The sequence below is a fragment of the Chiloscyllium plagiosum genome, unplaced genomic scaffold, assembly GCF_037043375.1.
Source record: "Chiloscyllium plagiosum isolate Xiang-an unplaced genomic scaffold, Cpla_swu_hap1 HiC_scaffold_50, whole genome shotgun sequence".
Taxonomy (NCBI): Eukaryota; Metazoa; Chordata; class Chondrichthyes; order Orectolobiformes; family Hemiscylliidae; genus Chiloscyllium; species Chiloscyllium plagiosum.
The window spans coordinates 44537506-44609594 of record NW_028270188.1 but is presented as its reverse complement, the minus strand read 5'-3'; the positions used below and the strand labels follow the sequence as shown (position 1 = coordinate 44609594).

General features: G+C 40.9%; 1 protein-coding gene across 2 annotated transcripts; it reads right to left on the bottom strand.

The window, feature by feature from the left end:
* Positions 1-38857: 38857 nt before the first annotated feature.
* Positions 38858-50837, bottom strand: LOC122552429 (Ig heavy chain Mem5-like). Of its 2 annotated transcripts, none has more exons than XM_043695158.2 (6): positions 50571-50837; positions 49618-49956; positions 49225-49530; positions 43286-43399; positions 43108-43145; positions 38858-39022 (listed from the first exon to the last, which is right to left on the bottom strand). In XM_043695158.2, exons 1-6 carry the CDS (start codon positions 50611-50613, stop codon positions 38978-38980), a joined length of 885 nt encoding a protein of 294 aa, XP_043551093.1. In that variant the 5' UTR covers positions 50614-50837; the 3' UTR covers positions 38858-38977. The 2 variants fall into 2 exon arrangements, with proteins under 2 accessions (XP_043551093.1, XP_087841128.1); XM_087985002.1 differs by having other exon boundaries at positions 49225-49527.
* Between the last annotated feature and the right edge of the window lie 21252 nt (positions 50838-72089).

Sequence of the window (72089 nt, the reverse complement as noted above, 5' to 3'; positions counted from 1 at the left end):
GTGGGGGTAAAAGAGGGGGAGGTGTGGCATTGCTTGTCAAAGATAGTATTACAGCTGTGGAAAGGACGATGGATGAGGACTTGCCATCTGAGGTAGTTTGGGCTGAGGTTAGGAATAGGAAAGGTGAGGTCACCCTGTTAGGAGTCTTTTACAGGCCTCCTAATAGTCCTAGAATCATTGAAGAAAGGATAGGGAAGGTGATTCAGGAGATGAGTGACAGTAATAGGGTGGTTGTTATGGGGGACTTTAACTTTCCTGATATTGATTGGGAAAGCTATAGCTCAAGTTCGTTAGATGGGTCAGTGTTTGTTCAATGTGTGCAGGAGAGTTTCCTGACGCAATATGTAGACAGGCCAACAAGAGGTGAGGCCATACTGGATTTGGTTCTGGGTAACGAACCAGGCCAGGTGTTAGAAGTAGAGGTAGGTGAGCACTTTGGGGATAGTGACCATAATTCGGTGATTTTTACTCTCGTGATGGAGAGGGATAAGTGTGTACTACAGGGCAAGAGTTATAGCTGGGGTCAGGGAAATTATGATGCGGTGAGGCATGACTTAGGATGTGTGGCTTGGAAAAGTAGACTCCAAGGCAAGAGTGTAAATGATATGTGGAGCTTGTTCAAGGAGCAACTATTGAGTGTCCTTGATAATTATGTACCTGTCAGGCAGGGAGGAAAGGGTCGTGCGAGGGAGCCGTGGTTTAATAAGGAATTGGAATCCCTTGTTAAATGGAAGAGGGCGACCTATCTCAAGATGAGACGTGAAGGTTCAATTGGGGCGACTGAGAGTTATAGGGTAGCCAGGAAGGACCTGAAGAGAGAGCTAAGAGCAGCAAGGAGGGGACATGAAAGGTTCTTAGTCGGTAGGATTAGGGAAAACCCTAAGGCTTTCTATAGGTATGTTAGGAATAAAAGAATGACTAGGGTAGGAATAGGTCCAGTCAAGGATAGTAGTGGGAAGTTGCGTGTGGAGGCGGAAGAGATTGGGGAGACACTGAATGAATACTTTTCTTCAGTATTTACTCAGGAACAGGGCATTGTCGTCGATGTGAATACTGAGTCACAAATAAGTAGAATGGATGGCTTTGAGGTATGTAGAGAAGAGGTGTTGGAAATCCTGGAAAAGGTGAAAATAGATAAGTCCCCTGGGCCTGATGGCATTTATCCTAGGATTCTCTGGGAAGCAAGGGAGGAGATTGCAGAGCCATTGGCCTTGATTTTTATGTCCTCTTTGTCTACAGGAGTAGTGCCAGAAGACTGGAGGATAGCAAATGTGGTTCCCTTGTTCAAAAAGGGGAGTAGGGATAACCCTAGTAACTATAGGCCGGTGAGTCTCACTTCTGTTGTGGGCAAAGTCTTAGAGAGAATTGTAAGGGATAGGATTTATGCACATCTGGATAGGAATAATCAAGGATAGTCAGCATGGTTTTGTGAAGGGCAGGTCGTGCCTCACAAACCTTATTGAATTCTTTGAAAAGGTGACGAAGGAGGTTGATGAGGGGAAAGCGGTAGATGTGGTATATATGGATTTTAGTAAGGCGTTTGATAAGGTTCCCCATGGTAGGCTACTGCAGAAAATACGGAGATATGGCATTGAGGGTGAGTTGGAGGTTTGGATTAGGAATTCGCTGGATGGAAGAAGACAGAGGGTAGTAGTTGATGCCAAAGTTTCTTCATGGAGTGCCGTCACTAGCGGTGTTCCGCAAGGATCTGTTTTGGGACCATTGCTGTTTGTCATTTTTATAAATGACCTGGAAGAGGGGTTTGAAGGTTGGGTGAGCAAGTTTGCGGATGATACGAAAGTCGGAGGAGTTGTTGACAGTGAGGAAGGATGTGGCAGGTTACAGCAGGATATAGAGAAGCTGCAGAGCTGGGCAGAAAGGTGGCAAATGGAATTCAATGTAGCTAAGTGTGAGGTGATTCACTTTGGGAAGAATAACAAAAAGATGGGGTACTGGGCTAATGGTCGGATACTTGGTAGTGTGGATGAGCAGAGGGATCTTGGTGTCCATGTACACAGATCTCTGAAGTTGCCACCCAGGTAAATAGTGCGGTGAGGAAGGCATATGGCGTACTGGCTTTTATTGGTAGAGGAATTGAGTTCCGGAGTCCTGAGGTCATGATGCAGTTGTATAAGACTCTGGTGCGGCCGCATCTGGAATATTGTGTGCAGTTTTGGTCGCCATACTATCGGAAGGATGTGGAGGCACTGGAACGGGTGCAGAGGAGGTTTACCAGGATGTTGCCTGGTATGGAAGGAAGATCGTATGAGGAAAGACTGAGACACTTGGGGCTGTTTTCATTAGAGAAAAGAAGGTTTAGGGGTGACTTGATTGAGGTGTACAAGATGATTGGGGGTTAGATAGGGTTGACAGTGTGAACCTTTTCCCGCGTATGGAATCGGGTATTACAAGGGGGCATAGCTTTAAATTAAGGGGGGGTAGATATAGGACTGAAGTTAGGGGTAGGTTCTTCACTCAGCGAGTCGTAAGTTCATGGAATGCCCTGCCAGTAGCAGTGGTGGACTCTCCCTCTTTATGCGCATTTAAGCGGGCATTGGATAGGTATATGGAGGATAGTGGGTTAGTATAGGTTAGGTGGGCTTGGATCGGCGCAACATCGAGGGCCAAAGGGCCTGTACTGCGCTGTATTCTTCTATGTTCTATGTTCTATGTAAGGAGTTTGGTATTGTTACCTGCACTTTGTTTGGATTTGGTGCGCTCTTAAATGATTGCCCATTGAGTCTCTTGACAGATGGAAGCTGCGTTGAGAATCAGAAAGGAACTCTTCAATCACTGGAAGGTTGTTATTGAGTGAGGATTCTCGTGGCGACCGTTTCCATACTGTACAGTCGGAAATGTCTCTGTAATTTCTACATTCTTACCTGTCTCCGTTGTTGAATATGGGCAGAACTACCGCATCTATGATAATTTCCAGTATTCTTTTTGTTCATCTTTCAAGGCAAAAGTAAAGAAGTTCGTGGATTCATGTCAAAAGTGCCTCTCCACTGTAGTTTGGTACGTCAGCGGGGATTCCATCTGCAGCAGCGGCATTACTATTTTTCACCTTTCAGATGGCTTTTTCAACCTCGTGCTGGGTTGGAGTGTGCTGAGATAGTGATGGATAGTGTGTTATGGGATTGCATCGAGAGCAATTGCTCCAAAGGCTGTGCCTTGGTTGGGGAGATCCTTGAAGTTCTCTCTCAAGTGGATTTGTCCTCTTCGTTTTTGATCAGCGAATCTTTGCTTATAGCTGTCTGTTTGTTATATCCCTGAGTACTGGGGCCATAGATGACTGTGATTGTGCTGATGAAACCATGCACATCTTGGTTTTGGCTTGTTGCTGAGACTCCTTCGCTCTTTCCAGTCACCGCCTGTTCTTTAGATCACGGATCCCTTCATTGAATCACGGCCTCCATTGCTCATAGGCTTGATTTCCCTGGCTCTCAGAAGTGCCCGTACTTTTGTAAGACTCTCGTAATAGAGATCAACTTTGAATGCGACTTCTGTATTACCTGATGCACCTTAGTGAAGACTTCATCTTTAGTCATTCAACTTTGTATTCTCTGACCTGAATCATGCTGTACTCACATTCTCCATTTTGCATTTACCTCTTCTAACAATCAAGCGGATATTTGTCTTGACAGGGACTGACTTCCACCCATTCCATAAATTACTCAATAATGACGAAAGGACACGTTCCCGCTCGAATCAGTGGGAGAGGTATTGCGAAATCTATTTTTTTTGAACTTGCTCATAGAACCTTTGCTCAGGGATAATGCGACAGAAGGACATTGTTTGGTCTTCCTGGGTTATTTTAAACACATGGTTGATACCGTTTTGCTGTCTATCGTCCTATTCTTTGTCACCACAAGCATCTTTCTATTCTCCCCCAACCTGGCTTCCCTTCCATTGCATCATTTTTGAGGATATGTTGCGGTTATGTTGCTTTCCTCTCTTCACCAGACGCTATCAGCACATTTTAACAGTACTTGATTTCCCGATCGACTTTTCACCCAATTCTGCATACCTGTGCAAAGATACCATGTTATTTTCTCAAAAGTAGTAGTCAATCCTGCTGCCTGTTTAAACGGTCTCTCTTGTTACCTGTCTCATTCAACTATTAGTTAATTTGATGCTATTTGCTCACTTCTGATGTCCATGGAAACTTATCACATCTGCTTGGATGATGGTGAAACATCTTCCTCTAATTTTTTTTAACTCTGTCTCATACAATTTATATCCTTCTCCTAAGGTTATATACTCCCTGCATTTCCGTTAGCATACAACACTGTGAAAACCTAAAGGTTTATCAATTTGCTGTAAAGATTAAGCTTTTTTGATCTATTGTGCGATAACTGAAGATTCATTTACTTCCCTCCATCACATCTACAATAGCGCTCGTGTTAAAATTTGAATGGTCACTGTCTATCTGTGATGCGATTGATATCTACAAATTAATTCGCTAAAGAACACGCTCTCAGAGAAATTGTTGGTAATTCTAAATAAAAATGTTTATTAAGTCTGTTTCTCCTTTAACAGATGCTACGAGCCTAGTTGATCCAACATTCTCTGCTTAGGTTGATTATAGCTTATCTTCTGATCGAGGCTTCATGTTATTATCATTCGAAATTATAGATAAGCTTCAGATAATTTTCATCATTCAATGACAAATATTGCACGTGTTAAAAGATAAATAAAATACTTTAGCCTGATTGCAAATCTTTGCTCAATCGTTCCCTTTTGGTTTTGGACATTTCACAGACCACACCTGTGCCAGAAACAGATAGTAGGAGGGTTTCAAATTACTTTGTTCCATTCACTTTTAGGAATGTTTCGTATCTATTGAAATTACTTTTTGGAACATTTCTATACTTTGCTTTGTTTTTCCTCCTTTCATGCCTGTCAGGAATTCTGGGTGCCTTCCAAAACTCCTGGTTACCTTCTAGGATCGCCTGATACTGCTTCATGAAATTATAGGCCTACCCAGTGGCCTTTGTTTCTCGACTACATGGCTCCAACCTTCCTGTTTCAATAATGTCTCCTGCATTGTATGACTTCATTGTACAACTTTCTCTGCTCCCACACTCATCAGCATATATACATACCCTTGCCCTGTGTCCTCCGTCAGCTTCTTATATCTCTTTCACACATTTGCCACATGGCAGTCTGTTCTGGTTTGAGGTGGAAGACTAAAATGTACTCATTCAACTGCATTATTGTCTCAGGTATGTGATACAAAATCCTGCAATTATGCCAAATGCTATCACAAAATTTGACAGGTAGAGGATTTCAAGAAACAGTTATTGTATACACAGTTAAATATATGCACAGCGCATCAGGCTCCATTGAGAGTAAAATTGATTCTGCTGGTTTAAATTACCATCCAAACTTTGTCCAATTCGGTATGGCATAACTGTTACAATTTCCATACTTCTTTGTCCAGGTAACTTACGTTGTCTGCCTTTTTCTAATCGTTTTATACATGTATTGTCTGTTTTTGAACGAAAAGCAGTACTATCCTGCTGAGAGTTGCATTCATGCTATTCGTCTTGATTGTATGGATGTTTCAGTTGTTGCTCAGTTTTAAAATATCTGTGGCTGTCTTGTGCTCCCCTATGGTTAGTAGTCCTGACAATATGACGAAAGATGCAAGCTTTAGCCATACAATCACGTTAATATCCTTCCTGTGATAGAGCTATTTGTGACTACTGGTGACGGGATGACATAACTTTAGTTTATAACGTGATGAAGATCATCCCGAAACAAGTTAATTAATTCTGAGTAAAGAGATAATGAAGATATTAGGGACATAATCGCTATTGTAGATGGGAAAATGCGTCATATGTTTGCTATGGCAGAAATGCAATGCCTTCCATTTATCTAAATATTATTTTGTATGCATCAGGTATGCTTTTTCTCTCACGCACGAGAATTCAAAACGATTTGTCGTTAAACCATGTTTAAGAAATTGGGATAAAATTTGCATTCGGATCAAACAAGTTGACTTATGATGTCGCGAGGAAGAAGTGGTAAGCCTGACGATTGCAATCATTTAGAAATCAACGAAGAAAGATCAAATATTTGTTCATGAAAGAGAAATGTCAAACTGTTTGAAAACAAACGAGAAACATAAATGTTGAAGTTCCAAGCAATTGTTTTGGAATCATAAGAGGAAGCGATTAACACTGGCAAACGTGGCCTGTTGTATGTGCAAGTGAGAGAATTTACAATGGAAGTGGTGCAGAACAAACAGCTCACAAAGTACACGTCTTCACAGCTGACGACAGAGAATTCTTTCTGAAGTTTTGTTCGTCATGAGTAACTAAACGGCATTAACATTGGTGAAGAGGTCACTGTAATAATGTTAACTGGGCTGACAGTTGGTTAATTCCCTATATGAGACAAGTTTCATCACAGTGCACAAGTGAAATGCTGAATGTAATTGGTAGTTGTCATTTGTAACAAATCATAAACCACAGATAATAAATCATATACTTATAGAGTTAGAGAATTATCGTAGGAAATGTTTAATAATGTATATCAAAGTTCGCGGTAAATTGATGTTTCAGCATAGGGTTTGAATGTTTCTGAGAGGAACATATATTCTGTCGAGGTTATATGACTTCCTCGCATTAGAAACTGACAGAAATACAGCATGAAAGAGATACATTATGATTAAATTCCTGCAGTGTGGAAGTAGACCCTTTAGCCCATCGAGTGCACCCTGACTTTACGAAGATCCTCCCCCTATCATATAATCACATATTTCACATGGCTAACCCATCTAACCTGACCATCCCTAGCCACCATAGCCAATCCAATTAAGATACACATCTTTGCACTGTGAAAGGGAACTAGACCACCAGGAGGAAACTGATCGAATGTGCAAATTCCACACAGTCACAGAAGAGTGGAAACGAAATTAGGTTCTTTGCACAGTGATGCAGTAGTGCTAACCACTGAACTACTGTGTTATTCTGATAGCTTACGCAACATACATTGTTATTATGCAACGAAAAGAAGGGTAGAACTTATCACTCATATAGAGCTGCCTTCAAGCTGAAAAGATGACCTATCTCTCACAGAACTGAAATAAATAAACTGGTGACGGCACAACCTGTCACCAGTTCAAAAAAAAAATAATCTCGTGACCATGTACGACAATCTGCATTTGCAAAACATACAAATGTGGTTCTTACATTCGGATCATAGAACAGTTTACCAGAATATGCAATTACACAATCAGATAATCTTCCGATCCATTATATCTATGCCAGTTCCCAAAATAACTATCCAACTCGTCGCATTCATCAACCCTACCTGTTTAAATCCTCCAGATTCATTACTTTCAAGTGCATATTACACTTTGTTGTGAGGCCTCATTTTGTATCCAGCTCCACCATTCGCCCACATCGAATTTCTAATCCCAATAACTCTCTGAGTAAAGAGTTTTCTCCTCATCCCATTGCTGGCACGCTTGAAATTTTGACCCCTAATTAGTGGCATACCAGCTAATAGTAACTAAATATCCTTCTTTACTTTGTTAAAATTGCTCATAATTTTGAACTCCTCAAAAATGTTATCTTCTAATTTACTTTGCTCCAGGGTTAAAAGTCCAAATTATCTAATTTTTCCATTTATCAAAATTCCTCATTCCTGGCATCATTCTTTCACGGGTGCGTGGATTATCTACCATCCCACAGTCCAAAGATGCTCAGGTCAGGCAGATTGGCCACGCTAAATTGCACGTAGTGTTCAGGGATGTGTAGGTTAAATGGATGGATTGACAATGGGAAATATAGCATTACGGAGATAAAGTAGCGGGGTTTATCTTAGTGGGACGCTGTTTGGAGGGTTGGCGTGGACTCGATGCGCAGAATGGCCTGTTTACCGACGATAGGGGCTCTATGATTGTTGGTCTATGTAATTTATTTTGCCGTCTCTCCAAGTCTTTAGCATCCTTCCTCAAATTGGGTCACAGAACTGAACACAATACTCCAATTCCAGTTTTCTGGTCATTTTAGAGGTTGAGCATACTTTCCTGCTTATAGAGGTCATCGAATCCCACAGCACGGAGACAGGCCCTTTGCCACAAACTGGTCCATGCTGACCAAGATTTCCATCCATGCTAACCTTATTTCCCTGCACTTGGCCCGTATCCTTCTAATCCTTTCCTATCCAAGTATGTATCCAAATGCCTTTTAATTGTTGTTAACGTACCCGCCTCAATCACGTCCGCTGGCAGCTCATTTCATATACATACCAACCTCTGTGTTAAAAAAAGTTGGCGGTCCGATTCCCTTTTATTCTTTTCTCTCTAATCTTAAGCTGATGCCCTCCAGTCCTCGATTCCCCAACCATGGGAAAAAGACAAAGTGTATTCACCCTATCCATGTCTCTCATAATCCTATATATCTCTATAAGATACTCAATCAGTATCCTATGCTCTAACGAAAAATAGTCCGAGTGTGTCTAACCTCTTCCTATTACTCAGACCATTGAGTCCAAGCACATGTTTGTAAGTTTCTTTTCCTATTAGAAGGTGATCAAACCTGCACACTAACTTCCAAGTGCGGCCTCACTAACGTCAGGTATAACTGCAACATAACTTTCCAACTTCTCTACTGAATACCCTGACTGACGAAGGTCAGTGTGCCAAAAGCCTTCTTCACTGCTCTGTCTACCTGTGACTCCACTTACAAAGAAGCATTCAGCTTCAAGATCTCTCTGTTCTACCACACTCCTTAAGGCCCTACCATTCACAATGAAATTCCTACCTTGATTTGACTTTCCAAAATGCAAGACTTCACACTTGTCTATATTAAGCTCCATTATCCATTTTGCAAAACACTTCCCCAGCTGGTTAAGGCCCTGCTGCAATTTCTGATAACCGTCCTCACTGTCCACAGTTAAACAGGACCTCTTCTGTGCATAAGCAGACAGATACAGCTAAGCGATTCCACAGCTAACGGATCAAACCTAAGCTGTCTAGTCCCTCCACTTCCATTCAAGATGGTGGTGGACAATTAATAATGTGTTAGAGGAGGGGGTTTCAAAAAATCCCCAAACTCAACGATAGAAGAGCCCAGCATATCAGTACAAAAAAAGGCCGAATCATTTATAGAAATTGTCTATCAGGAAAGCCGAATGAATGATCCATGTCAGCCTCCTCCAGTGATCCCCAACAGCACAGATACCAGACCTCAGGCAATTCGAATCACTTCCTGTGATATAAAGAAATGGTTGGAGACAATGGATACTGCAAAGGCGATGCAACGTGGCAACATTCCAGTAAAAAGTTCTAAAGACTGTGCTCCAGAACGTGCTGTTCCCCTCGACAATTAGTTCCAGTACACGTGTCCAAGAGGCGGCTCGATATCGCACTTGGCTAGAATGGGCTGAAAGATTATGGGAAGAAAGCAGGATTAGGCTATTGAATTGGACGATCAGCCATGATCGTGATGAATGGAAATGCAGATTCAAAATGTGGAATGTCCTTTTTCAGGTCCTATCTTCTTTGTTTCTTTTATTTTTATCACACTGGCATTTACTTAACAATGTGGAAAATTGGTCAAGTATGTTCTCGAGAAAAAAAAATGCTGAAAAATGCATTCCAGCTAATTAGTGCATCATTATTCTGCTTTAGATCAACGAAACGATAGAAATTGTCATTAACAATATCGGTTCAGCAATAAACTTCTCGATGATACGCACTTTGTGTTCCACCGGGGCAACTCAGCGCTTCAGCTCGTTTCAGCCTTGGTTAAACTATAGACAAAGGAACTGAATTCCAGAAGTGAGGCGAGAGTGATAGTCCTTGACACCTGGTTCACATTCGATCAAATGCATGGTATCAAGATGCTCGAGCAAACCTGGAATCAATGGGTATCAGGCACAAACTCTCCACTGTTTGGAGTCATGCATGACACATAGGAAGATAGATATGTTTGCTGGATATCAGTCATGTCAGCTCGAATGCACACCTGCTGGAGTTGTTAAGGGTAATGTCCTTTCCTGAACCATCCCGACACGGCCCGTCAGTTTTAAAACCGGCCCTATATGACGATGCTATTAAGACTCTAGAAGCATATTTGTTTCAAGAGTAACATTCTCATTTCCCTAAACTTTAATGACATATCATCCTATTCAACTGTTCTCCATTGGACGGACCCTTTATTTCGTAATTTGATAGGTATCTTGCTGTGCAACTGCATGCTTAGTTAAAAACAATATAACTGAGTGCTGTTCTTCAGGTGTGGTCTTACCAGTACAGTTATAGTAAGAATATCTACTGCTTCCTTTAATGAATAAGGAAATGTTGAACCAATACTGTAATTGAAAGAAACCTATTTCCAATATACAGAACATGTTCAATGAACGACAAATAGTTTATTAATACTTCCTTTTTGAACAATTTTCAGGAGAGCTGTCTCAATAATTGAAGCTCGAGCAGATACTTTTTCAACCGATTCTCTGATTGACCATAACCATTAGTTTGGTTATCATAATTTCACTTTTCACTTCTGTTCAGGCGACTTTGCTCCATTTTCTTCATCATGTGTGCCACATGCTTCCAGTATAATTTATATCCTCTGTTAATTGTCCACATTTTGTCCAGGCATTTAGGTTTGTTTTTCTCGAACTAATGTTTTATTTCCGATAGTTGCAATTGCATTTGAATTATTATGTTATTAGTACGCCTCACTTCCTCTTCTGCTGTTTGATAGCCCACACTTCCTCCAGAAATCTGACTGAATCTAATCACGTCTCTAGTCCTTTGTTGACCAGATGCAGTGCAATGTCCGAAATAAATGTACGGAAACTCCGCTCCGCCCGCAATCACCCAGACCACCCAGAAATTAGTACGACCTTCAGATCCCCAGAAACTCTTTGTGTTCAGTTAATGGAATTCTTGGATAAATGCTGCATTCAAAGTTTGGAAACGCAAAGGTCTACTTCTGCGCTGTTTAACCAATAAATTAACTTAATGAACAATGTGACTGGATATTTGCCTGCACTCTTGATTTGCTCCCTGAACTCAGATATAATTAAACAATAAATGAGTGTATTTGTACAACAACAAATTTTTCGGAACATAGACGGACCTTCTGCAAATATGATAAAAGAATAATAATCGAAGTGATACGCAAGATCAAATGATGAACATTGTCGAGGTGCCAGATAATTTGAAGAGTAACATCAGAGATTTCTGTCTGCTTTAAGCTCCATTTCATTTTGATTTTCTCCCTTGGTCTGGAACTTAAGAGTATTGCAGACGTGACTATCAACTAAAATATGCCTGACTGTCCGAACATTGAAGATTAGAATGAAGCCAACTGGAACCACGGGGTTAAAAAGCATGTTAAATCAGTCAAATCAAACCCACCTTGTCTCCGTGTAAAAACTTTGCTTATCCCTCCAGCCCCATGGAACATTATCGATTATCCATTCAGGTTCAAAAATGATATATGTCGGGATGCTTTTAACACAGAACAGATTCCTTGCTGTCACTTGGACCAAAGTTGCAGTTTTTTTGGTCAATATTGATTTTTAATGCTCTAGCAAGATATGGCAACAAATCGATCAAAAGTGAACATAACAGAACAATCTCTGAATGCCCAAATCAGTGCAGCATTAACACTGCACACAAGATGATACTTAAGAAAGAATGTGGAAAATAATAATTGAATTGATGTGGTATGATCTCAGTGATAATGACTAGTAGATCCATCAGAAGCATGCACATCAGATATTGGGTGGTGCTGATGGAGACGCCACATTTTCCACTGGAAAGAATTAAAATCGTCACTAAATTAACTACAAGAAAGATAAGGGAGGGCAGATTTGAAATTACAAATGCAAGTACCCTTCATGTCTATCAGGGCTACGTGGTATATTAACGTTTCTCTGGGAATTTTATTTTCACTTACAACAAGGTATTGATACAATGTCATTTATTTGATGTTGAAGAAAAGGAAGTTAGTCAAGAAAAGACAAGGGTTTACTCAGTGAGATCAAGAAGTGGAGCAAAACAGAAGTTGATTAAATGTATCACGTGCAATATGGGTTAAATGTAGAGTTGTGGCAGAAAATCTGAGCAACTCATTGGCAATGGGAAGTGCAAAACTGAACCAGCAAAAAAGCAGATTCACTGTTTTGAAGTTATGTGAGCGGGAACAATGCATAGAAAGTAGTTACATATTAAGAAGTGCTGCAAAAAAGGTAAGATCACAACTTGAATTTAGAACAGAAATTGGCCAAGTGACTGACACAGAAATATAACTTGCAAGCTTTGGAGCTCTGCTCCTTCCTCATGCATTCTATGATAGGGAGATATAAAACACAGTATGCATAAGAAAACAGTTAACAACTTTAAAACTTTAATCATTGAATCAGTTAGGAGATAGACTGTTAATTAAAATACAAGATTCTGATTCCTAACAAGTCTTTGTCCCGAGAAACCTAAAGGTTTCATAAATGTACAAGAAGTGATATCTCAGGTTTGACAATGCTGTGAGGATCCGCATTTGAATCTGTCTATATTTTGAGCTGAAGTCCGATTTCATTTTTTTGCAGAAGATAATCTTGAATGAAATAATTCTCCCCAGCGTGCGTTTGTGAGTGTGATTGTGTAATGATTTAGACAGAAAAGAATCATAAATGGAATAATTCCCCCCGCCAAACCCCCGGGTTTGTGTTTAAGTGCGCGTGTGTGTGAGAGCGAGCGAGAGTGTATGGGCATGTGTGAGAGATAGTATGACTCTGTGTGCGTATGTCAGAGAGGGTTTGTGTGCATTTCAGAGAGCATGAGTGTGTGTGTGTGTGTATGTGTGTTTGCGTGTAGGACGCTGTCAACCATGATATTGGGTTCATGTCACACGACAGGTAAAACTGTATAATGTGATCAGAATAGTGAGCAACATACTCACTTGTGGTAACTAGTGTTGTAGAACCATCCATCAAAATCTGAATACGCTTGAGTTTCAATGCATTGTGTGAATTTTGAAAGCATGTCACATGCTTTCCTGGTAGTCAGGTAAGTTTAAGAGATACAAATTAAAATTTATTTTCAGCTAAGCCAAAGAGAAGTTGGAACATTTCAGCCAGGTAATGATATTTTGGAACCAGTGCCTACGTAAGTATAATCACCATATCAATATACAATCTCGGCAGTAATGCAACAAAATCGGAGACCAGCTCATGCAAAATATAAACATCATCAATAGTTCCTGCTCCTTACTAGGATGCAAATGATATCAATGACACCAATGACATCAATTAGCATTTTGTGGAATTTTTCGATTATTTCAAACATTTTCTGTGAGAACTAATCCTCTCTTCAGACTGCAAGTAATATCGTTGCATTTAAATCCGAGAATATACATTTCAAAAGCCATTATTTATATGCTGGAACAACTCCAGTGGCACCGTGAATTTGCAACATTGATCAAATGGCGTTTTTCTTTTCGAAAAACGGGGGATTAATAAACAGATTGCTGAATTCTAGCTACACATCTGTTGTGATTAAACTTCGAAATTTAAGACGGAAATTCCTAAAGTGGAAAGTTCAATCTGTCTATGTAATGCTATGTCTTAGTCTCCCGTCAGTAAGATCCCGTGATTTTAATAAGGTATTCTTCCACTTTACAATACTGCAATAATTATAGAGTCTTAGAGTTATAGCAATGTTCATCACAGAAACAAATCATTTGGTACAACTCATCCAGGCCGATCAGTTATCCCTTTGATACCACTTGGCCTATATAATTCGAAACACTTCTTATTCATATACCCATCCTGATGCCTTTTAAATATTGTAATTGTACCAGCCTCCACCAATTCCTCTGGCAGCTCATTCCATACAAGCGCCACCCTTTGTGTAAAAATGTTCCCCCTTAGATCCTTTTTAAGTATTGCCCTCTCACCCTAAATCTATACCCTCTAGTTCCTGTCACCCCCATCCCAGAGAAAAAGTCTATGTTTGTTTACTCTATTCCTACCCCTCATGAGTTTATAAATCCCTCCAACCCTCGCAACATCCTTGGACATCTTTTCTGAATGGTTTCAAGTTTCACAACGTCTTTTGTACAGGAAAGAGACCAGAATTGCAAACAATATTCCAAAAAGTAGCCTAACCAATGTCCAGTACAGCCACAACATGACTTCCTAAATTCTATAATCAATAATCTGACCAATAAAGGAAAACATAAGAGGGAACACATGGAATATAGGGAGAACAGTCCATTGGATGCAGAACTCACTCGCAGATTGAAGACAGAGTGTGGTGGTCAAGGGTTGCTTTTCAGCCAGGAGGCCTGTGACAATTGATGCTGGGTCCACTGCTTGTCGTCATTTACACAAATGGTTTGGATATGGACATGGGAGGTTCAGTTAGTAATTTTGCAGATGGGAACAAAATTGGAAGTGTAGTGGACAGCGAAGAAGGGTATCTCAGAACACAACGGGATCTTGATCAGATGGGCCAACGGGCCAAGGAGTGACAGATAGAGGTAAATTTAAGCTAATGTGAGGTCCCTCATTTTCAATTCAAGTCAAGAGTGAAGAGTACCTTGATTAGTCATTTCTATCACATACAAATTGATACAGTAAAAATGAGACAGCATTCCTCCAGGACAAACGTGCTACATGGACAGCACAAATTACAGATCATACACAGGGCAGCATAAAGTGCATAAGAAGTGCAAAATACGCAAGACAGCACAGTAATTCCTGACACTTCAATACAAATTTGGAAGGACAAATCAGAGCAGAATGTATACGCTTAATGGTAAGGTCCTGGGGCGTGTTGTTGAACAAGCAGACCTTGGAATGTATGTTCATGCTTCGTTGAAAGTAGATCTCAGGTAGATAGATTGTTGAAGAGGGCATTTAGTGTGCTTTGAATTGCTTGCGTCACTTCCCTTATCATATAATCAATTAAATTGACAAAGTCTGAAAATCCCAGGTGGTCTCTTTCTTCAAAGACCGCAATTTTGCCTCCCACGTGGTTGACGATGTCCTCCAGCACATCTCCTCCACTTCCCAAACCTTCACCCTTGAACCCCACCTCTGCAATTGCAACAAGGACAGACCCTCCTTGGTCCTCACCTTCCATTCCAGCATAATCTGGATGCATGACTTCATCCTCCGCCACTTCTTCCACCTACAAACATACCCCACCAAGAGGGATATATTTCCCTCCTCACCCCTACCTCTGTTTCAGAGAGACCATGCTTTCTGCTACTCCCTTGTTAGATCCACACCACACTCCCAAACCTTTCCCTGCCAAAGCAATACATGCACCCATTTCACCTACATCCCCCTCACTCACCTCCGTGCAAGGCTCCAAACCATCCTTCCTCATCTAACGGAAATTTACTTGTATTTCCACACACGTCACCGACTGTATCTGTTGTAACTGGTGTGGTCTCTTCTACATTGGGGAGATAGGACACCAACTTGTGGATTATTTCAGAGAACATCTCTGGGACGCCTGCACCAACCAAATAACCCCCCCCCCCCTCCGCCACTCCACCAAGGGCATCCAGGTCCTGCGTCTCCTCCATCGCCAAACCCGAACCACCAGACGCCTGGGGGAAGAATGCCTCAGTTCCCTCCTTTGGACCGTGCAACCACACGAGATCTATCTGGATGTCACCACTTTCCTCATTTCCCCTCCCCCCACCTTATCCCAGTCCGAAGCCTCCTCGACAACGCCCCCCCCGACCTGTATCACTTCCAAATACTGTGTACCTCTGTCCAAACTGAATGCTGAAATAGTATTGTGGTAATGCACGTTAATAATACGACCACAAGCCATAGGGGAAGAGGTAGACCATTCAGCCCAACGAGTCGGCTCCACCATTCAACCAGATCATTCCTGCCTTTACCTTGTCACCTTAAATTCCCTCGCTAACTTAAAATCTGACTCTCTTCGTCATAATACATTTATTGACCTTGCCTCATCAGCCCTCTGCAGAAAAGTGTTCCACAGCCTCTCTTCCTTCCCGCGTATTCGCTTCACCCTCTTCTCCAGCCTATCACATTCCCCCTCCTCCACTTTCATCTACTTATCCCATTCCCAGCTACCTTCTCCCCAGCCCCACCCTTTTCCCATTTGTCTCTCAGCCTCCCGGCTCACAACCCTCCTTCTGGATGAAGAGCAAATGCCCAATACGTTTATTATCCTTCTCCTTGGATGCTGCCTGTTTTGCTGTGTTTTTCCAGCACCACACTCTCGACTCTGATCTCCAGCATCTGCAGTCCTCACTTTCTTCTACATTCTGAAAATAATGCAACCACATCCATAAGAATATAGACACTAAAATTAATGTAGTCTACGAATAAATATTTGCTCAAAGCAACAGAGTCGAAATTAATTCAATGCATCTACCGAGTACAGCTCTCTAAGATTATTGTAGATCATCAAACTAATCCATCTTTCAAAGCATGCTTACACATTTAAAATAGCGTGATAACGCAATGTGGCAACTCCATTTGGTATATTTACATGAGATTCTGATAACATTAAAAACAAATGAAGTGCTTGAAACAACGAAAATCCTCAATGTAGTACAACACTCTCAAACAAATATATCAACTCAATGTAACAAGCATCCCAAAATTCAGCTGTTGGAGACTCAGGTAGATCACAGGCAGACTGGATTGTCGTGCATAATGGAAGAAGATGAAGTTAAAACATTGAAATCTGCAATTTACAGGATATGAGTTTTTAAATTAAAAATAATGTTCAATTTTGATCAATAACGTCTCATAGGAAAGCATGTTGTAAAAAGAGAATTAAAAAGAGTACAAAGGTAATCTATCATAGAGCCGTGACATTTTTTGAGTAAAGGGAATCTGTAAACAATTGACAAAATATGTTGCCAATTGTTCTGAATATGAAAACAGAGAGTAAGCGCAATCGAGCAGATGGGCAAAGGGTGGCTTTTAGTAAGGGAGCATGGCTTAACCCACTGATATATTTAAAGGTCACATAAAAAGAGAATTAATAATTCTGCTAGAAAGCTTTCTTTGAGGCATATGATGCATTTCAAAATTTATTTACGCAGCATCACGACAGAACGTCAAATAATCTTTTAGATTTGTTGTAGAAGCGAGTTACGTTATGTCCATTAAAATAATTAGCGTTACTGTAAAAGAAAAAGTACCTCTCGAATGTAAAACAATAGTTGAACATGCTCAGCATGTAATTCAAATGAGAAACAAAAAAGAAACTTGCTATGCCAACAAGGTTGCAGTTTGTGAAGTGGTCGCTGAAACAGACAAAGATAATTCAGTGGATGTGTTTTGCCTGGTTTTTCAACACACCTTCTGGGAAATAATCGTTCATAGGACCATGAAAAATTTCGAATAAAAGGAATTAGATTACGTTACAGTGTGGAAACAGGCCCTTCGGCCCAACAAGTCCACAATCTGTAAACAATTGACATAATGTGTAGATAGTTATTCTCAATACGAAAGCATAGAGTAAGTGTAATACAGCATTGGGCAAAGAGTGGCTTTTAATAAAGAAGTGTGGTTTCCCCACTGACTTTAAAAAAATGTCATATTAAAGATTCGTAGCTTGAAATGTCATAAAGCGCAATACATAACCGATTAAGGATAGGATGTGCTTTGTTAGTTAATGACTTGGTTCACTGCACCATGTTGAGTGAACTGATCAAAAGAAACTGTATCCAGAATTGTAAAGTAAATTGCAAAGACGGAAAACGTGAGGAATAGCTTTTGTCAAGAATGGTAAGAAGTGGAATACTATTTAAACTTAAGGTAGATAAGTGGTGAGAGATAACAGATGCATTCATGTGAACAAACCAAAAAAGCCTTACAAGCCAAATAAAGCATGAGTTTTACCTGTGGCGATAAAATCGAAAAGTAAAACTAAGTGTATCAAACAAATCAGTTAACAATAATGTCATTGGGAGAACATTCCTTACTTTTAGTGTATATAGAACCCGTTTCACTGTCATAGGGGAAGGATGATATGAATAGTAGCGGTGCTCTTATGAGCAGGCTAAATTAACATACACAACAGGATGAAATGCAGATTATGTTGACAAATGTAATGAGAGGTGGCGTGATTAGTTTCACTTGGAGCATGAAAGTCAACTTAGATTGTTCAATATAAGTTGTCATTCGATGCTGTATGTCGATATGATCGTAAATATTATGGAAATCTCTCTTAAAACATAACATTGTCAATGAAATAGTTTCAAGCTAAATTCATGACGATTTCTATTTAAGCTTGTTTTTCCTTCTATGATTTTGTATGTGAGAAAAGATCAGAAACGACAAACGTAGGTCACTTACAGTCAGAAGCTATGGAAACATGATGGGAACCACCAAATGACAAATTAACTGAACAAAATAACGTTGGTTCTGTCTTCACGATATTGAGTGCAATCCTCCAGGAATGTTAACAAACTAAGGAGCTGGTGATATGACGAAATTACAAGAAATTGGTATTTACATGAAAATAATGTTGGTGACGATAATGGCATAAATATTATCAATTCACCACAACCGTATGTTCTGCATCCCAATGCTCTGAAGGAAGACGACCTAGAAATATTGGAAACATCGGTGGCAATCTTCCAAAGTTTTTATACTCTGGTGAACACTCTATGGATCAGAGGGTGGCGAATGAAATGCAACGATTTAAAAGGGAGGAAGAGCACAAAAATTCTGAAAATTGCAGACCAGTTAACTAAATGTAATTAGGAGGAAGATGTAAAACGAGTATTGGAAAAGATGTGACAACGGATCATTCGGAAAACATGAATGGGGTTTGGCATAGGCAAATCAAGCTGAACAGATTCACTGGAGGTATTTTGAGAATCCAACTAATAAATTAAACAAGGGAGAGTAGATGTGCTGCATTTGGATTTCCAGAATTCTGGTAATTTCTAATAGAAGTGATAAATGGACAAAATGAATGCACATGGGAGAATGGAAAATATATTAGAGTTAGTCAGCAAACACAGACACAGTACAACGTGACTAAATAAAACTCAGTGTGAAAAATGAACCACCGGGTGTTGTTTAAATTGGGATATATAAAGAAATGGGAAGTGCAGATAGATCTCATTGTGCTTGAACACAATGAAAGTAGAGAGGCACATGCAACCAATAATTCAGATAAAAACGGGGTATATTGACCCTCACTGCAAGATAATTGTGTGCAAATGTAACAACGTCTTAATGCAGTTATGAAAAACCTTGCTGAGACCAAAGTTGGAGTCTGTGTGCAGGTTTGGCCATTCCTTAAGGAACAATATTCCTGCATGGATGGTGCATAACATCGGCTCACTAGGTTAAACCAGAGATGGCAAGATTATCCAATGAAGACTAGTACGCCAATATTCACTCGAATTTAGAAGGATGACGGGGGATTTGATTTAAATGCTTAAAATTCTAAGTAGCCTGCGCAACTTAGGCGCAGGTTATTTTTCCGATTTGGGAATGTTATAGAACCAAATGGCAGCATCTCAGTTAACATGGCACAGGATTTAGGAATGAGATGAGGAAATAATTGTCCACTCAGAGGGTAGTGAAGTTATGAATTAGATTATGGCATTGAGATTGAGGATCCGTCCGAATTATATTAAATGAAGGAGCAAATGTGAGGGACAGAATGGCCTACTCCTGCTCCGAGTTGCTCTGTTTCTATTTTGCATTAAGCAGTTGATGAAGTAAGAGTTAGAACGGCATTAATTATCAATGCCATTTGAGCAAAATATATCAAATACTATTCAATATCTCCCAGTCATGTCTCTTGTCCATTCCACACTGAAAAAAAAGTAGTTCTAAATTATGGTGCCACAATTCTGGACCTACAGGAAATAAGATGCCTTCTGCCATAGGCAGTTTCTGTCAGCTGGCATAGCTCTTTTTCGTTCCTTAACTTTTCTTCAGCCTAAGTGTTTCCTATTGTTTTTACAATTATATCAGTATACTTGAAACAAAGAATGCTTTGAAATACAAACCAAACATTTTTTCAACGTAACTGACAGAGAGACTGTTGGAAAAACTCAGCAGCATATGTGGAAAGAACAGCAGAGTTGATGTTTCAACTCTGGTATTACTATCCATCACGGCAATGTTTAACACACTTTGGCTGACCAATAAAGCTGTACACAAAAAAGCTTAAACCTAAATAATAAAGCAAAACGTAAGAATGATTGATTGGAAAAAGAACTTGTAATTCAACCTTTTGCTACCCATGTAACCAGTTTTCAGCAGATGCAGACAGGCATCTCAACCTTTGAAATAATATCCTGGTGGTAACTTTAAACATAGATATATAAAAGTGCAGGAGAAGCCTATTCACCCCTTCAAGCCTGGCCTTCTGCTGAATATCATCATTTCTTGTGATCCAACTCAGTACCCGGTTCTTGCTTTATAACCACACCTTTGAATCCCTTCAGTCCTAAGAGTTTTATCTGACTCCTTGTTGAACCGTTCAATGTTTCGGTCCCCACTGCTTTTCAGTGGCAGAAAACACTACAGACTCGTCAGTTACTGGATGGAAAACAAGTCACAACTTGTCCTCATCTTAAATGACTGACTCCAAATACTTAGACTATGATCCCTGGTTCTGGATGAGACGCGCCATATTTTCCAACCTGTCCAATAAAGAAAACAAGTCAGTTTTTAAAAAAAAATGACAAAAACACACAGATAGTCCAAATCGATAAACACAGTGACTCTGAATACAAAAATAATGTACTGCTTATTTTACTCTTCTAGTGATTTAAACTTTCCAAATCTTTCGTAAGCCTCCATGCTAAACATGAAATATAGAATTTCAATCATGCAGCACTCACACAGAATTATTCATTTAGTGAATGATTCTTTTTAGATATTTAGGCAGTTAGTTCAGTTGGCTGGCCAGGATGACTGGTTTCCGATGCAGAGTGGCTCCAACAGTAAAAAGTCAAATCCTGAAGTGGATTGCGTTGCTATCAAGGTCCCTCAGCCGAGGCATGGTAGTTCTCACGTGAAACCTCTGGGGCTATGACGCCTTTACCTGACATATTTGGTGACAATCGATGAAGACTGTGATAGTCAGTCTTCCATGTTGGAAAGTTCATGTGAAAATAGATAAAAGAGGATAGATAAATGACAACGTTTGCTATTGTCAGTTATTGATTGTGGAGACTGTTATGGCAGAGGCATCAATGCCATCATTTATTAATGTAAGCAATCGTGGAATCAGAACGTGAAAAGCTAGGTATTCATCTTTCTGATAAATTTTGTGATTTTAAATATCTTTTAAACAAGCTACTGAAAGCGAATTATAGAGTGCTATTTCATATCCATTGTTGTTATTACCAGAAATATTATGGACAAAGATATTGGCATGCAGCACACAACAGATTGAATGTCAACCATGAGATGTGGCTTTAGTGTCTCTCGAAATGGTAACAAAAACCTGGTCTTTGAGAAGGATCAAACTACAGACGTTTCTTGTTTGGGGAACGTTGGGTATACTGTTACATCGAACACAAAGCGTTCACATTGGGAACAATGAAATATTGAGGGATATGGTTGCAATTGTTGCAGGACGGTTAAGTACACAAGCAAGGAAGTCTGCATTAAAACGTTGAATGCCTTTGAAGAACTGCAACTGAGTACATGTGCATTCTTGGTCCCCAGAAAGAATTTTGAAAGAAGGGCATGCAAAGTTTTCAGTCTGAGCTGTTAACATTCATTAATTTGTTGCTAGGATAGAAAGATGTTTGTAATGGTGAGAGGCTGAATAAATTTGACCTATGCTGTGTAGATTTCTTAAGAATAAGTGCTGAGAAAATTGATTAATTAGATTCTGATAACGTTTGGTTACATATTTCAATGTGTGAATCTTTAGAATAATTGATTTTCAGGTTTCGTACCTTAAACAAAGCATGTAACAATTTATTACATACAAGATGACATTATTAGAGATAAAACTAAACAGCATGGTAAGATGATTAAAATTTGTCCCTTAAATTTGAAACATTTGTTCAGGATCATCCATGTAAAAGATGGATAGATAAGCAATGAGAGCTCAAGAATAAATAAAAGAAAATAATAAAACTGACCAGATTGTTTAAATGTCTTCAGGTATTCGCGGGACTTGTTAAACTTTGTTTGTGTGCAAGGCAGCGCGAGATAATTTTTCTGTCTCTCAGTAACGTGAAAAGCAAATTCGAAAATTCATCCAAGAAACGTTTAGAACTTTTGCTGATTTCTCTTTATTCGTTTTCAAACTTTGAATCAGGGCAGGAAAAGACTGACGAACTTTCGGACAGTTTTGGTTAAGAAAACCAAAATAGAGAAAAAGCAAACTGTCTTTGTGAATTCAAGCCTGGAGGCTAATTTCAGGGTGAACCTTGATTCGAATTTCTAATAGATGCGACGACCCGCTGGAAATACATTGCATTTAAACAGATAGCAGCCGTTGTTTGCGAACGAAATCTGAACGTGGACGTTGGTTCTTGTCAGCATGAAGGATACTTAATCTTCTCAAAAACGTAAGTTGTTGAATGTTGACTTAGGCTTTGAGGAGAGTCAATCAGTGTATTGGGGATAAACCAGGATGAAAGTTGTCATTTGGACTATGTTTACTGCGTGATGGTTTTAGAAGCCTGCTGAGACAGCATGAAAATCTGTAACCTCCCCATCTAATCTGATAAACTTGCTTGTGGAAGGCAAAAGAGAGGAAATCTGAGTTAGAAGTATTTCTCTATTTGCCTGGGCAAACTGAGAAGATAATCAAGACCCACAATTCAGGAATATAAAACATCCTCAGAGTCCACGTTTATGCATGTGAACAACATATTTGAATGGACATCTGGCAACCTTTGTTATTATCTTTTACTTATCACTGAAATGTAATTATTTGTCTTGTGCGAATGGGTAAGAAAAATATTTCTCTTTAAGAGCACCAGTGTTGATCTCCTTCCTGTGCTGTGTAGTTTTCTCTCTGCTAACATTAGTTTGTATCTAATGAAATCTTATGCCTTTTGTTTAAGGTACAAAACATATGTCTGAAAACTTAATATTCACAACGTTTGGGATAAACTTAAAAAAGACTGGTTAGCAACATTGCAGTAACTTTTTGGGAGCCTTCGACAGTTAAGTTTACCGTGTGGAGAATATAGAGGTAGAAAAATTCCTTTGGTTTGGCTGCCTTTTTCCGCATGGTTGCAACACATGATCAATGAGGATCCCATTGAAATATCCATCAGGTTCAAACGTCCCCATTTGTACATATTTCAAAGTTTCTCATGACTTTTATAATTTCTCCCATGCAGTAATGCGAAGGCAAAACTCACCAGCTCAAGGGAAGTTTGAGATGAACAGGAAAAACAGACTTTTAACGTTAAGCTGCACGAAGGAACCAAAACACAGCTGATGAAGTGAAATGAGTTCGAACGATATGGAAAGCCCTCACCACGCTTTTTGGCCAGATTCAGTGAATCAAATTCTACCGAAAGTCCGTCATGACAGAACGCTGCAATAGGTATAAATCACACGAAAGGGAGAATGGAGCTCAAAATTATAATTACCAGGGCACTGTGCTGAGAACAATTTTGGTTGAGGGGTTCCCAGGTCCAGGTGGATTTCATTTTAGCTTCTTAAAGGAATTAGTGAAATATTTGATACATGCTTTTTAATTTTCTGAAATATATTAGATTTGGCTTTAGATTTTAAAATAGTTATTAGAAGCTGTGTATTTAAAACAAATGAGGCAGAAAGCAGGAAACTACAGCTCTGTTTACTTTAAGTAGTCCATTGGAAAATGTTAGAAGCTATAATTAAATATGTTATGACAGAGCTCTAGGTAACTTCAAGATAGCTTTTGGCAAAGCCAAAATTATTTTGTCAAACATAAATTATATTTATGAGTTGGAAAGTCATGTTGAGGCTGGTGTTGAGGCTTCTTCTGGAGCTCTGTGTAATGTTCTGCTTGACCTGGTCGAGGAAGGATATTATTAAATTGGAGCGGATCCAAAAAAGATTCAGCAGCATGTTGCAGAGAATGATGGTTTTGAGTGAGAAAAATAGGCTGGATAGGCTTGGACTAGTTTCACTGTAGCGTAGGAGGTTGATTGTTGGCCTTATAGAGATATAGAAAATCGTAAGAGGCAGAGATAAGATGAATAAATGGCATTTTCCCGAGCATGAGGGAATTTAAAACAAGGGGGCATATTTTTAAGGTGAGAGGAGAAATTTTTAAAAAGGACATGAAGGGCAACCTTTTTACACACTGTGTTTCATGTGGAATGAACTACCAGATGAAATGGTGAATGCAAATACAGGTACACCATTAAAAAAAAATTGGATAAGTACATGAATCGCGAAAGCTGAGAGGATATTGGGCCAAATGCAGGTAAGTAGGACTTCTTAAAATTGAAAACATAATTAACGTGGAATAGTTGGACTGAAGGGTCTGTTTGGATGCTTTATGGCATCTATGACTCCATTTTTTTCTAAATCGCTTGTGCTGCCGCTAAGGTGGATGCATTAAACATAGATTTCAGGAAGGCATTTGAGTAGTTGGCATATCAAATTTTATTTCAGAATATAAAAGCTCATCATGTAGGCTGTAGCATTTTGCCATGGATAGAAAATTAGCTAACTAATAAGAAGCGAAATATCTGAATACTTTCTTTTTTGGCTGGCAAGATGTCATGGATCGTCAGGTTTTAACTCTGCAGTTTATGTAATCAATTTGAATGAAGTGATCGAATATATGGTAGCTAAACTGCGTTTAGAGCAAAGATTGGTAGGAAAATGGGTTCTGAAGAGTACACAAGAAGCATATGAGGAAAAGTTTGAAATTGTTCATTTCAGAAGAAAATATGAATTTACGGTCATTATCAAAGTATTGAAAAGCTGCTCATCTCTGAGATTCAGACAGATCTGAGTTTTCTGGTGCAAAATCGCAGAAGGTGAGTAAACAGGTCGAACAAGTAATTTGAAAACCTAATAGAATGCAAAAACTGATTGTGAGGCGAATCGAATGCAAATGGAAGGAGGGCATGCTTCAGGTAAATATTGCATTTTAAATATGTATCTGGGGTACTAAGTACAGCATTCATCACTATACGTATGAGAGATTTTCCTGAATGAGTACATGGAATGAATGGATTGCTGTATGAGGAAAGACTAGCCAAGCTAATTTTCTGTCTTCTGGAATGTGCAAGGTCTAAAATGATTTAATTGAAACATATAAAGCTCATAAGATGACTTCAGTGGTTGACTGTGGAAAGAGTGCTTCCTCTTGTCGAAAAATCTAGAACTGGTAGACATAATTTAAACTAAGGATCGCCCATTAAAACCGAGATGAAGAAGCTTTTTTTCTCACTCAAAGCTTTTTGAATCTTTGTAATTAATGTCTTCAAGGGCAATGGGCGCAAACCATAAAAGAATTTTGAACGCAGAGGTAGATAGATTTTTGATTATCCCGTCGATGATGGGTTTTCTGGCCTAACGTTGAACTGAGTTTAAAATAAGAATAGCCTCGACTTATTGAACGTTGAAAGGAACCCGAGGTCAAATTCTTGTTCTCTGTTCGTAATTTGAATGCTTCATTTCAGAAGGGTGGGTATCAGTTGGGGTTCCCCAGGTCACTTGACGATTAATTAAAGCCATACAATGAACACATCAGTAAACACTTTTATAATCTGCTACTTAAAGTTTGAGGTCACTTTCCACTTAAAAGTATCTATTTGAAAAGCGTTGAAGGAGAAGTCGTGAACCATGACTGGTTGATCTTGCATATATAGGTTTTGGGGCAGCATTTGGCGAAGGAGGTATGTAGGGTGGAGCTCTTTTTCCTGACTTGTCTCCATCAGAAAGGGACACATCGAAAGTGGAGGTTACTGAAAAATTGTAGCAAACAAAGGAAACGTGGTGACTGCTAATGAAGTACAGGGAAACAACAGCAGCAGCTTTGTTAGAAATTCTCTTGTTGCAACAGTCCAGGTTGCCAGCTCTTACTAGATTGAGTTTCCTCAATATCTCTCAAAACCTGTCCTATCCATGCGCCTGTCCAAATGTATTATAAATATTACACAGTAATTACATCCGCCTCAAACACTTCATCTGACAGTTCGTTTCATATATGCACGCATTCTCTATGTGAAAAAAAAGTCCACAGGTCTCTTTGCAATATTTGGCCTCTCAACTTAAGTCTGTGTCCATTAGTTCTTGGATTTGTCTAATCTGGGGAGACATGATTAAGCATTTGCCTTATCTATGCCTCTCATGACTTAATAGACTTCTATATAAAAACCTTCCAGCCTTCCACACTCTCGAGAAAAAAAGAACACAGCTATCCAGCATCTCCTTATAACTCAAACCTTCCAGTCTTGGTAACATCCTTGTAACTTTTTTTTTTCATTTAATAACATCATTCTGATGGCCGGAGTCGAGAATTGCAAACAGTAGTCCAAATGTGGCCTGACCAATATGATGGACCAGACCATACCCAACCAAAATATGCTAAGAAGATAGCGTAGACACTACATTTTTCCTACTTTAAAGGCAAACGGCAGTAATTGTGCTTCGGATGCAATTCGATTGGCCAAACTAGCAGACTTGAACCAAAATACACTTTACTTAAAACATATGGTTAAAATGCTACAACAAAAAAAAGAGTAAAAACAATGACTGCAGATGCTGGAAACCAGATTCTGGATTAGTGGTGCTGGAAGAGCACAGCAGTTCAGGCAGCATCCAAGGAGCTTTGAAATCGACGTTTCAGGCAAAAGCCATTCATCAGGAATAAAGGCAGTGAGCCTGAAGCGTGGAGAGATAAGATGGAGGAGGGTGGGGATGGGGAGAAATTAGCATAGAGTACAATGGGTGAGTGGGGGAGAGGATGAAGGTGATAGGTTAGGGAGTACAACGCGCAGCCCTCCGATCCCTCTGCTCCAATCCCAACCTCACCACCAAGCCAGCGGATAAAGGGGGCGCAGTGGTAGTCTGGCGCACTGACCCCTACACCGCTGAAGCCAAACGTAAACTCGAAGACACCTCTTCCTATTGCCCCCTCGACCATGACCCCACTCCCATCACCAAACCATCATCTCCCAGACCATACAGAACCTCATCACCTCAGGAGATCTCCCACCCACAGCTTCCAACCTCATAGTCCGGGAACCCCGCACTGCCCGGTTCTACCTCCTTCCCAAGATCCACAAGCCTGACCACCCTGACCGATTGTCTCAGCATGCTCCTGCCCCACTGAACTCATCTCTACCTAGCTCGATACTGTCTTATCCCCCCTGGTCCAGGAACTCACCACATACGTTCAGACACCACCCACGCCCTCCACCTGCTCCAAGACTTCCGTTTCCCCGGTCCCCAACGCCTCATCTTCACCATGGATATCCAATCCCTCTACACCTCCATCCGCCATGACCAGGGCCTCCAAGCCCTCCGTTCTTTCCTCTCCAGACGTCCCCAACAGTACCCTTGCACCGACATTCTCATTCGTTTGGCCGAACTGGTCCTCACCCTTAACAGTTTCTCCTTTGAATCCTCCCACTTCCTCCAGACCAAATGGGTAGCCATGGGCACACGTATAGGCCCCAGCTATGCCTGTCTCTTTGTTGGCTACGTAGAGCAGTTGATCTTCCGTAATTACACCGGCACCACTCCCCACCTCTTCCTCCGCTACATTGATGACTGCGTTGGCGCCACCTCGTGCTCCCGCGAGGAGGTTGAGCAATTCGTCAACTTCACCAACACATTCCACCCTGACCTTAAATTTACCTGGACCATCTCTGACACCTCCCTCCCCTTCCTGGACCTTCCCATCTCCATTAATGACGAACGACTTGACACTGACATTTTTTACAAACCCACCGACTCCCACAGCTACCTGGATTACACCTCTTCCCACCCTACCTCTTGTAAAAATGCCATCCCGTATTCCCAATTCCTCTGCCTCGCCGGATCTGCTCCCAGGAGGACCAGTTCCACCACAGAACACACCAGATAGCCTCCTTCTTTACAGACCGCAATTTCCCTTCCCACGTGGTTAAAGATGCCCTCCAACGCATCGTCTACATTCCACAGCTCCGCCCTCAGACCCCACCCCTCCAACCGTAACAAGGACAGAACGCCCAGGTGCTCACCTTCCACCCTACCAACCTTCGCATAAACCAAATCATCCGCCGACATTTCCGCCACCTCCAAACGGTCCCCACCACCAGGGATATATTTCCCTCCCCACCCCTTTCTGCCTTCAACAAAGACCGTTCCCTCCGTGACTACCTGGTCAGGTCCACGCCCCCCAACAATCCACCCTCCCATCCTGGCACTTTCCCCTGCCACCGCAGGAACTGTAAAACCTGCGACCACACCTCCTCCCTCACCTCTGTCCAAGGCCCTAAAGGAGCCTTCCACATACATCAAAGTTTTACTTGCTCATCCACTAATATCATTTATTGTATCCGTTGCTTCCGATGCGGTCTCCTCTACATTGGGGAGACTGGTCGCCTTCTAGCAGAGCGCTTTAGGGAACATCTCCGGGACACCCGCAAAAATAAACCACACCGCCCCGTGGCCCAACATTTCAACTCCCCCTCCCACTCTGCCGAGGACATGGAGGTCCTGGGCCTCCTTCACCGCCGCTCCCTCACCACCAGACGCCTGGAGGAAGAACGCCTCATCTTCCGCCTCGGAAAACTTCAACCCCAGGGCATCAATGTGGACTTCAACAGCTTCCTCATTTCCCCTTCCCCCACCTCACCCGAGTTCTAAACTTCCAGCTCAGCACTGTCCCCATGACTTGTCCAGACTTGTCCTACCTGCCTATCACCTTTTCCACCTATCCACTCCACCCTCTCCTCCCTGACCTATCACCTTCATCCCCTCCCCCACTCACCCATTGTACTCTATGCTACTTTCTCCCCACCCCCACCCTCCTCTAGCTTATCTCTCCATGCTTCAGGCTCACTGCTTTTATTCCTGATGAAGGGCTTTTGCTCCTTGGATGCTGCCTGAACTGCTGTGCTCTTCCAGCACCACTAATCCAAAAAAAAGAGTGTCAACCATCTGATACTCTGAGAACTGGCTGAAAAATAAACATAACTCCGTCCAAAAATCTAATAGAACAGTATATAACGTCACCAGTAAAAGACAATTGTTCCCACACAGTAACATTGCATAACCTCACCCTTGGCAAAGACAAATTTAGTAAAATCGATTGTCTCATGTGCGCTTCTCCAGTTCAGCAGGGAGAACATTAAGAGAAAAGTCTGAGAGAAAGAGAGAGGAGCAGCGAGAAATGTTCAGAAGTTCCCAAACCCAGCTTCAAGACCGCAGCAACAACTGCTACAGAAAATGTAAAACTAAAAGTCCTGCCTTGAGGGCAGCTTGACCACGCGTATACAGTTTGCTTCTATTGTCACAACAAAAACAAAAAATCTTCAAGGGCTCACATGCTGTTTAATTGGATTAAAATAGACAGCTCGTCGCCTTTGTTTAAAATTGCTCTTCCCAAGAAAAATATTACAAAATGCACCTTGTAAAGCCATTGTATCGCCACACCAATGTTTTTGACCATTGTAACATGACGTGTTAATTCGTGTAGTCAATGCCTTAGAAATTAATGCATGGTTGCCAACTGCCATCTTCACCGATCTGTCTATTTGTTATGTCACTGTCAGTGTACTCTGTATTTTCACCCTTAGTTTTCTTTGTTCGACAACAGTCTGCAGAGCCCTATCATTAACTGTTTGTCTGCCCTTGTTTGTCTTACCAAAATGCAGCAACTAATATTTTTCTGAGTTAAACTACTCCTCGGCTCACTGCTCTGTTGAACAATATGTGGAAGAACTCTTAGATAAACTTCTTCATTCTCCATTATACCACCAATATTTTGTCACTCACAAACTTTGGAAGCATACATCCTGTATTCTCATTCAAATCGTTCATATAGATGATGAATGACAGTGGACCCAAAACCGATCCTTATCAGAAAGTGCTGGCTGCAGGCCTCCAGTCTGAAAAGCAACTAACATCCTCTGTCTCATTTTATCAAGCCAATTTCATATTCAATTTTCTAACACTCCCTGAATCCCACGTGATCTCACTTTCCTTACCAATTTACCATATTCTGCCTTGCTGAAGGTCTATTTAAAGTCCATGAAGACAACGTCAACCACATTACTCTCATTTATCTTCCTGGTTACCTCGTTTAAAACAAACTCAATCGAGTTTATAAGGCACAACGTATTATGCACAAAACCATGCCTACTGTCTCTAATCAGTCCTTGAGTTCTGAAATACGTACAGATCATGTCTCTTGGAATCCCCTTTATCATCTTCCCTATCATGGACTTTAGGATCACCCATCAGTGCTTCCTTGCAACATTTTTTACATATTGACACAATATTAGTTATCCTTCAATATTAGTTATCCTTGGAACCTTAGCTTTCAAAAATACAAATATCTCCTTGAGGGACCCCTCAGCCCGACAATTTCTTCCATTGATGCCCAAACTTTCCTGGAATAAGCTTGATCAGTTCCCGCTATCTACCTTTATGCGTTTCAAGACCTCCAAGACATCCACTTCTGTAATGTGAACTCATTTCAAGACATTACGAATAACTTCTCCCAGTTCCATCGCTTCCCTATCCTTTTCCACGGTAAATACTGACAAGAAACATCTTCTGTGCCTGTACGCATAAATTTTTCAGTTTTCTTGCAGTGTCCCTATTATCTCCCTCATTACTCTTTTGCAGTTACTATACGTGTTGAATCTTTTTGGATTCTCCTTTATCTTATATGCCAAAACTATCTAACACCCCCTTTTTGCCCTCTTGATTTACGACTTAAATATGCTCCTAAATCCCCTCTCTTCCGCAACGGATTCAAATGATCAGTACCTTACATATGCATCCTTGTTTTTCATGACCAGAAAAGAATACCTCGAATCATTCAGTGTTCCCGACTCGTCCCAGCCTTGCCTTTCACAATACCAGGAACATGCTGGCATTGACCTCTCGGTATCTTGCTTTTGAACTCCCTCCAATTTGCCAGACTTCCCTTAGTCTATGGACAGCCACTCCAAGTAACATTTGAAAGGTGCTGTCTGACACCACCAAAGTTCACCATTCACCAATTGACAATTTTACCTGCTATTGATGTACATGTGTTGTGCAGATATGTTGACCTTAATCCTTATTTATAAACAAAACACACTAGTTTTATAATTGTGCACTGCTAGTTGGTCAGCAGTGTATTAATTTCTTCCATATTATAATTATATTTATTTGAACAAAAACACATCACGTCACAAATTTTGCTTACTCAAGACATAAATGTTTATTTGAATTTTTGTAAAAAATAATTGGAATCACACATTTTCCAATAGATGTGCAAAACCGCGCATTATTGAATGGTCATTTAATGTATCTTCGTTTATGGGAGGATGTTGATCAGGGTAGAATATATTACCTTCTCCGAAGTGTCCTGGCAAATTTTGCACTGTACCAGCATGTACCTGACGTGCATGCATTGTCACTAAAACACAGTTATCTGTTGGTTAGGAGTCAAGTTGTTGGTATTTTGTGAATCAAAGTGGGTACTTCAGAAGGGATCATCTGACTTTTTAAAGCCTGGCAGGTCAACTTCCATTCTCCACATATTATTCAAGTAAATTCTGGAGAACAGTTTAACACTTCATTTACTAATATTCTGAGGAAATATTCATGAATTTGTGAACAATCCATTTCGTTAAATTAACAAAACAATATAAGGAAGTATAAACTTGCAATAAGGCCTTTTCTTGGGATTTTGTCTGCATGATTTTAACAGAAGCTCTGCGACAGTTCCAAGTGGGACACAGATCGACGATGAAAATTCTCCTGAAGAGGCTATGGAAATTGTGACCCAAAATTCTCTAAGTTTCAAAAGCAAATTGTCATTTGTCACAAAAATGTTTTGTTCCTTTTTTCTAAAAGCTGTTCATTTCCTCAGGGATGCCATGTCCTTGTTTTGTTTTCAGAGGGTTCTTAAACGCTCCTGGTGTCGATTAGACTGGTTTGGTACAGAGATTAAAGGGTATTGAGAGGTGTTTTGTTTTCTGTAAACAGTTGAGTCTTTAGGCCAGAGTGGTCATGTTTTAGAAGTGACCTGTACGATGTAAGAGAGTTGTCAGCTCGCTAGCTGAGCAGTTCAGTCCAGAACTAGTGGGGAGTTCAACAGTGAACCTGCGTGGAAATTCTCTTTCTCGCTTTCTGTCCTTCTAACTTCAACCTGGAAGCACTGGTTCTATTTTTTTTAAACTGATCTTTAAGGGGTTTGTCATTGGGACTGTTGTGTATATTCGGAACAGCATAATTAAGTTTAGATTGAATAGACGGAATACTTTCGAGGTTATTTATTCTGTTTTTTATCTTTCATTGCATACTTATTTGAATAAATATTTTGTCTGTTTTAAACCCTGGTACACAACATAGCGAGCTGACTCCCGTTAACTTTCACTGTACATTTACCGAATCAAATTGCAAAATTATGGTCTGGGTTGCCTGCTCAAGAATGTTTTGAGTGGTCTGGACTAGTTCAAAACAGAATGGGGGCTTTTTACGAGATTTTAGGCAGTGAGTGGTAGGTGATAGTGTCTTTATTTCGGGTGTAGTTTGGTTGTCTACACAAAACGACATAGGTAGGAGGAGGGCTGAGGATGTTAGGCAGGCTTTCAGGGAGCTAGGTTGGAAGCTCAGAGTTAGAACAAACACAGTTGTTGCCTCTGGTTTGTTACCGGTGCCACGTGATAGAGAGTCGAGGAATAGGGAGAGAGAACAGTTAAATGCGTGGCTACAGGGATGGTGCAGGAGGGAGGGATTCCGGTATCTGGATAACTGGGGTTCTTTCTGGGGAAGGTGGGACCTCTATAAACAGGATGGTCTACATCTGAACCTGAGGGGAACCAGTATTCTTGGTGGGAGGTTTGCTAGTGCTCTTGGGGGAGGGGGGGGGGGGGGGTTCAAACTAACTCTGCAGGGGCATGGGAACCCAGACTGTAGCTTTAGGGTGCAGGACCTGGAGTGTAGGAAAGTGGCTTGAAATGTGTATATTTCAATGCAAGAAGTATACGAAATAAGGTAGGTGAACCTACAGCGTGGGTTGGTACCTAGGATTTCGATGTTGTGGCTATTACGGAGACATGGGTAGAACAGGGACAGGATTGGCTGTTGCAGGTTCCGGGGTTTAAATGTTTTAGTAGGGTCAGAGGTGGGAGTAAAAGAGGGGGAGGTGTGGCATTGCTTGTCAAAGATAGTATTACAGGGTGGAAAGGACGATGGATGAAGACTCGCCATCTGAGGTAGTTTGGGCTGAGGTTAGGAATAGGAAAGGAGAAGTCACCCGGTTAGGAGTTTTCTACAGGCCTCCTAATAGTCCTAGAGATGTAGAAGAAAGGATTGCGAGGATGATTCAGGAGAAGAGTGAAAGTAATAGGGTGGTTGTTATGGGGGACTTTAACTTTCCAGATATTGACTGGGAAAGCTATAGCTCGAGTTCGTTAAATGGGTCGGTGTTTGTCCAATGTGTGCAGGAGGGTTTCCTGACACAATATGTAGACAGGCCAACAAGAGGTGAGGCCATACTGGATTTGGTTCTGGGTAACGAACCAGGCGAGGTGTTAGAATTGGAGGTAGGTGAGCACTTTGGGGACAGTGACCACAATTCGGTGACTTTTACTCTAGTGATGGAGAGGGTTAAGTGTGCACTGCAGGGCAAGAGTTATAGATGGGGGCAGGGAAATTATGATGCGGTGTGGCATGACCTAGGATGCGTGGCTTGGAAAAGTAGGCTTCAAGGCATGGGCACAATTGATATGTGGAGTTTGTTCAATGAGCAACTATTGAGTGTCCTTGATAAGTATGTACCTGTCAGGCAGGGAGGAAAGGGTCGTGTGAGGGAGCCGTGGTTTAATAAGGAATTGGAATCCCTTGTTAAATGGAAGAGGGCGGCCTATGTAAAGACGAGGCGTGAAGGTTCAATTGGGGCGATTGAGAGTTATAAGGTAGCCAGGAAGGATCTGAAAAGAGAGCTAAGAGCAGCAAGGAGGGGGCATGAAAAGTCCTTAGTTGGTAGGATAAGGGAAAACCCTAAGGCTTTCTATAGGTATGTCAGGAATAAAAGAATGACTAGGGTAGGAATAGGTCCAGTCAAGGATAGTAATGGGAAGTTGCGTGTGGAGGCTGAAGAGATTGGGGAGACACTGAATGAATACTTTTCGTCAGTATTCAATCAGGAACAGGACATTGTTGTCGTTGTGAATATTGAGTCACAATTAATTAGAATGGACGGCTTTGAGGTATGTAGGGAAGAGGTGTTGGAAATTCTGGAAAGGGTGAAAATAGATAAGTCCCCTGGGCCTGATGGCATTTATCCTAGGATTCTCTGGGAAACAAGGGAGGAGATTGCAGAGCCATTGGCCTTGATTTTTATGTCCTTGTTGTCTACAGGAATAGTGCCAGTAGACTGGAGGATAGCAAATGTGGTTCCCTTGTTCAAGAAGGGGAGTATGGATAACCCTAGTAACTATAGGCCGGTGAGTCTCACTTCTGTTCTGGGCAAACTTCTTAGAGAGAATTGTAAGGGATAGGATTTATGAACATCTGGATAGGAATAATGTGATCAAGGATAGTCAGCATGGTTTTGTGAAGGGCAGGTAGTGCCTCACAAACCTTATTGAATTCTTTGAGAAGGTGACTGAGGAGGTAGACGAGGGTAAAGCGGTAGATGTGGTGTATATGGATTTTAGTAAGGCGTTTGATAAGGTTCCCCATGGTAGACTACTGCAAAAAATACGGAGGTATGGCATTGAGGGTGAGTTGGAGGTTTGGATTAGGAATTGGATGGCTGGAAGAAGACAAAGGGTAGTAGTTGATGGTAAAGGTTCATCTTGGAGTGCAGTTACTAGCGGTGTTCCGCAAGGATCTGTTTTGGGACCACTGCTGTTTGTCATTTTTATAAATGACCTGGAGGAGGGGTTAGAAGTTTGGATGAGCAAGTTTGTGGATGATACGAAAGTCGGTGGAGTTGTTGACAGTGAGGAAGGATGTGTCAGGTTACAGCGGGATATAGATAAGTTGCAGAGCTGGGCAGAAAGGTGGCAAATGGAGTTCAATGTCGGTAAGTGTGAGGTGATTCACTTTGGTAAGAGTAACAAAAAGACGGGTTACTGGGCTAATGGTCGGATACTTGGTAGTGTGGATGAGCAGAGGGATCTTGGTGTCCATGTACACAGATCTCTGAAAGTTGCCACCCAGGTAAATAGTGTGGTGAAGGAGGCATATGGCGTACTGGCTTTTATTGGTAGAGGAATTGAGTTCCGGAGCCCTGAGGTCATGTTGCAGTTGTATAAGACTCTGGTGCGGCCGCATCTGGAGTATTGTATGCAGTTTTAGTCGCCATACTATAGGAAGGATGTGGAGGCACTGGAACGGGTGCAGAGAAGGGCAGGTAGTGCCTCACAAACCTTATTGAATTCCTTAAGGATATTGCCTGGCATGGTAGGAAGATCGTATGAGGAAAGGCTGAGGCACTTGGGGCTGTTTTCATTGGAGAAAAGAAGGTTTAGGGGTGACTTGATAGAGGTGTACAAGATGATTAGGGGTTTAGATAGGGTTGACCATGAGAACCTTTTTCCACGTATGGAGTCAGCTATTACGAGGAGGCATAGCTTTAAATTAAGGGGTGGTAGGTATTGGACAGATGTTAGGGGTGGATTCTTTACTCAGCGAGTTGTGAGTTCATGGAATGCCCTGCCAGTAGCAATGGTGGACTCTCCCTCTTTATTGGCATTTAAACGGGCATTGGATAGGCATATGGAGGATAGTGGGCTAGTGTAGGTTAGGTGGGCTTGGATCGGTGTAACATCGAGGGCCAAAGGGCCTGTACTGCGCTGTATTTTTCTATGATCTATGTTCTAAAACCTGGGATATCAATGGCTCTTTCAGTCGCCAAACATATTCTGGAATTGAGTGAGGTAAACTAGTTGATCATTACTCCAGATAGGAAGAAATCTCACAGAGTATGTCAAGTGAATATGCTCAAAAGAGATTTTGATAGGGAAGGAAAGCAAGAGTCGAAGGTGTTCATGATTACAACACAGAAGGAAGAACCAAGTTCAGATTCTGAATTGGACATTCCTCAAGTCAAATTGGACAATGAGAAAGTTGTCAAAAATTGGGATACATTATTGAGTTACCTTCCACAAGAAAATCGAAATGACCTGAAACAGTTATTACTATTACATGGGAAGATATACGGAAATAAACGGAGAAATTGTAACCCAACTGTGCATGATGTAGATATCGGAGATGCTGTTCCGATTAAGCGACATCCTTACAGGCATAACTCTCTAAAGCTGGCACATGTTCTGAAGGAGATAGAGCACGTGCTCTAAGACGACACAATCGAAATGAGTTAGTTACTGGAGCTCACCCACAGTCATGGTGCCAAAGCCAGATGGTACCCAACAGTTCTGTGTGGACGATCACAAAGTAAACACTGTTGCAAAGACTGATGCATATCCAATTCTACAGTTGGAGGGCTGTGTTTAAAAAAGTGGGACAAACAGCTTATATTTCTAAATTGGACTTGTTCAGACGCTACTGGCAAGTATCGCTGCCAGAGAGAGCAAAGGCAATTTCGGCTTTCGTAACGCCAAATGGACTATATCAGTTCAAAGCCATCCTATTTCGTATGAAAAATGCTCCTCCCACATTTCAGAGACTGACTAATAAGGTATTTGCCGGATTAACCAACTGTGTGGTGTATATTGATGACTTGGTGATTTTAGTCACTCATGGAAGAAGCATTCACAGCATTTATCAGACTTGTTTGATCGAGTGCAAAAGGCAGACTTGATGGTAAACCTAGTTAAAAGTGAATTTCTGGGCCATTCCTGGACAAAGACGAATGGTCCCATGGGATGTGAAAGCGAAAGTAATTGGGGAATTTCCCACACCGTAAACAAAAAAAAAAACCCTACAGTTTCTGGGGTTGAGTGAATTTTACCAAAGGTTTGTGCCAACCTTTAGCCATGTGGCTGCTCCACTCATCAACTAGTTAAAAAGGCGGAAGAGGTTTCTGTGGATAGCAAGGAAAAAACATTTGATAACCTAAAAAAGTGCTTTAAGGGGGTTTGCTTTTTGGGACTGTTGTGCATATTTGGAACAGCATAATTAAGTCTCGTTTGGATCGACTGAGTTCTGTAAGAGCTCTTCATTCTGTTCTTTTTGTTTCATTGTGTAGTTTTGTGCATACATCTTTTGTCAGTTTCAAACCCTGGTAGTCAACCTAGCTAGCGTACACTGGGTAACTTCCACTGTACACTTACCGAAGCAAATTGCAAAGCTAAGATCTGGGTTGTCTGCTCACGAATGTCTTGAAAGGTCTGGCCTAGCCCATAACACATTGCAAACTAAATCTCATCAGCCTTAGAAGCATTTGGGTCCTCAGGCCTAAGGCTCCATTACCTGCTATTAGAAATATGCATTACTTATCTAGGTTCAAATAAAAAGGAATAAGAATGCCTATTCTGGGTGGAATGGGAATGATCCCTGACATTGGTAATTTGAGTCATAATATAGAGTGGAAGTTACAGAGTGTCTGAAAGATAGAAACTGAAAAGTTTACATGAACCCAGAAATTAGGAGAAAGTGTGGACTGCAGATGATTGAGTGTCAGAGACGAAAAGGGTGGCACTGGAAAAGCAGAGCAAGTCAGGCAGCATCCGGGGAGCTGCAGAATCGGCGTTTCGGGCAATACCCCTTCATCAGAAATATGGAGGTGGAAGGGTGATAAGGGATAAATGGGGGAGGGGTTGCTTGGAGTGTGGATGGGATACGTTAGTTGGGAAGGTGATAGATGGATATAGGTGGAGGTCAGTCGGGATGAACCGGTTGGGGGGGGAGAAAGATCGACAGGTAGGACAGGTCAAGAGCACAGTCCAGAGTTGGAGGTTTGGATCTGCGATGAGGTGCAAGAGGGGAGATTTGGAAACAAGTGAAGGTGATATTGATGTCATGTGGTTGAAGGGTCCCATGGCAGAAGATGAGGCATTCTTCCCCGGATAGTTTGCATTCCAGGAAGTGAAACAGAGTGTGCTCAAGAGAATTGAAGAATGGTATGAACTGATGTCTATGTGGATTACAATGGATGATTGAAAGCAATCTGCCAGGTCAATAGTGATTAAAACGCCAGATGGCACTTCAATATTAAGCAAGGGTTAGAAATAAAAAAAACAAAAAATCATATTACCTACGACTATTACCTATATGCTGCAACTTGATGTTTATGCCTCGCACTCGTTATCATAAAAATAACTTGAGTTTGGATCATTGAATATATATGAGGTTGATTTAGAAGGCACACTGATTAGCAATAGGTTCAAATGTCATTGGTATTAAGAAAGGAAGTGGATTCAAGGTCAGATGAGCTTTCACAAAAAAATGAGGTCGATTGGCCTTGGTGTGGAGCAGAGGAACCTTCCGTATTTGCAGGTAGGAAGACGAAAATAGTTATTGCATGAAGAAACATTTTATGTGCTTGTACGCCTTGAGAGAATCGAAGGTGAGTAGCTAGCTAATTGGCATGCATGCAATTATACTGTGTTGTGATGTTCTCAGTTTGATCAAAGTATTTAAAATGCTAGAAGGGTCGAGACAGTAAGCACAAACTTCGGAATAGATAGAATGCTTTGGACGGTGCAAAAGTAAAGCATATCATGTGATCGTGGTAAAGACTTGGAGCTCAATTCTTGACACGCTTATCGTGACAGAAAATAAAATCACACATAAAAATTAATTGGACGACATGTTGAATAAAAGTATGATACAGGGCTATGGAACAAATACATGAATTTTGGCATGGGTTTAGTAAAAGTCTTTTTTCATTTAAATATGCATACAAATACTTCCTTCTTTTTTTCCATTAGAATGTCGGATCCGCTGTAAAAGCCAAATCAGCATAGACAGTCTGAGGAAGGAAAAAAGATCATTGTGATTGTGGAAATATATAGGTTGTATTCGTTCATTTAATGTTCCGAACATCTATTCAATTAGATAACAACTGATTCTTTAATCTGCATATATGCAACTGTTTCAAATGAAAAGGCAACATTATAAAAACGAAGGTGAATTACTTTTATATTTCCACTGCCAAACGTGCGTCATTTTGTTCACAGAATCCTAAAGGCATGCAGTACAGGGAAGGCCTTTATAACCCATCAAATTTGTATCATAAAAACTATACAAGTTCTTATTTACTCCCACCTGGCTGATAACCTTGGATGTAATGAGTTCAAGTACTTTTAAAACTTTAACGTTTACCTGCCTCAACATTCCCTACACCCCCCCCCCCCCCATAATGCTCTCTGGGTGTTGCACCCCTATCCAAAATTCCTTATATATCTCCTGTCTTTCATGGAAAGTGCACCCTTTTGATATTGACTCTCCAACTCAGGAGAAAGTCTGACTTCTATCCATCCTATCTATGCACCTCATAATCAGGTATACCACTACCAGGTTTCCCCTCAAGTCATCTGTTGCAAAACAGAAAACAAGTCTATTGATTGCCTAGTCATAGCTAAATGTTCAAGACCTGGGAACATCTTGGGGCTTCCCAACTGCACATTTTCCACTGCAATCACATCCTTCCTATTAAAAAGAACTGCACACAATGTCCAAGCTGGGCTCTAACCAAAGTTTTGTACACCTTCAAAAATATCCCCGATCTCTCAATCTATGTCATGACTGATAAGGGCAAGAGTCTGCACAATTTCAAAACTTACTTATTAGCCTGTTGTGCCAGCTTCAAGGATCTGTGGAGAAGCATCGCAAGACCTTTCTTCTCTGATTTCAGCATGACTCAGTACTCCCTTGTTCTGTTACTCCTACCAAAGTATATCACCTCACATTCATCAGAGTTATATTCCAGCTGCAATGATTTACGGTTGCTTACATCCTCCTGTAACCTAACTGATTCCTCCTCACTGTCAACCACCTGAGCAATCTTTGTGTCTTCCACAAAGTTAACTTTCATTCTCTGAACCCCATTCAGATTCTCATTTACATCGTTTATGTATACATAACAAACAAGAAGACAGACAAACTGATTGATATGACACACAACTGTCACGGCCCTTCAGCCACACCTACAACCTGTGGCCCTTCTTTTGCATCAATTTACAAGTTATCCTGGACTACATGTGGTTTAATCGTATTTATCAGTTACCTCAGCTCCAGAACATAAACTCCCTACATTTCACTCATGTGTCCCTACCAACCCTCCAAAGAGAATAGCATCCAAACCGTGTTTTTTTCATGGCTAAGTCATGTAATCCATAAGTTCCTTAACTATGGGTAACTTATCACGGCCAATGAAACTAAATTGCGCATCTTTGCACTATGGGAGGAAAGAGTCGAAAGAGTAGGAAAGAACAGCAGATCGGGCATCAGCTGAGGAGCTGGAGAGTCAGGTTTTGCACATCATCCCTTCATCAGGAATGTGAGCGGGTAGGCAAGAGGGCTGAGAAATAAGTGGGGGATGTGAGGCTGGGTTGAATGTACCTTGGAAGGTGATAGGTAGATGCAGGGGGGTGGGGGTGATGGTGATAGGTCAGAGTGGAGGGTGGAGCGGACAAGTGAAAGTCTAACCCTAGTACCTGGTACAGTGAGGCAGCTCTGCTAATCACTGAGTCACCATGCCACTCGAACATTTCTGACTGAGCATTACAGTGCAGTATCCTTGGCCCACCGTCTTCAGCTACTTCTTCATGACTTTGTGACCATTATGAAGTTAGAAGTTGGAATATTTGCTCATGACATAACAAGATTCAGCAAATTTGCGACTCCTAAAACACTGAAATTGTCCATGACCAAGCGCAACAAGTCCTTGATAAAATTGACAAGTAACATTCATGCTACAACTGTCTGGCATTTATCATCTCCAGAAGGAAAAATACAGTCTTGAGATTCATACCATTACCATCACTGAACACCCACTATCACCATTCTGGGGATTTATCAATAACAAGAAAATAGGCTGCACTTGTCATATATTTACTGTGGCTAAAAGATCAAATCCAAAACCTGGAATCATGCATTGAGTTTTACTCGACCTTCTCAGAAAAGCCTGTGCACGATTCACGAGGCACAAATTTTTAAATGCCAAAATTCTAACAATATACGAAGAGCTGGACACTATCAATGCCAAAGCATTCCATGTCATAGGCTCCTGAACCATAAAGAACCGGTTCCTCTAAAATGGCTAAGAGTGCAAGACGATAAAAAAAAAGAGCTGAAAATGTGTTGATGGAAAAGCACAGCAGGTCAGGCAGTATCCAAGGAACAGGATGTCCTGGCGTGGACGTCTCGTCCCTCTGTGGAGGTCGTCTTCGTCTTTGGCGTCCAGATATTCCAACAGCATGACAGACAGTCTCGTCCAGGAGTGGCGGTCTCGTCCAGGATTTGCAGTGAAGGGCTGGCCTGGCAGTCTCCTTTGGTGGAGGCTTCCAGCCCAGTATTTCAGTGGCCCAGCATGGTGATCATGTGCTGGAATTTTAGTCTCCTCACGCTTGCGACTTCAGATTCCATTGTTCCTTAATTGGCTTCTCCCCAGCCTAAGAGCCGTTAACTAAACTGTGATGAACTTTGTCATAATTTTACGCTTTTCTTATTTTGTATGACTTCTGTCAGTGACATAAATACCATGTTGGGGAGACTTATAAGCATTTTCACCATATTTTCATATAAAAATACACGTGAAAATGCATTTCGGTTTCATTCTATTATATTCTATATGGTGACTAAGCAAGAGATTCTCACAACGCTTGAAGAAATTGGAAAAAATAGCAAAAAAAAGGCTGCTTTCCAGTGTTAACTTTTAATATGCCTCTAGATTTCTGGAGCCTTAACCATTAAACATTAATTGATAAAGCAAAATAAAAGACATCTCACCAGTTTGAGTGAGGTGATGGCATGATGGTATTGTCACTCGACTATTACTCTGGAAACAAATGTAATGTCCTGACTGAGTTCAAATTCCAACCCCACCCCCATGTCAGATTGTGGGATGTGAATTCAATAAAACTCTGAAATGATGACAATGTATCCAACCCAATTGTTGGACAAATAACCCCTTGGTTCACTTCAAGAAGTGGGAAACACGCCACTGTCCGTCTCAATGTTGCTCAGATGGAGGTGTTCGAGAGATTCTAGTTACTGTGAATAACTCTCACCAGCAGTCTTGTTACATCTCTACAGTCAAGAAAGCTCACCAAATGCCTGTATTTCCTCACAAGGCTAAGGATACTCGGCATGTCCGCAATGACCTTTACCCACTTTTGTAAATGTACCATGGAGAACATTCTAAATGCACCATGGAGAACATTCTGTTACGATGCATTAAAGCTTGGCATGTCAATTGCTTTATCCAAGAACACAAAGAATGACATAGAATTGTGAACGGAGCGAGTTCATTATGAAAAACAGTCTTCCTTCCATTGACCTCATCTGTAGTCCCCGTTGCCTCGGTAAAGTAGCCAACAAAATCAAAGACCCCCCACCTCCACCATTTTACTCTTGCGCTTTTTCACATGGACAGAAATGCAAAAACGTTTTAACAGTTACCAACCGACTTAAGAACAGCCTCTTCTTCTCTATTATCAGACTTATGAACAGATGTCGCATATATTAGAGTCGATCTGTCTCTGCACCTTCTCTGTAGCTGAAACATTATATTCTGAATTCTGTTCTGTTATCTTAATATACTTCTGAAAAGTATGATTTGTCTTGAGAGTGTTTAAAAGAATATTTTTCACTTTATCTCGGTACAAGTGACAGTACTAAATCGAATAAAATCAAAATATAACGCCCTTTAGAATTGAAAACATCCATCCTTACCTGATCTGGTTTATATGTGACTCCAGACTTACAACAATGTGCGTGGCTTTTAACTGGCCTCTGGCTAATAAATATTGGGCTAGCCAACGACTCCCTTTTCCAGTGAATGAATAATAAACAAAATTAAGGTCATTAGAAAGAAGAACTTGAAGCCCTTACCTCTTGTGTTTGTCTCAGCACAGCAGTTTTCCAGTTTCCTGATATAAAGAGAAACGTAATAGTCAATAAAATATGACTTCTATCAGGTTAATTTATGTGCAAGAATTTTATAGCACAATAACACAAAGACAAGGATATAGAGCAGAATAGATTCACAGCACCAAAAAATATTCCATACCTGAATGGCGATTCCTGTATCTCCATCCCGTGATAATAGTCAATATAGCAAGGAGGAAAATAATCGCTAATGCACTCCCATAAAGATTTAAAAGGCAAATGCTATGCGGAGCTTCTGAAGAAAAAAAAATCAAGAGCTCTTAAAAGTATATAATCTGCACCAATACGCAGTTGTAGAAAACAGATGGAGACACACCGAAACGTAGCTGGCGATGGGGAGTAATTTCGTAGCCTGCTGGAAAAGGAATAAACAAGTAGAATGCTGGAAAGTGACTGTGAGATAGACTGCGAGACTGTGAGGCTGTGTGTGTGTGTGTGTGTGTGTGTGTGTGTGTGTGTGTGTGTGTGTGTGTGTGTGTGTGTGTGTGTGTGTGTGTGTGTGTGTGTGTGTGTGTGTGTGTGTGTGTGTGTGTGTGTGTGTGTGTGTGTGTGTGTGTGTGTGTGAGAGACAACTAAATTATGCAAATGTAGTAAGATAAAAAAACACTGAAATCGTTGAAGTGTACAGCAGAGAATGAATTTGTAATATTCTCCATGTGTTGCTGATTCCTTGCCACACAAATCCTAATTTTATTCCCTGGGTCGGATTTTATCCTCAGTTACAAGCATTATTTGTGTCAAATCCAAATTCCACTTTGCCTCCTGGAGTGGATAACGGTCAACATTTCTCGAAACGCAAAAATGTGCACTTATAGTTCTATACTTTCGGCCTCACATTTTACTTCTCAGAGATAATCCTTCGTGTCCTTTTCAGAATATACCCTATTGTTTGTATACATTGACATGTGCTACAAGATATCATTGCAAGTTGGAACTTCAAACAGATATCACTGACTTAAAAATGTTAACTATGCATTTGTTTTACTCGTCAATAAGGTAAAGTTTAAAGGAGATGAACGAGATGGGCAAAGAATTTTGGTTTGACAGAGACGATGGTGAGTGCCTGGAATGCTTTGTCAGGGGAGGTGGTATAAGCAGACAACACCAAAGCTTAAGAGAAAAGTAGACAGACACATGATTAAGCTGGGAATGGAGGGATATGGGCAATATACAGGTAGATGAGATTAGATTAGAAAGGTATCATGTTTACACATATATATTGGATCAAAGGGCTTATTATAGCGCTGTACTGTTCTACATTCATACCATTGAAGATGGCTTCAGTTTCACAACTTGGTGCTCGTTATCGTTAAGAAGCTGCACCTCCGCAATTAATAATTCTCACAGCTACCAGGAAATTATAGGCCTGTGAGCCTCAAGTAGCTGATAGACAAATTATTGCAAAAGGTTCTCATGAGCACGATCTATATGCATTTAGAAGGCAATCAACTTATTAGCAATAGACAGCAATGTTTTGTGCGGGGGAAGGCGGGCCTTGCTAAGTTGATCGAGCTTTTTGAGCAGGTGACAAAGATGGATGATGAGAGAACACTGGTTGATGTTGTCTGCATGGACTTCAGTGAAGCCTTCAACAAGATCCCTCATGACAGATTGGTGCATAAGGTAGAGTCGCATGTTATCGGGGTGGGCTGGCAAGATGCTGCAGAACTGACATCGTATTAGAAGACAGAGTGTAGCTGTGGAAGGACGTTTTTCGGAATGGAAGTCTGTGACTCGTGCTGTTCCACAGGTTTCAGCGCTGGGACCTCTGCTGTTCGTGATGTACATAGATGATTTGGACGAAAACGTGGCTGGTATAATTAATTAGTTTGTGAACGATACAAACACGTCTGAAATTGTGGATAGTGGGGAGGATTGTCAGAGGATAGAGCAGGCTATAGAACAGTTGGAGGCATGGACAAAAATAGCAGATGGAGTTTAATTCTTACAAATATGAGTTGATGCATTTTGGAAGGTCATGTACAGGTGGAAATTATACACGGAATGGCAGTACCCTTAAAGTATTGACATGCTGAGGGAACTAGGTGTGGAGATTCACAAATCATTGAAGGTGGCAGCACAGGTAGATAAAGTAGTAAGAAAGGTCTATGCTTGCCTTTATTGGAACGTGTACTAAGTATCAGGTTGGGCAAGTTATGTTGCAATATTATAAAAACTTTATGAAGCCACGCTTGGAATATAGCATAGAGCTCTGGTCGCCACACAACCAGAAGAATGCAGATGCTTTGGAAGGGCTACAGCAAATATTTACCAGCATGTTGCCTGGGATGGGGTATTTTAGCTATGAAGAAGGGTTAGATAGACTGGATTTGTTTTCAGTGGAACACAGTAGGTTGAAGGGTGAACTGACAAAAGTTTAAAAGGTTGCGAATGGCACTGATGAGATGTCAAGTGCAAGGGCTGTCCCAAGAGTGTCGATGGTAATTACTAGGTAACACAGATTCAAGGTCAGGGGATGTGGGTGAAGTTTAAAGGAGTTTGCCGAGGCATGTCTTTCACAGAAAGGGTGGCAAGTGTCTGTAACACGCTGCCAGAGGAGGTGGTGTAAGCAGACACAATACCAGCATACACGAAGTACCTAGATGAATTCATGTATAAGAGGGGAATAGAGGGATACAGATTGTGGAAGTGAAGACAGTTTTTGCATTGGAGGGCAAAATGTGTTGGCACAGGTTTAGAGGGCCGAAGGACTTGCTTATGCCCTGGATGGTTCTTTGTTCCAATTTAGAATTGTAAACCACTTGGCAGTAATCACTGAATGCTTATAATGGTTACTTCATCATGTTTGTTTGTTTTTCCTCATTCCTCGTTTAATTTTGGTTTGGATATATTAAAAAGTTTGCATTCTACCTCGAAATACGTCATCTAAGTGAGTACAATAAAGCTTATTTGCCTATATATGTTAACAAATGATTGCATTAATGTGGGCATTATTGTCAAATAAAGTCAAAGAAGAAAGGTAATCATATGATGGATAGCATCGCATTTCAAGAAGTGGAGTCCGCCAAGTTAACATTGATGTGTCAAAACGTGGAGTAACATGGATATTTCTGTACTTGGTTTAGCAAATGTTTGATGCATTCTGTGGAAGGTAAAATAACAATGTTCGAGAATGACCCTAGAATTTATGGTTTTATCAGTCATAAAAGATTGGGAAAACATGAACTTCTTGCATTTGAAAAGTGTTGTTTTGACAGAGATCTTCATGCTTTAATCAAATAAAATTAGATAAGAATTTCCCAATGCTAATGCAAAAATAACCTAATGGCGACAATGATAATGGATTTACCAATACATCATTTGAGATTTGGGGTGAACCATTTTGTGCATAGCTGGAGCTATACATATACAAATCACGATAACGATGAAAATAAGGAATGTGATGTATCTAAAGAGATTGTGGCTGAAGGAATACTTGTATAATAATCCCTTGTGAAAATTCAGGGGAAACGATATGAAAATATACATATTGCATTTGAGAGGGATACGGGAAAACCTACATTTACCTACTGAGCTAAATAATTGCACCTAGTCGGTTTGGGCGGCATACGGGAAATCCTACATTTAACTATGAGGTATAAAGAGGACTCAAAGGTGTCATGAAATATCGTTAGCAACTGGGTTAAGGAAAATCCCAAAGCCTTTTATTCATATATGAGGAGCAAGAGGGTAACTAGACAAAGGGTTGGCACATTCAAGGATAAAGGAGGAAAGTTATGTGTGGAGTCAGAGAAAATGGGTCATATTCTAACGAGGACTTTGCATTGATATTCACCGACGAGAGGGTCTTTACAGATGTTGAGGTTAAGGATAGATGCTTGATTAATCTAGGTCAAGTCAGCATAAGGAGGTAGGAGGTGTTAGGTTTTCTAAAAGGTATTATAGTGGACAAGTCTCCAGGTCTGGATGGGACCTATTGCAGGTTACTGAGGGAAGCGAGAGAGGAAGTATCCGGGGCCTTAACAGATATCCTTGCAGCATCCTAGAACAGGTGTTGTACCAGAAGACTAGACAATTACTAATTTTGTCCTCTTGTTTTGGAAGAGTAGCAGGGATAGCCCAGGTAATTATAGGCCAGTGATCCTGACGTCAGTGGTAAGGAAGTTGCTGGAGAAGATACTGAGGGATAGGATTTATTCCCATTTGGAAGAAAACTTGCTTCTCAGTGATAGGCTACATGGTTTTGTTCAAGGAATGTCAAATCTTGCCAACTTAGTAGAACTGTTTGAGGAAGTAACAAAATTGATTGATGACGGAAGGCCTTTGGATGTCCTATACATGAAGTGAAGTAAGGTATTTGTTCAGGTTTCCCATGGTAGGCTGATGAAGAAAGTGAAGTCGCATGGGGTCCAGGGTGTACTAGCTCGATGGGCAACAGGAGACAGAGAGTATTAGTGGAAAGGAGTTTCTCAAAATGGAGAACTGTGACCAATGCTTTTCCACAGTGATCTATCCTGGGATCACTGTTGTTTGTGATATACAAAAGTGATCTGGAGGAAGGTATAGGTGTTCTCATTAGCAAGTGAGCAGATGACATTAAAGTTGGTGAAGTAGTACATAGTGAAGGCGACTGTCAGAGATACAGCAGAATAGAGATAGAGTGGAGAGTTTGGCAGAGAAATGGCAGATGGTGTTCACTTTGGGCAAATACGAAGTGATGCATTTTGGAAAGTCAAATTCAAGAGCGAACTACATGTTAAATGGAAAGGTACTGGGAAAAATTGATGCACAGATAGATTTGGGTGTTCAGGTCCATTGTATCCTGAAGGTGGCAATGCAAGTCGTAATAGTGGTCAAGAAGGCAATAGGCATGCTTTTCTTCATCAATCGGTGTATTGAATACAAGAGTTGGCAGCTCATGTTACAGTTGTATAAGACTTAGTTCGGCCACATTTGGAATACTGCATAAATTCTGTTCACCACATTGTCAAAAGGATGTGGATGCTTTGGGGAGGGTGCAGAGGAGTTTCAAGCATGTTGCCTGGTATGGAGGGCACTGGTTGCGAAGAGAAGATCAGGATTTCTTTCACTAGAAATAAAGAGGTTGAAGGTGGCTTGATTGAGGTCTACAAAATCTTGAGATGTGTAGACAGGGTGGATAGCAAGACGCTTCTTCTAAAAGTATGGTCAAAAGTAATGGGGATCACGAGTTCAAGGTGAGAGGAGAAATGTTTCAGGGAGTAATGCATAGGAAGTTGTTTATGCAGAGGGTGATGGAGACAACGTATTTCCAGCGGAGGTGGTAGAGGCAGGCATATTCGAGTCATTTAAAATATGTCAGAATCAGTACAGTGTGGAAACAGTCCTTTCAGGACCACAAGTGCACACTAACGCTCCAAAGAGTAACCCACCAGGCCCATTCCCTACCTTATATTTGCCCCTGACCAATTTCCCCAATTTACACATCACTGAACATTATGGACAATTTATCATAACTAATTCACCTAACCAGCACATCTTCGGATTGTGGGAGGAAACCAGAGCACCTGGAGGAAACCCATACAGACACGGGGAGAATATTCAAATTCCACGCAGGCAATCACCAAAGCTGGAATTGAGCCCAGGCCCGTGCTGCTATAAATCATTGGGCAGAGAGCAGAGGGATATAGATTCTTAGAAAACAGGCGACAAGTTGAGACAGAGGATCTAGAGGACTGAAGGGACTGTTCCTGCACTGTAATTTTCTTTGTTCTTTGTTCTCTACTGACCTAAATAGTATTTTCAAATGTTTTGCAAATGCCATGAAATACAGATACTATTCAAAGGCAGTAAGACTAAAGTCACAAAATGAAAATTGCATTTCCCAACCTCAGTCGGCAAAATTTCAAATTAATTCATATCCTCCACTACAGAAGAATGTCAAGCGCAAACAAATGTCAATGATATAGAAAGCTAAACATCAGAAGTATTTGTGAATGAAAGTTACAAGTTGTAAGATAATTAAACAAGGCAGCTTTTGGAATATAACATTTCGTATTGCTAATAATGCAGCTATAGTTCGACCTTACAACAAAAATTGAAGTGACATTTAATCGTTACCTTTCTTTTGTGAAACACATTCAGAGATGAGAATTTCTTTTGAGTTGATTTCAGCTGAGCAACTGCAGACAGGATCATGGTTCCAAGCTTCCGTCGGCACTCTTATGTGGCTGATGATGCTGTATGCCCCGTCAGAGTCTATTGCCTCAGTAACCATCGAACCCACAGAGTTCCATGTGGAAGCATTCCAATGGATGGTGAGCGTTTTGGATTTGACATTTTTAACTAAACAAATCAATGGGACAACGTCCATCTGAAAAAATTCATTCCGTGATGGGTATAACATCAATATATTTGAGGGACCTGCTAAGATTGGGAGGAATGTGAGAATTAATATTCGATTATTATTCTTAGGGTTAATGCTGTGCTATCTGAATGGGTTTCAATTCTTACCCGCGATGTGCAATGTCGAGCCATTTCCAAAAATGAAAGCCGTTCCATAGGATTTCCGAGCTGCGCAGTAATACTGACCAGAGTCATGCCTTTGAACATCTTCAATCACAAGAGAATAAATAGATGCATCTTTGTTAATTTCACCCGAAAATCGTTGCTTTTGGGGGAAGTCTTTCCTCACAATATAAACAAGTTGTAGATATTCTCGCTGATGGCGTTTGTACCACAGAACAGCTCCACTTGCAAACCAACCCGTGTGGCAATGCAGTTTAATAGTACTTCCAACAGAAACACTCTGGATTGGTGGGGTCTGCAGGAAGACTGTCTCAGAGACAATAACTGAGAAAAAAAAGAACATCAACGTTGAAAAGACCGAGAAAATAAAAACCTTTAGCAATATCTGGCTTAAAACTGAGCGAAGGATCATTGAAGTTTAAGAGCCATATTGTGTAATTCTACGACATGGTGAGACAAACAAAAAGAGAATAAAAAAACAGAAGGAAAGAAAGAAGGAAAGAAAGAAAGAAGAAAAATGAAGAAAGAAGAAAAGGAGGAAATGAAGACAGACAGAAAGAAAGAAAGATTAAATTTAAATGCAGAATGACAGTTTGTATCTAATGAAACATCATATCAAACATAATCACTCTTGTAATCTCAGAAACGCAGCAGACAAATCTACTGAACGGATAAGACCACAAACGCCTCTGCCATAAATTTAAGATAAACAGTTTTGATTGTTTTGGAGCAGCGATTATGGACAATGTCCATTGTCAATAGAACGACAGACCTTGTTTTCCCAATATTTGTCAGGGGTTGTGATAATTTCTCCCATTTTGATTGATCTTTGATAATTTAGCTCTTCAACAGAATGTTGTTATTGTAAAATATTGCTACTTGATATTCTATGTGACCAAATTCTCAGCAATTTTACGATGGAAATATGAACATCTCACCTGGCAAAAGATGGAACAGTGCACATCGAGTGAAAACGTTCATTTTTAGATGCTGAGGTTGTTGTCAGTTTCACAATAACTCTTTGCTTTCGTGAATATCGATCAGGAGACACCAACTTGTGAAGTGCACTGCTGTGGAGATTATTTGCTGCATTTAAAAAATAGCTGCATGGAAACTAGAACACAGTGCAAATGAACGCTTTTGGTTTCCTGTTTACACGCTTTGTCCACACACAAATGTATATACAAAGGCCAACAGATAGAGAGAAAAATATAATTCTCAATATGTTGAGAGGCGGTTTCCGGTCCAACATAAAAATGAAAATGTTGCATAATGCTGATTTTAGCATTTTCAGTGCATCTTATATGCGGTCATATTTTGATTTTGAAGTTTTCTCGCTCTTACATATGCAGCCATTACTTGCAAGAGCAAAATTGTGTTAGATTGTATAATAAAAGTTAAAAGATTAGTAACTTCTTTCTACTAATGAATCTAATCTCATGGATGGTTTGGCTTCATTCATAGCATATCAACTCATACTCAGTGGGTGGACATCTGGCTTCTGATGCAGAAGGTTAAAGTTTCAGGTACCTTTTCAGGCACTCAAAAATCCGGAAAACATTGCTAATGCCAGCACAGGAGGAACAACATACCTTTCAGGTTAGTTTTTTGGTGATGCATAACAAGGAGACACCATTTTATACTTATAGGTTGTTACAAAAAACCACTCTACATTACTTTGGCCAAAAGCGCGTGAAATTTCCCGAGTGTTTGTACAAACGTTTTCTGTCTCATGAAAATCTTGAGTTTTCACAAATTATAGTTAGTTCGAACTTCAGCTGTAAAAACATATTGCTCAATTTATCGCATTCAGGCAGTGATGCCATTTTAATGCCACATTGATAGTATGATGCTTTGTGTTGACCATGATTATAAATCTTAATTTTGATTAACTACACGCCATGGTTAACATTGGCCTGTAGTTGAGCATTAAACCTAAATGCTACCCGAGCTGATCATCATTTTATGTACAACTATTCTCTTTGCACACTTTTCCTTAATTACATACTAAGGCTCAGTGATCTTGGATTTGCTCAACTCTGCTCAGCTACATGTTTAGAAAATAGTCAGACATCCTTGCAGTGCATGGTTTCCAACAGGTTCCTGTCCTTTCAACTTGAATCGACAAAACTACGAGCACCGAATAAAAGAAGTTCTGATTCAATGTATATTTGCTTACATTTTGAGAGAGCTCATTGAAATATTTCAGTTGATGTATGTATGTTTTAATGAATGAGCTGGACTGTTCAAATTTGCATTTAGTTGTAATGTTCCACATTTTAAAGAGAAGGATTTTACTGTTTCAAATAAAGCTTAAATGCACCGATTAATAGATGCACCCCTTACTTTCAAAAGGAACTAGATTGCAAAAATATATGAACGTTTCATGTTCAGATTAGGAGAATTGTATGAGTTTCTTTATGTTTTTATAGGATGTGGGTATCACTTGTCTGGGCAGCATCTACATCCCAGGGGAGAATCAAACATTTTTCCAAGGGTCTGGTGTTCACGTGCTGGCCAGCTGAGACAAGTACGGCAGACCTCCCTTCGCAAAACGTCATCAATGAACGAGCTGGATTATCCAACAAGTGGCAATGGATTGTGTTGGCTAAATATTTATTCAGGTCAGTTCCACTACTTGCCAGTGACGGATTCAAACACGAATCTCCAGAACATTCATGGACTGAGAGTTTGGCAATAATATCATTAGGAAATTGTCTCTCATCCCTGAGACTTCTAAATTTACACAGACACGATTAGTGCATTTTTCCCTTTTTCCCTTCATGTTTATGGGGAATGCATTTTTTATAAAGGGAATGAGGCAATGTCTTAGTGACCCCCAGAATTTATTTCCTCCTGCATGGTGTGAACTTGAAATTGCTCCTAATAGGCGTTTGTTAAAGTTACGTGGCGATGGGAAAATAGGATGGAGACCATAATCGAATGGTAGAATAATATCGCAACCTTCTTCATTTTCTATTCTATGAAAAATCCAGATTGTGTTACAGAACATTGCTTAAAAAGCAAAACAATATTCAAAGCAGCAAAGTTGGTAAATCACCCTATGTGGTATAAGTCCTTAACATATTGCTTATTTGAACACCCCTGCACAGAAAAAAAGAACAAATTGAGAAAGGTTAGCACATATTGTATTTATAAATGTGTGCACACTTTTTCATTTTGGATAGTACAAACAATACTTGTAGGAATACTTTCAGAATTAAAGAGTGAATTACATGCATCTTGATTGTGGTTTAAAAGAAACGTTAGGTGTGAAAGTATTTGTTCACGGGTACATAATTTCAATTGAAGAGAAATCAAAGGCATAGCTTTGAAGCGATTATTTTGTTTTCGACATCTTGAATTAAAGGAAAACAGCTTCAACTTGCATTTTTAATTAAGAAAAATAGTGTAACTTTTGACTTTGTTTCCTAATTTGCTATTACATTTGATCCATTATAGGAACATCAAGACCTAGGAATCAAAATAGGGTGTAGGGGATTCAGCCCTTCGATTATTTATATGTGAGTACCGGAATCAGCCCCAACTACGATGCTATATCTGAGCAAGTGTTATTGAATGGGGAGAACTAACTCTGTTTTTCAGTATATAAACGCAGTAGCATTCATTGATCAAAATACAAAAAAAAATTCAGAAATTATGCAGCTATGCTTTGTTGTGGTATTATTTCTCATAGCAATGCAGCCAATGATAAAGTGTTTTTAAAAATTGCATTTGGTAAGGAATTCACAGATATAGAATTCATGGTCTATGTGGTGCACAGCTCAACGGTCAAAATGGAGCCATTCACCTGTAAAAGTATTCCTCAAAATGAATGGAAATTGGCATTTCAAGAAATGCACCACTGATTTTTTAAAATATAAATAAAAAACAATATGACAAAAAACTGCAGTAGTCAATGAAGTTTCCACTTATTTTTAATTATAACTTCATCCTAAAACACATTGAAAATAAAGTATGTATTTTAAAGTTGCATATCAATAACTGATAAATAAAGGAATATAGCTGATTTCAAAGCTGGTAAATTACACTAACTTACATGTGAACACCACGTTGAAATGCTCGAATGGATGCTGTAACGTAGTTATAACGTATTCCTTATCAATTTATGAACAACATATAATATTAGAGTTTTCACATTGGATATATTTCACGGTGCACAACTGATGAATTGTTGTTATTTCCTATTTAGCCAAATAGTTAATCATGAGAGATTCAATTTATCAATGTTCATTTGTTAGATTGTAGCTAATAGTGAACGACAACAACTTTTTAAAATTGAGCCTAAATGCAACATAAAATCAAAAATGCTTACAGCGTCCTTTCTTTAAAAAAAAGTTACGCATTAAGGTACTCTAAAATAAAGTTACAGATATTATTAAATAGTATGCAACAATGATCAGAAGCATGAATATAATAATTTTTATAATAATTCCTCAACTCAAATAAATAAGACGGCTTAAAACGATTGTTTAGAACCATTGCATGGATTCTATAGGTACATTAAATTATCAACTCTGGAAATATGTACTGCACTGGTTACTAAACATTTTAGTTGATTCTAATCAAAAGTCATCAGAAAGACTGATGAATCAGTAATATTCAAGTGATTCAAAATTGATATGGAAAATTATATCCCAGTAGATGTAACCAACGTTAGTTAAACTCTGAAAAACAATGCTGAGAAAAGTAAAATTATTGTTAATGTTTCTAATATGTAGATTAGTAATGTGAGTTTATTGTAAAACCGTTGAAGATGCCACACCCAGGACAGACAGAGGCCAGGCTAATATTCTGGGAACACGACACAAAGCACACATTGTGGCTTATGTCATAATGCAAATCTATCATTACTGACTGGGACAGCATGCCGGAAATCAACAACAACCCCAACACCCAGTCCCGTAGTTATCACTGCAAGAAATATTTTAGAAGAAATATTCAAATCCCCAAACTAACAGATTTTCAGACCCAGGTTAAAATAATGTACCGAATTTTCTTGTACTTAATAGCAGTCGCTATTTATCACAGGTGATTCAAATCGAGGAACTGGTAAATAGTAAACGAAAATTAAGTAAACTGTACAATTTAAAAGTCAAAACACCTTTTAACAGCACCCTACCTACCGCCTTCATAGAAAGAGATGCAGACAGACGAAATCATCGAGAAAACCACACCCATGGCATGGGCAGAGAGAAAACAGACAGAACACTATGCCTGTGTACATTGCTGTGCTGGTTCTTGCTGTTCAATACTTTCTCCTTGAAGTTCATTTTCGTGGACAGTTCCTCCAGTTTGGAAGTGGCACAGAGTATTTCCGTCGCTTGTTAAACGTCTGTGACATTTTCAATTCAAGGAAACATTGGTCTTCTTTAGTTTTAAAGTGGCTTAATGGAGAGAACAGAGATATTGCGCTTTTGGGTAAACACAAGCCTACTTATTACTCTGCTGATCTGGCAAGCTAGCTTCTCTCTTGTTCAACTAAATGAGAATCAATCACTTTGCTATTGTCAGGTAGAGGTCCTTTGTACATTTATCATTGATCTTTAGCTCACAAACAGTTCAACTTCACTTATATCAAGCCCTTTCGAGTCCAATTCATCTGTACATGCGCAGATCCAGCGGGTACACAAACAGACTTGAAAAATGGTAAAAATATTCCTTACTTTCAAGAACTGTGGCAATCCTTATAAATCTCTATGTTTGAAAATAACTTCAGTCTACATTTAAAGTTGCATAAGCAGCCATACTCTTTCATGATTACAATGATATTAACATAAAGTTACTAATTAAGTTAAACAGGTTGTACAAATAGGCGTGAAGAAGATATTGTTTCTTCAAAGAAGTAGAGAAACAACAGAAGAAAAGAAAACGTTCAATTTTTTTAACAACGTAAATTCTGTAGTATTCTATGAGCTCTTGTGCCTTTATGATATGACTCCACTTCCTCTCCGTATTTAGGAGACAAATTGAAGTATCCAAATATTAATACACATTCATATTTTCCTCCTGTTTTACTGAAGGTTGCATTTTTGTCTCTTGATTTTGCCTTCTCTGATTCAAAATAGAAGATCAAAATTGCTACCAAGTAAGTTTATGGGTACCTTATACCACTTTCATCTTGCAACGCTCCTATCCACAAATGTTTTCTTTTGATCGAGCTTGTTGATACAAAGTCATGTTATATTTTATGTATTCTTCAGCTGAACTATGTCAATGAACATAGGTGGTGAGTTGCACTTTAAAGCAGGTTATAATCTCCTGTCAAGCTTTTGTGTCCAGAGTCACAGTTTATGGATTCCTTACGTTTTCCTACGTGATGTCTTTCTCCCTATGTTCTCTAGCACAAAGTGAAGTCATATTTAATTTTGCTGTAATTCATATAAACCCAATAATGTTCAATAAATTTGATTTGTACGCATTTTGAAATGACATGGCATACTCACAGCACTAAATAAAACACAGCGATTAGAGCAGTTCCGTGCAGGAACAGGCCCTTAAGCATATCATGTCTGTGCCGACCATGATTCCATTCTAAAATGATCTCATCTATGTGCACATGGTTCACATACATACGTTCCCTCCCTATTCAACTATCTGTCCAAATGACTCTAAAACGTTGCTGTCGAATCTGCTTCTACCAACATCCTGGTGTGTGCTCCAGACACCTAAAACTCTCTGCGTTAAAAAAAACTGACCTCGAACATCGCCTTTAAACTTTTCCTCCTTCATCTTAACGTTATCCTCCTTAGTATTTGGCATTTGAATCCTGAGGCAACGACTCCAACTATTCATCTGAACCTTCAAAAATTTCATGTAATTAGACCAGATCATGCCACAATTTCCAAAGCTTTTGCAAATGTTCCAAATTCATCCAGCCTCCTGTAAAGCTGAGACACTACTATATCCTTATCCAACATTCTTATGAATCTCTTTTGCACCCTCTCCGTAAAATCCTATAATGTGACGACTGGAATTGCACACAACACTCCAAATATGAAGTACTCAATGTTTATACAGCTGCAATATGATTAGCCAATTTTTATGCTCAAGTCCTGATAGATGACTTGCTACACATTTTCTTTATCACTTTATGTACCTGAGTTGTTACGTTCAGGGGGCTATGTATTTGCAGACAGAATCCATGATCATATCAATGTACCAAAGTGTTGTGACATTCACTGTATACTTTCCTCTTGCATTTAATATCCCAAAATACACAAACTGATATTCATCTGGATTAAACTCCATGTGCCAAATTGCCAACCATTTTATGTCCGGTGGTATCTTTTGACAATCTTCTTCACTGTCGGCAATTCCATCAAGCTTTCTGTTGCCCACAAGCCTACGACTCAGACAACTCGCATTTTCATCCAAATCATTTATAACTATTACAAACAACAGAGGACCCAGCACAGATTCTTGTGAAACATTAACAACTAGCTGGCAATGGAAAAGAAAGAATTACTAAATTTTAAAATGGCACCAAAGTTGATGTGTTTCTCATAATCAGGATGGTCTCCGGTTCAGTCTGATATTGATCAGCTAGCAAATTGAGTAGGGAAACATCAAATGAAATTTAATATCGACGAGTGTGACATGATGCATGTTGGGAGCTCAAATCAAAGGAGGGGATTCATAATGGATAGTAGTTCCCAGAGGAGTACTGAGGAACAAAATACATGTACAAGTCGATGGACCCCTGAAAGTGTCAGCTTTGTTGACAGTTTGTTGAAGAAGGCAAAGAGGATGAGTAGAGAATAAAGGAGCAAATAAGTCTTATTACAAATTTATAAAACTTTGGTAAGGTCACAGATGGAATACTGTGTACACTTCTGTTCACCACATTATCGGAAGGACAGGATTGAATTGGGGAGGGTGTAGAGGAAATTTAGCAAGATGTTGGCTGGAATGAACAGTTTCAGCTATGAGGAGAGACTGGACTTGGTTTCCTCAGAGCAGTTGAGGTTGAGGAGTATCCCGTTGAGGAATATGACGTTTTGAGAGGTACTGACATAGGACTTCATGAGAATCTCTTCACAGAACCATAGAATCCCTTGAGTTTAGAAAAGGATCATTTGGTACATCGAGTCCACACAGACACTCGAAGATCATCCTACCCAGACCCACCCCCTTACCCTTTCCTTGTAACCCTGAATTTCCCATGGCTAATGCCCCTAGACTTCACATCACTGAAACAATCATACTTTAGCATGGCCAACATTCGTAACCTTCACGTCGTTGGACTGAAAGTAGAGCACCCAGATGAAACTAGCAGAAACACGAAAAATATGCAAAGTCTGCACAGACTGTCACCCAAGGCCAGAACTGAACGCGGATTCAAGGAACTGTGAGGCATCAGTGCGAATCACTGAGCCACCATCCTTTCCCAGGGCAGAGATGTTGAACTTCAGCGGGCATAAATTTAATGTGAGGAGCAACTGCTAAGAGGGGATCAGAGAAAGGCTTTTATGATTCAAAGGTAATATAGATTGTGTCAACTGAGAGTTTCGTCGAGGTAGATGATCTTGCATGTTTGAGATGTGAATAGGCAGACAAATTGCCAGGGTTTAGTAGGTTATGGGTCAAATTCACGTAAATGGGATGAATGTCGTTTGCTGTTGTGAGGAAGGGTTATGAGACCCAACGCATGAACATTGTTTTCTTTTCACAGATGATACCACAGCTGCAGAGATTTTCCAGAAACCTCTGTCTTTGTTTCAATTTCAGGACCGGCAGTTCATTCGGTTTCATTTAGTAGTTTGGTATTTGTTGGTCCAAAATGATCTTTTTGGATGATGTATGACTGTGACTTCATTATCACTGGTCACAAATCTCCAGTAAGATAGAAAACAAAACCCTCCACAGCTCCAGTCTGTCTACAATGACTAGGCAAGTTTTGTTTTAATTCAACTTACCAACTTGCCAACAACACCGTTGATTTAATGTGACTTAAGCTTCCGGAACATCCAACCATAATTAATGTTGTCAAATGTTTTATTAAATTCCACCTGGATAACGTCAACTCCCTGCCCTCTTAAATCATCTGCTTGTGAAATCGCGATGTTTAGCATCATCGTTCCATCGATGACGTAATGTGATAGGAGATGATGCATGAGAAATCTTAACTGGAACATGTAAATTTCAATATAAAAATCAACAGTATAGAGTCATAGAGATGTACAGCATGGAAACAGACCATTCAGTCCAACCCGTACATGCCGACCAGATATCCTAACCCAATCCAGTCCCAACTGCCAGCACCTGGCTCATATCCCCCCAAATCCTTCCGATTCATATACCCATCTAAATGCCTCTTAAATGTTGCAATTGCACCAGCCTCCACCACTTCCTCTGGCAGCTCATTACATACACGTACCACCCTCTGTGTTAATAAGTTGCCCCTTAGCTCTCTTTTATATCTTTACCGAAGGTATAAAAATTCCTCATGACATCCACTCTGATTTTACACATTTAATAACAATACATTTTTTTGTCAAATGTATTCTGGGAGATGACAGATTTCATAAGAAGCTATCACTTATACTGGAAGCCTGTAACTTGTGAAGTACCACCGGGATCGGTGCTGGGTCCTCTACTTTGTGTCTGGGGTCGGGGAGTCCAGGACGAGAGGGCATAGGTGTAGGTGAGAGGGGAAAGATATAAAAGAGACCTAAGGGGCAACCTTTTCACACAGAGGGTCTTGTGTATGTGGAATAAGCTGCCAGAGGAAGTGGTGGAGGCTGGTACAATTGCAAAAGTTAAGAGGCACTTGGATGGGTATATGAATAGGAAGGGTTTGGAGGGATATAGGCCGGGTGCTGGCAGGTGGCACTAGATTGGGTTAGGATATATGGTCGGCATGGACGGGTTGGACCGAATGGCCTGTTTCCATGCTGTACATCTCTATGACTCTATGACACAGCAGAGACTGATGGTAAGAAGCAGCTGAGGAGGATTCTGCGAAGTTGGCTTGCTCAGCAGTGCTGAGATGGTACTGCAGATGATCAGAAGGGCGGCAGAAGGCAGAAGGCCTACCATTCAAGAGACAGCCGTAGTGAGAACAATTTGAGCCGGTTTCTTGGAGAAGTTGGCTCAGTGAAATCAATTAATGTTTGGAATGCATAGGATCCAATGCTCAACAGGAGAAATTGAATTCCATGGACGCAGTGATGTGAAGAAACTGATGAAGATTCTGGAAGAAGTCAGCTCCATCATGATAACTGAAAAGACAATGACGAAGGACCTGATACACACACAGGATAGAAACCATCCAATAGTGGGAGATATTGAAACGTCTCTGAGGAATATTCTGAAAGATGTCAGCCTGATCACCAATGCAATAATCATAGATGATTTTGACATGCACATAGATAGGAAAAATCAAATTGGCAAGGGTAGCGTGGAGGCATGAATGTGTTCGGGATTGTATCTTGGTGCACTATGTTGTGGAACCAATCAGGGGCAGGCTACTCTGGATTTGGTTATCAGTGTTGGGGTTGAGATTAATTGATGACTAAATAGTTACGGATCCTGTAGGGAGTACTGACCATTGTATGACAGAATTCAAAATTCAGTGTGGGGGTGAGAACGTCGAGCCCCACAGTAGTGTTCTGGAATTAAACAAAAGACATATATTAAGGCATGAGGACTGATTTGACTGTAGTAGATTGAACAGGAAGGCTAAATGCTAATACAGTGGATGAGCAGTGGCAGATATTTAAGAAGCTACTCAAGTGCTCAGAACTGAAATATATCACAGGAAGAAAGAATGATAGCAAGGTGGATAAACATTATGCATGGCTAAACAAGGAAGTCAAGGATAATATAAAGTTAAAACCTAAGGTGTGCAATATTGAGAAGTCCAGTGGCAGCTTGGAAGATTGGAAAACTTTCAAACATAAACATAGGAATACTAAAAAATATCTTAGGGAACGTATGAAAGAAAACTAGCACAAACTATCAAAAAGTATAGCTAAAGCTTCTGTAGGCATATAAAAGGAAAGAATCTCTAATGTGAGAGTTGGTCCTTGGAAGATGAAACCGGACAGTTAATAGTGGGAACACTGAGGTGGCAGAGATGCTGAATCAAAACTTAGCCTCTGTTTTCACGATCGACGACAATAGTAACATTCCTGTTGGAACGAGCAAGCCAGAGACAATAGATTTTGTAGAACTTAGAACAATCAACATCGATAGGGGGAATGCCCTAATAAAACTAATAGATTTGAGTTCCCTAGGCCTGATGGCCTACTTCCTAGGGTATTTAAAGAAGTGAGAGTGCAGACAGCAGACCCATTGATTATATTATTCCAAAATTCCCTGAATACGGAAAAGATTCCAGTGGATTGGAAAATGGCTGATATAACGCCCATATTCAAAAATGGAGGGAGGCAAAATGTAGGAAACAACAGACCAGTTAGTTTAACATGTATTGTTGGGAGAGCGTTAGAATAAATTTTTCAGGAAGCAATATCAGGACATGTGGAAAGTCAAAAATCTATCCATCGGAGTCAGCACGGTTTTAGGAAAGGCAAATTATATTTGACTAATTTGCTAGAGTTCTTCGAAGATGTAACAAGCATGGATAACGGTGATTCTGTAATGAAATTTATATGGACAACAGGAAGATGCCACAAAAACAATCATAAGGTTATATCATTTGGGATCAGGTAAATTTCTTAGCATGGATAGAAGACTGGTTGATGGACAGAAGAGAGAGAGAGGCCAGATAAATGTTTTTTTTTTCTGGACGGCAAGCTGTAACTAGTGGAGTGCTGCAGGATTCACTCATGGAACCTCAGCTATTTACATTCTACATTAACCAATTGGATACATTGATAGAAGACTCGATAGCCGCATTTTCTGATGACACAACAATAGCCAGAACAGTAAATTGCAATGAGGAAATAACAACCTCACGTATGAATATGGTTAGGATAGGAGAGTGGGCCAAAATGTGGCAGATGGAGTTTAACGTGGATAAGGGTGAAAGCATGCACTTTGATTGAAAAATGGGAGGGAAAAATATTATCTTAATGGGGAGAGTCTTCGGGGTGCTCCAGTACAGAGGGATGTAGGTGTACCCGTTCATGAGTCACAGTATACGAGCATGCAGATATAGCAGACAATAAAGAAGACGAAATGTTAGCTTTTGTAACGAAAGAAATAGAATATGAAGGTAAGGAAGCATTGTTGCAGCTATGCAAGCTGTTGGTGAGACCACACATGGAGTATTGTGCACAGTTTATTCTCTTTTTTGAGGTAAGATGTAATGACATTGGAGGCAGTTTACAGGAGGTTCACTAGATTGATTCCAGAGATAAGGCGGTTGTTGTATGAGGAGAGATTGAACAGTTTAGGCTCATACTCTCTGAAATTTAGAAGAATGAGAGGAGATAGAATGAGGTATTCAAGTGATGAAAGGTATAGATAAAATAGACGGAGTGTGAATGCTTCCTCTTGTGGGGCATTCTGGGACGAGAGGTCATAGGGTAAGGGGAAGCAAATTTAAAACTGTATTGAGGAGAAACTACTTCTCCCAAAGGGTTGTGAATCTGTGGAATTCGCTACCCCAAAGTGCAGTGCATGTTGGGGCAGTAAACAAATTTAAGGAGGATCTAGATCGACGTTTAATTGGTAATGCATACAGAGTGAAGGCAGGAAATTGGGAGTGAGGAACGTTTCAGCCATGATCGAATGGCAGAACAGACTCAATGGACTGAATGGCCTAATTCGGTTCCTATATGTTAAGAACTTACGAACGTATGAATTGAGAAGCTGGTCACAGAGGTATGAGCAGCTGATGGATGGAAGAGCATCCAGCAAAGAGCAGGAGTTAAGATTGACTGAGAAGGATTCATTTTGGAGTTGGCTTGTGGTGTCATGAGGATTTTGGGAGAATCTGACTCATTCAGCACAACTAAAGAATGATAACAGAGGATGTGGTGCTCTAAAGAAAGACATTCAACAGAGACTGATATTGTGAAATCACCAAGAAGAGCTCAGAGTGAAGTCAGCTTACTCACCACAACTGAATGGGAATTGCAGAGAATCCAGTGAGCAGCAGGATGCAATCAGCTAACCAAAGGCAATTTGTGAAATGACTGACGAGGATTCTCAAAGACCGCAGCTTGCTCATATTCTGTGGAGGGAATGATAGAAAGTGCAGTGATGAAGAGGAGGAAAAGCACCCAACAGAGGATGGTAGAAACGTTATTGGGGAGGATTCTGGAAGAAGTTACCTCTCTGAACACAACTGAGGAGATCTTCACGGTGTGTCTGGTGCTTGGTTGGGAAAGTGAGTCAAACAGAGATCGATGGTGTGGAGGGACTGAAGTAGACTCTGGATGATCCCGGCTCAATGAACGTAGCTGAGATGGAGATCGTTGAGGACCACTTGCTGAAAACAGAAAGAGCATCGAACACAGTGCAGTAGAGAGAAGTAATTCAAGAGGATGACAAGAGTGGTTAACTCGTTTACTGCAACTGCAAAGGAAATTTTATCGGACCCAGAGCTGCACAGGAAGAACATCCAACATAGGGCAGTAATGAGATATGACTGAGGACGATTTTGGAAGAAGCAAGCTCTGAGAAGGCTGCTCAACAGGAGAATTCACCAGACGGTTCTCGTTTTAAATACCTTAGGAGGATTCTGCCAAATATCAGCTTTTACACCACAGCAAAGTAACTGGTAAGGCTTTGGCTCGAGACACTTTGCAGAGCACTGGCTCAGTAAAAAATACAGTTAAGCTCAGGTAAAGTCATTTTTTTGATTTTATGCATTAGTCTTACAGCAATTGAGATGGCAATTATGGCAGTCACATGTTCCTCTCGCAGGATATGGGAGCTTCAGGAGGTTGCCATCTTTCCTGATGACCACACGTGTGGGAAGTGCACGCAGCTTCAGCTCCTGGGAGACCGTGTTAGGATTTGGATTTACTCAGGATCATCCGAGATGCCGAGCTCTTCAGAGATGTGTTTTAGTGAGGTGGTAAAACCTAAGATGCGGGCAGAGAGTATCAGGGTGAGAACGATGAAAGGGCAAAGGGAGAAAACAGATAGTGCACGTATCCCATGTGGCCATTCCCATGAAAAACGAATTTACCGTTTTGGATACTGTTGCGGGGATGAGTGTTCAGGGGAAAGCAGAAGCGGTCAGATCAGTGGCACTGACTGGCTCTGGGGCATAGCAGCAAAGGTAAAGTTAAACAGGGCCTTAGTGACAGGAGACTCGATAGTTATGGGGGCAGACTGGAATCCAAGATGGTGTGTCGCCTCCCTGGTGCCAGGGTCCAGGATGTCTCACACCGGCTGCAGAACGTTCTCAAGAAGGAAGGTGAGCAGCCAGAAGACATTGCGCACGTTGGCAGAAATTACTTAGTTAGAAATAGGGATGAGGTCCTGCGAAGTGATGGTAAAGAACGAGGACAAAAGTTCAAAACCAGGACCTCGTTGCTGGTAGTATCTGGATTACTTCCAGTGCCACATGCTAGTGAGGGTAAAACAGAAGGAAATTGCAGATGAATGCGTAGTTAAAGAATTGATGCACGAGGGAGGAATTCGGATCATTTGATCGTTGGGATCTTTTCTGGGGCAGAGGTGACCTGTGCAAGAGGGACAAAACGGAACCACAGGTTCAAGTTCTAAACTGGGGCAAGGCGAATTTTGATGGAATTAGACAGGAGCTTGGAGGGGTTGTTTGGAGTATTTGAATTGCAGGTAAGGTGACCTCTGGCAAGTCGGAGATATTTGAAAGTGAGATAGCTAGAGTTCAAGTTCTGTATGTTCCTATGTGGATGAACGGCAAGATTGGCAGGAATAGGGAACCATAGATGACAAGAGATATTGAAGCTTTGACCAGCAAACAGAAGGAAGCATGGCTCACATCCTGGCACCATGGATCAAGGGAATCGCTTCTGCTACATATGGCGAACAGGAGTTTATTGAAGATGGAAATCAGGAAGGCGAAAAAGTATCACGAGATAAATTTGACTTAGAAAATTATGGTGAATCCGAAGAGGTTCTTTAAGTATATTAAAGAAAAAAAGAATAATTAGAAAGAGATTAGGACGACGTATGTGTAGAACTGCAAGAGAAGGGCAAGCAGCTGAATTAACCTTTCTCCTCTGTGTTTACCGTGGAGAATGACAAGTAGAAATCGGATGTTGTAGATGTTATTGATAATGTCTTGGGGGCAGTCCATACCACAGTAGAGGAGATGTTACAATGTATGAAAGTGGATAAATCTCCTGGTCCCGACAGTTATGTCCAAGAACATTTCAAGAGGCGAGAGAGGAAATTGCACGGGCCCTGTCTGATATTTTTGCATGTTTGCTAGCCACGGGTGAGTTTCTGCAAGACTGGAGAGTAATGCTTATTGTGCCTTAATTCAAGAAGGGCTGCAAAGAACAATTTGAGAGCTCTAGACCAGTAAGCCCATCATCTTTGGTGAGTAAATTACTTGAGAAAATTCTGAGATAGGATAACCGTACATTTGGAAAGATAGGGTTTGATTTGGAATAGTTAGCATGGCTTTGTGCGTGGGAGATCATCACCCACAAATTTGTTAGAGTTCTTTGATGAAGTGATCAGGAAGGTTGACGAGGGCAGGACGGTAGATGTTGTCTTTGTAGATTTCAGTAAGGTTTTTGCTAAGTTTCCACATTGTCTGCTTTGGAGGGTTAGATCGCATGGAATCCATGGGGACCTGGCCAGTTGGATATACAATTGGCTTGACGGTAGCAAGCGGAGGTTAAAATATAGTGGTAAGACGCTTGTCAGACTAGATGCCCCTGACTAATGGAGTATCTCAGGGTCCGTGCTGGGCCCATTAGTGTTTGTTATCTGTATCAATGGTTTGAATGAGAATGTACAAGGCATGATTAGTAGGTTTGCAGATGATACTTAAATAGGAATTTTCGCAGACAGTGCCTAGGGTTATCAGATATTGCAGCAGGAACGTGTTCAGCTGGGGAATTGGGTCGAGAAATGGCAAATGGAGTTTAGTATAGATAAGTGTGATGTGTTGCATTTTGGAAAATCAAAGCAAGGTTGGAATCTCATGGTGAATCGTAGGTCCTTAAAGAGTATCGTGCAACAGAGGGACCTTGGAATTCAGGTGCACTGTTCTCTGAAATTGGAGTCACAGGTCGACAAGGCAGTGAAGAAGGCTTTTGGCACAATGGACGTTATCAGCCAGGGCATTGGCTATAGAGGTTTGAAAGCTGTGTTGTAGTTGTGCAATAGTCGATACTTGAACCAAACTAGAACTAATGTCCTTGGGGAGTTTGTTGCTACTGCTGTTGGGGAAGTTTAAAGCTAATGTGGCAGGGGGCTGGGAACCAGAAGAGAAGACTACTAGTTAGTGAGGTGGAAACTGGAGACTGTATGGATCACAAAGTTAGGATGACCAAGGGGAAGAGTGGGCAAGGAGCAGATGAAAGCTGAAGAGCTGGCGGCCTGAATTACATATACATTAATGCAAGGAATATAGTGGGTCAGGCAGATGAACTTAGAGCATGGATTGGTACCTGGGAGTATGACGTTATTGCGATCACAGAGATTTGGTCGAAGGAAGACCATGAATGACAACTAAATGTTCCAGGATATAAATGCCTCAGACAGGACAGGGAGGGAAGTAAAAGTTGGGGGGGGGGGGGGGAGGAGGAGTTACATTGCTGCTCAGGGATGATATCACGACTGTGGTAAAGGAGGACACTATAGAGGGTTTGAGTAGTGAGGTGTTATGGGTGGCGCTGAGAAATAAGAAGGGTGCAGTTACATTGGTGGGGCTGTATTACAGGCCTGCCGACAGAGATCGTGAGGTAGAAGAACAAATAGGTAAATAGATTATGGAAAGATGCAGAGGCAACAGTGTGGTGGTGATGGGAGATTTTAATTTCCCCAACATTGACTTGGATACACTTAGTGTCAGAGGACTGGCTGGGGCAGAATTTGTAAGGAGCGTCCAGGAAGGTTTTCAAGAGCAGTATATCAGTAGTCCCACAAGGGAAGGCACTATTTTGGACCTAGTGTTGGGGAATGAGCCAGGCCAGGTGATAGAAGTTGCAGTGGGGGATTGCTTTGGGAATAGCCACCACCATTCTGTAAGCTTTAGAATATTCGTAGACAAAGATGAGAGTGGTCCTAAGGGACGAGTACTAATCTGGGCCAAGGCCAATTATATCAAAATTAGGCAGGAGTTGGGAAATGTGGATTGGGCACAACTATTTGAAGGAAAGTCCGCATTTCATATGTTGGAGGCTTTCAAAGATAGGTTAAAGATGATGCAGGATAGGCATGTCCCTTTGAAAACAAGGGATAGGAAAGGCAAGATTCGTAAACCATGGATGACAGAAGAAATCGTGCGACGAGCTAAGAGGAAAAGGGATGCCTACATAAGGTCCAGACAGCTAAGAACAGAACGGACCTTGGAGGAATATTGGAAGAATAGGACCAATCTTAAATGAGGAATCAAGCGGGCTAAAGTGGGTCGTGAAATAACTTTGGCGAGCGGAATTAGGGTGAATGCCAAAGGATTTTATACTTAATAAGAAGCAAGAGGGTAACCAGAGAAAGGGTTGTTCCACTAAAGGATAAGGAAGGGAGGCTGTATGTCGAAACTGAGAAAATGTGTGAGACTCTCAATGATATGGTTTGCATCAGTGTTCACTGAGGAACGGAAGGTGATGAATTTTGTGATTAGATATTGGATCATGTTGACATCAGGAGGGAAGATGTGTTGGGTGGGCTAAAGGTCATTAAGGCATACAAATCCCCAAGACCGGATGGGATCTATCTCAGTTTGCTGAGGGAGGCGAGAGAGGAAATAGCTGGGACCCTGACAGATATCTTTATGGCACCCTTAAACATAGATGAGGTGTCAGAGGACTGGAGGATTGCACATGTTGTCCTCTTGTACAAGAAGGGCAGTAGGGATATTCCAGGTAACTACAGACCAGTAAGCCTGACGTCAGTGGTGGGAAAATTGCTGGAGAAGGTACTGTGGGATAAAATCTATTTATATTTGGAAGAGAATGGGCTTATCAGTGATAGCCAACATGGTTTTGTGCCGGGTAGATTGTGCCTTACCAACTTAATAGAGTTCTTTGAGGAAGTGACCAAGATGATAGATGAAGGAAGGGCTGTAGATGTCATATACATGGACTTTAGTAAAGCGTTCAATAAGGTTCCCCGTGGTAAACTAATGGAGAAAGTAAAGTCAGATGGTGTGCAGGGTGTTCTAGCTAGGTGGATAAAGAACTGGTTGAGTAAGAGGAGACAGAGCATAGCAGTTGAAGGGAGTTTCTCGAAATAGAGAAAGGTGACCAGTGGTGTTCACAGGGATCAGTGCTAGTGTCACTGTTGTTTGCAATATTCATATATGATCTGGAACAGGGTATTGTTGGTCTGATCAGTAAGTTTGAAAATGACACGAAGATTGGTGGAGTGTCAGAAAGCATAGGGGACGATGAATGAATACAGGAGAATATAGATAGACTGGAGACTTGGGCGCAGAAGATGCAGATGGCGTTCAATCCAGCCAAATGTGAGGTGATGCGTTTTGGGAAGTCTAATTCAAGAGCGAACTATACAGTAAACGGCAGAGCCTTGAGAAAAGTTGATGAGTAGGAAGATCTGGGCGTTCACGTCCATTTTTCCCTGAAGGTGGCTGCACAGGTGGATAGAGTGGTCAAGAAGTAATATGATATGCTTGCCTCCATCGGACGGGGTATTGAGTATAAGAGCTGGCATGTTAAAATTGTACAAGACTTTGGTTCGGCTGCATTTAGAATACTGTGTACAGTTCTGGTCGCCACATTATGAAAAGGATGCGGAGGCTTTGGATAGGGTGCAGATAAGGTTTACGAGGATGTTGCCTAGTGAGGAAGGTGCTAGCTATCAAGAGAGGTTGAGTAGTTGAAGATTGTTTTCATTAGTAAAAAGGAGATTGAGGGGGCAACCTGACTGAGGTCTACAAAGTCATGAAGGGTATAGACCGGATAGATAAAGCTTTTTTTCCCAGGGTGAGGGATTCAATAACGAGAGGTCACACATTTAAGGTAAGAGGTGAAAAGTTTAAGTACTTTGCGCAGAGGATGATAGGTGCCTGGAACGCGTTGCCAGCAGAGGTAGTAGAGGCAGGCACTGTAGATTCATTTAAGGTGCGTCTGGACAGATGCTAGAGTAGGTCAGGAGCAGCCGGATACAAAAGCTTAGGAATTGGGTGATAGGTTTAGACAATGGATTTTTATCGGCTCAGGCTTGGAGGGCGGAAGGGCCTGTACATAGGCTGTAACTTTTCTTTGTTCTTTGTGCAGGATGTCGGTGAGGCCCCACTTGGACGATTGTGTTCAGTTTTGGTCACCTTGCTAAAGGATTAAGCTGGAAAGAGTGCAGAAGAAATTTACAAGAATGTTTTAACAAGCTAGTAGCTTTTTCTTCAGAGCGTAGCAGACTGAGGGGAGATCTTATCGATGTATATAAAATCATGAGAGGTATGAATAAGGTGAATGCGCTTCGTCTTTTTCCCAGCTGTGGACAACCGAGGACGAGACGATCTTCAGTTTACTGTTGGAGGGAAAAAGATAAAAGAGAACCTGAGAGACAACTTGCATACACAGAGAGTGGTATGCATATGGAATGAGTTACCGGCAGAAGTGGTTGAGGTAGGTACCTTAACAACACTTAAAAGGCGTTTGGACAAATACGTGGATAGGAATGATTTAGAAGGATATCTGCCAAGTGCATTGAAGTTGAGTTAGCAGGGATGGACATTTTGTTTGGCTGGACCATTTTGAGCCAAAGGGCCTGTCTCCGTGCTGTGGGACTCTATGACTCTCTCTGTGATTCTTACTGATAAGTGGATTATCCAGGACACGGTGCTGAAAAGGAAGATGAGCCAAGAACAGAAGTTGGTACAGAAAAGTGACTGATGGGCATTGCTGAGTAGGTCTGCTGAGTCAGCAGAACTAAAGACGTGATTGTGGAGGTCACGGTTCTGAACAGAATAAATAACATGCGGTACAGGGTGACACTGAGAAATGACTGAGGATTCATGGAGAATTCGGTTCGAACACCACAACTATAGATGGAATTACACAGCGCCCACTGCACAACAAGAGGAAGAATATCCAACAGAGGCCACCGTGAAAACAGTGCAGAAATGCATTCTCAGAGAGGTTAGCTAGGTCACGCAACAGAAAAGGGAATTGCAGAGTACACAGTTCGAGTTAATGTTTTCAAAACCTAGTGATAGAAAATAAAGTCTCAAAAGAAGACTAGTCATTCCAGTCTAAGGCGTGAATTGCAAATTTAAGATATGTAAGGAGTGGCTATACGAATGACATGTGCTGCTTATCATATGTGGGGAGCCATGGACGCTACCTGTGCCCTAGATATTCACATGCACACGGAGTGCTGTCAGCTATAGAAGCTTGAGCTTTAGATCTCAGAACAGTGGGGACATTGCTGCATATCTGCGAGGCTGACAGTGGTGTTTGTAAGGCATTGGATAGGTGGTCAGATTGCTGAACAACGGATGACGGAAAAGAAGGAAATGGGTGACCACCAGATAGTCCAGACTAGACGGTGTAGAAACAACAAACAGACAGTGGGACAGTCCGCTTCGGACCCACTCAGAAATTGGTATTCCACTTGGGAAGCTGATGAGGGAGCTAGTCCCTCGGAACAATGCAGTCAGAGCCAAGCTTCCAGCACCACAAATGATTTGACTGTAGAGGACGGAAGGAAGAAGAAAGGAAAAACAATAGTGATAGGGGACTCTTTAGTCAGGGTAGCAGACACGCTTTTCTGCAGTCGAAAAAGTGATTCAATGGTGATGAATTGCTTCCCTGCTGCTATGGTTGCTGGGTATCCTGATAGGGGAGGGTAGGCAAAAGTGAGGCCTGCAGATGCTGGAGATCAGAGTCTAGATTAGAGTGGTGCTGGAAAAGCACAGCAGGTGCTTTTCCAATACCACTTTGAAAGTTGCCACTCAGGTGGACAGAGCTTGTAATAAAGCCTATGGTGTATTAGCGTTCATTAGCAGAGGGATTGAATTCAAGAGTCGTGAAGTGATGTTGCAACTGTACAGGACTTTGGTTAGGCCACATTTGGAATACTGTGTGCAGTTCTGGTCGCCTCACTTTAGGAAAGATGTGGAAGCTTTGGAGAGGGTGCAGAGAAGATTTACCAGGATGTTGCCTGGAATGGACAATAGGTCGTACGAGGATAGGTTGAGAGTGCTAGGCCTTTTCTCATTGAAACGGCGAAGGATGAGGGGTGACTTGATAGAGGTTTATAAGATGATCAGAGGAATAGATAGAGTAGACGGTCAGAAACTTTTCCCCCGGGTGCAACAGAGTGTTACAAGGGGACATAAATTTAAGGTGAAGGGTGGAAGGTACAGGGGAGATGTCAGGGGTGAGGTCTTTACCCAGAGAGTGGTGGGGACATGGAATGCGCAGCCTGTGGGAGTGGTAGAGTCAGAATCTTTGGTGACCTTTAAGCGGCAATTGGATAGGTACATGGATGGGTGCTTAACCTAGGACAAATGTTCGGCACAACATCGTGGGCCGAAGGACCTGTTCTGTGCTCTATTGTTCTATGTTCTATGTTCTATGTAGGTCATGCAGCATCCGAGGAGCAGGATGTGCTTTTCCAGCACCACTCTAATCTAGATTCTGAAAGGGTGGTCAATAATTTAGAGGTCGTGTTACATGTTATGACTAATGATATGGGAACAGTCATGAATCCTGAATTTTATCCAGAATTCAGGAAGCTAAGTAATAGATTATAAAGCAGGATCTTGATGGTTGTAGTCTCAGGATTACTCCCAGTGCCACGAATTAACGAGTTTTGTAATGGGAAAATAAAACAGACGAGGGAGGGTTTTAGATTCTTCGTTCATTCAGACGTTTTCTTGGATCTTGGGACATTTACAAACGGGGCAGTCTGCACCTGAATCATATTATGAAGAAAATCCTTGCAAGTAGGTTTTCTCGTGCTTTTGGGAGGAATTTAAATTCATCTGACTTGCTGAAGGTGCACAGAATATCGAGTAAACAGTGACACATAATTCTAAAACAAAGAAAACATATCACCATGATTTCAGCTATGTTGAGTATCATGAGAGTGAAGCAAGGTTAGATGGTCATTGATGCTAGCAGTATGAAAGGTAAGACTGATAAGTTAATGGCCTGGACTGATATATGAATGCATGAGTTGGTTGAGGGAAGGGCTGGACTGGCAACTCAACATTTCGAAATGCAGGAGCTTTTAGTGAGACAAAGGAGGGTGTAAAAACGGTGGTCTTGCACTATTAATTAAGGAGTCAGTTACTATATTAAAATGTGTTGATGTCTTGGAAAGGTCCTCAACCGAGGCTTTTTGGGTAGAACTAAGGAAGGAGCTACGTTTCTGCGCGTATATTA

Excerpts from the sequence above, each read along its gene's own strand:
- LOC122552429 (XM_043695158.2), bottom strand. The coding sequence starts at position 50,613 with ATGAACGTTTTCACTCGATGTGCACTGTTCCATCTTTTGCCAG. Across the intron at positions 49,957-50,570 it reads ACTGTTCCATCTTTTGCCAG|TTATTGTCTCTGAGACAGTC; the intron begins GTGAGATGTTCA and ends TTTTTTTCTCAG. Across the intron at positions 43,146-43,285 it reads ATACAGGAATCGCCATTCAG|GAAACTGGAAAACTGCTGTG; the intron begins GTATGGAATATT and ends TCTTTATATCAG.